Raw genomic sequence first — 72089 nt, forward strand, 5'->3', positions numbered from 1 at the left:
AGCACAGAGAGTCCCATACAGGAAAAATAAAAGGAGAAATGTGCCAAGACACCTATTAATCAAACTATCAAAAATTAAATACAAAGAAAAAATATTAAAAGCAGCAAGGGAAACAACAAACAGCACATAAGGGAAGCCCCATAAGGTTAATAGCTGACCTTTCATCAGAAACTCTGTAAGCCAGAAGGGAGGAGCGGGACATATTTAAAGTGAAGAAGGAGAAAACCCTACAAACAAGGTTACTCTACCCAGCAAGGATCTCATTCAGATTTGATGGATAAATTAAAACATTTACAGACAAGCAAAAGCTAAGAGAATTCAGCACCACCAAACCAGCTTTACAACAAATGCTAAAGGGACTTCTCTAGGCAGGAAACACAAGTGAAGGAAAAGGCCTACAATAATAAATCAAAAGCAATTAAGAAAATGGTAATAGGAACATACATATCATTAATCACCTTAAATGTAAGTGGATTAAAGGCTCCAACCAAAAGACATAGACTGGCTGAATGGATACAAAAACAAGATCCGTATATATGCTGTCTACAAGAGACCCATTTCAGACCTAGGGACACATACAGACTGAAAGTGAGAGGTTGGAAAAAGATATTCCATGCAAATGGAAATCAAAAGAAACCTGGAGTAGCAATTCTCATATCAGACAAAATAGACTTCAAAACAAAGACTTTTACAAGAGACAAAGAAAGACACTACATAATGTTCAAGGGATCAATCCAAGAAGAAGATAAAACAATTCTAAATATTTATGCACCCAACATAGAAGCACCTCAATACATAAGGCAAATACTAACAGTCATAAAAGGGGAAATTGACAGTAACACAATCATAGTAGGGGATTTTAACAGCCCACTTTCACCAATAGAGAGATCCTCCAAAATGAAAATAAATAAGGAAACCCAAGATGATACATTAAACAAGATGGACTTTAAATGATACATTAAACAAGATGGACTTAATTGATATTTGTAGGACATTCCACCCAAAAAAAAACAGAATACACGTTCTTCTCAAGTGCTCATGGAACATTCTCAGGATAGATCATATCTTGGGTCACAAATCAAGACTTGGTAAACTTAAGAAAATTAAAATCGTATCAAGTATCTTTTCTGACCATGACGCTATGAGACTAGATATCAATTACAGGAAAAAGTCTGTAAGAAATACAAACACACGGAGGCCGAACAACACACTACTTAAAACCCAAGAGATCACTGAAGAAATCAAAGAGGATATCAAAAAATACCTAGAAACAAATGACAATGAAAACACAATGTCCCAAAACCTGTGGGATGCAGCAAAAGTAGTTCTAAGAGGAAGTTTATATCTATACAAACCCACCTTAAGAAACAAGAAACATCTCAAATAAACAACCTAACCTTACACCTAAAGCAATTAAAGATAGAAAAACAAAAAAACCCAAAATTTAGCAGAAGGAAAGAAATCATAAAGATCAGATGAGAAACAAATGAAAAAGAAATGAAGGAAATGATAGCAAAGATCAATAAAACTAAAAGCTGGTTCTTTAAGAAGATAAGAAAATTGATTAACCATTAGAGCCAGACTTATCAAGAAAACAGGGAGAAGACTCAAATAAATAGAATTAGAAATGAAAAAGGAGAAGTAACAAGTGACTGTGCAGAAATACAAAGGACCATGAGAGATTACTAAAAGCAACTCTATGCCAATAAAATGGACAACCTGGGGGAAATGGACAAATTCTTAGAAATGCACAACCTTCCTAGACTGAACCAGGAAGAAGGAGAAAATATGAACAGACCAATCACAAACACTGAAATTGAAACTGTGATTAAAAATCTTCCAAGAAACAAAAGCCCAGGACCAGATGTCTTCACAGGCAAATTTGATCAAACATTTAGAGAAGAGCTACCACCTATCCTTCTCAAACTCTTCCAAAATATAGCAGAGGGAGGAACACTCCCACACTCATTCTACAAGGCCACCATCACTCTGATGCCAAACACAGACAAAGGTGTCACAAAGAAATAAAACTATAGGCCAATATCACTGATGAATACAGGTGCAAAAATCCTCAACAAAATACTAGCAAACAGAATCCAACAGCACATTAAAAGGATCATACACTATGATCAAGTGGGGTTTATCCCAGGAATACAAGGATCCTTCAGTATATGCAAATAAGTCAACATGATACACCATATTAACAAATTGAAGGAGAAAAGCCATATGATCATCTTAAGAGATGCAGAGAAAGCTTTTGACAAAATTCATCACCCATATATGACAAAAACCCTTGAGAACGTAGGCATAGAGGGAATTTTCCTCAACATAATAAAGGCCATATATGACAAACCCACAGCCAACATCATCCTCAATAGTGAAAAACTGAAACCATTTCTACTAAGATCAGGAAGAAGACAAGGTTGCCCACTCTCACCACTCTTATTCAACATAGTTTTGGAAGTCTTAGCCACAGCAAACGGAGAAGAAAAAGAAATAAAAGGAATACAAATTGGAAAAGAAGAAGTAAAGCTGTCACTGTGTGCAGATGATATGATACTATATATAGAGAATCCTAAAGGTGCTACCAGAAAACTACTAGAGCTAATCAATGAATTTGGTAAAGTAGCGGTATACAAAATTAATGTACATAAATCTCTTGCATTCCTATACACTAATGATGAAAAACCTGAAAGTGAAATTAAGAAAACAGTCCCATTTACCATTGCAAGAAAAAGAATAAAATATCTAGGAATAATCCTACCTAAGGAGAAAAAAGACCTGTATGCATTAAATTATAAGACACTGATGAAAGAAATTAAATATAATACAAATAGATGGTGAGATATACCATGTTCTTGAATTGGAAGAATCAACATTGTGAAAATGACTCTACTACCCAAAGCAATCTACAGATTCAATGCAATCCCTATCAAACTACCCCTGGCATTTTTCACAGAACTAGAACAAGAAAATTCACAATTTGTATGGAAATACAAAAGACACCAAATAGCCAAAGAAATCTTGACAAAGAAAAATGGAGCTGGAGGAATGAGGCTTCCTGACTTCTGACTATACTACAAAGCTATAGTAATGAAGACAGTATGGTACCGGCACAAAATCAGAAATATAGATCAATGGAACAGGATAGAAAGCCCAGAGATAAACCCACACACATATGGTCACCTTTTCTTTGATAATGGAGGCAAGAATAGACAGTGGAGAAAACACAGCCTCTTCAATAAGTGATGCTGGGAAAACTGGAGAGATACCTGTAAAAGAATGAAATGAGAACACTTCCTAACACCATACACAAAAATAAACTCAAAGTGGATAAAAGACCTAAATGTAAAGCCAGACACCATCAAACTCTTAGACAAAAACATAAGCAGAACACTCTATGACATAAATCACAGCAAGAACCTTTATGACCCACCTCTTAGAGAGATGAAAATAAAAATAAACAAATGAGACCTAATGGAACTTAAAAGCTTTTGCACAGCAAAGGAAACCATAAACAAGACTAAAGACAACCCTTAGAATGGGAGAAAATTTTTGCAAATGAAGCAACTGACAAAGGATTAATCTCCAAATCATACAAGCACCTCATGCAGCTCAATATCACACAAACAAACAACCCAATCCACAAATGGGAAGAAGACCTAAATACACATTTCTCCAAAGAAGACATACCGATTTCCAACCAACACATGAAGAATGCTCAACATCATTAATCATTAAAGAACTGCAAATCAAAACTACAGTGAGATATCATCTCACATCGGTCAGAATGGCCATCATCAAAAAATCTACAAACAATAAATGCTGGAGAAAAGGGAACTCTTCTGCACTGTTGGTGCAAATGTAAATTGACACAGCCACTATGGAAAACATTATAGAGGTTCCTTAAAAAACTACAAATAGAACTACCATACGACCCAGCAATTCCACTACTGGGCATATACCCTGACAAAACCATAATTCAAAAAGAGTCATGTACCACAATGTTCATTACAGCTCTATTTACAATAGCCAGGACACCTAAGTGTCCACTGAGAAATGAATGGATAAAGAAGATGTGGCACATATATACAATGGAATATTACTCAGCCATAAAAAGGAACGAAACTGAGTTATTTTTAGTGAGGTGGATGGACCTAAAGACTGTCATACAGAGTGAAGTAAATCAGAAAGAGAAAAAAATACCGTATTCTAACACATATAAATGGAATCTAAAAAAATTTAAAAATAATGGTCAGAAGAACCTAGGGGCAAGATGGGAATAAAGATGTAGACTTACTAGAGAATGGACTTGAGGATACAGGTAGGGAGAAGTGTAAGCTGGGACAAAGTGAGAGAGTGGCATGGAGATATATACACTACCACATGTAAAATAGATAGCTGGTGGGAAGCAAGCACATAACACAGGGAGATCAGCTCAGTGTTTTTTGACCACCTAGAGGGGTGACATAGGGAAGGTAGGAGGGAGGGAGATGCTAGAGGAAGAGATATGGGGACATATGTATATGTATAACTAATTCACTTTTTTATAAAGCAGAATCTAACACACCATTGTAAAGCAATTGTGCTCTAATGGAGATGGCAAAAAAAAAAATCTTCCAACAAATAGAATGCCAAGGACAGATGGCTTCTCAGGCAAATCCTATCAAGCATTTGGAGGAGAACTAACACCTATCCTTCTCAAACTCTTCCATAAAGTTGTGGAGGAAACTCCCAAACTCATTCTATGAGGCCACCATCACCCCAATACCAAAACCAGGCAAAGATACTAAAAGAAAAAAAAAAGAAAATCACAGACCAATATCACTGGTGAATATAGATGCAAATATCCTCAACAAAATACTTGCAAACAGAATCCAGCAACACAATAAAAGGATCATACACCATGGTCCAGTGGGATTTATCCCAGGGATACAATGTTTCTTCAATATACACAAATCAATCAATGTGATACACCATATTAACAAATTAAAAAATAAAAACCCTATGTTCATTTTAATAGATGTAGAAAAAGCTTCTGACAAAATTCAACAAATTTATGATTATTAAAAAGAAAAAATCTCCCCAGAAAGTGGCCTGGAATGAACCTACCTGAATGCATAAAATCCATATACAACAAACCCACAGCAAACATCATTCTCAATGGTGAAACACTGAAAGCATTTCCTTTAAGGTCAGTAACAAGACAAGGATGACCACTCTCACCACACTTATTCAACATAGTTTTGGAAGTTGTATCCATGGCTCTCAGAGAAGATAAAGAAATAAAAATAATACAAATTGGAAAAGAAGAAGTAAACTGTCACTGTTTGCAGATGACATGATAATATAAATGGAAAAATCCTAAAGATGCCACCAGAAAACCCTTAGAGCTAATCAACGAATTTGATAAAGTTGCAGGATACAAAATTAATGCAGAGAAATGTCTTGAAATCCTATACACTAACAAGAAAAGATCAGAAAGGGAAATTAAGGAAACAATCCCATTTACCATTGCAACAAAAAGAATAAAATACTTAAGAATAAACCTACCTAAGGAGGCAAAAACCTGTAATCCAAAAACTATAACATGCTGATGAATGAAATAAAAGGTCACACAAACAGATGGAGAGATATACTATGTTCTTGGATTGGAAGAATCAATATTGTGAAAATGACTACCTTACCCAAAGCAATCTACAGATTCAGTGCAATCCCTATCAAATTACTAATGGTGTTCTTCAAGAATTAAAACAAAAATTTTTACAACTTGTATGGAAGCACAAAGACCCTGACTAACCAAAGCAATCTTGAGAAAAAAAATAAACAACAGAGCTGGAGGAATCAGGCTCCCTGACTTCAGACTATATTACAAAGCTACAGTAATGAAGACAGTATGGTAATAGTACAAAAACAGAAATATAGATCAATGGAACAGTATAGAAAGCCCAGAAATAAACTCATGCACCTATGGTCAATTAATCTATGACAAGGGACGCAAGAATATACAATGGAGAAAAGACAGCCTCTTCAATAAGTGGTGCTGGGAAAACTAGACAGCTACATTTAAAAGAATGAGATTAGAACACTCCTTAACACCATACACAAAAATAAACTCAAAATGGATTAAAGACCTAAATGTAAGACCAGACACTATAAACTCTCAGAGTAAACATAAATAAAAACACTCTTTGACATAAACCACAGCAAGATCTTTTTTGACCCACCTCCTAGAGTAATGAAAATAAAACAAACATAAAGAAACAGGACCTAATTAAATTTAAAAGCTTTTGCACAGCAAAGGAAACCAAAAACAAGATGAAAAGACAACCCTCAGAATGCGAGAAAATATTTGCAAATGAGGGAATTGACAAAGGATTAATTTCCAAAATATAAAAACAACTCCTGGAGCTCAATATTAAAAAACAAACAACTCAATCTCAAAATGGGCAGAAGACCTAAATAGAGCTTTCTCCAAAGATGACATACTGATGGCCAAGAGGCTCATGAAAGGATGCTCAACATCATTAATTATTATAGAAATGCAAATCAAAACTACAATGAGGTATCATCTCACACCAATCAGAATGGCCATCATCAAAATAGCTACCAACAACAGATACTGGATTGGGTGTGGAGGAAGGGGAACCCTCTTACACTATTGGTGGGAATGTAAATTGATACAGCCACTATGGAGAACAGTATGGAGGCTCCTTAAAAAACTAAAAATAGAACTACCATATGACCCAGCAATCCCACTACTGGGTGTATGCCCTGAGAAAACCATAATTCAAAATTATACATGTACCCCAATGTTCATTGCAGCACTACTTACAATAGCAAGGACATGGAAACAACATAAATGTCCATCAACAGATGAATGGATAAAGAAGATGTGGTACATATATGCAATGGAATATTACTTAGCCATAAAAATGAATGAAATGAGCTCATTTGTAGAGATATGGATGGACCTAGAGACTGTCATACAGAGTGAAGTAAGTCAGAGAGAGAAAAACAAATATTGTATATTAACACATGTATATGGAATCTATAAAAATGGTACAGATGAACATATTTGCAGGGCAGAAATAGAGATGCAGATTTAGAGAACTGATACATGGACATGGAAGGGGGAATGGGAGGATGGAATGAATTGGTAGATTAGGATTGACATATATACACTACCATGTGTAAAATAGATAGCTAGTTGGAACCTGCTTTATAGCACAGGGAGCTCAGCTCGGTGCTCTGTGATGACCTAGATGGGTGGGATGGGGGCCTTAGAGTGAGGTCCAAGAGAGAGGAGATGTATGTGTACATATAGCTGATTCACTTCATTTTGCAGCAGAACCTAGCACAACATTGTAAAGTAATTGCACTCCAGTAAAATATATTCAGTGATTAGGTCTCTATATTTTAGGAATAAAAATGAGGAGAAACAAAGATTTGATAAGGATTGATAAGTTGAAAGCTTGTTAGTGACAGGAAATGGGTTTTGTTAGGCTAGCTAACAGTAAGATTTTCACAGGTGTCACTCAGAAGTATTTGAACACTTGATTTTAGAGGGAGTGAGAGAAAGAATTGAAACAGACTCAAAATCTAGAATTTGGGGCATTTATACCTGAGATGAGGCTCTGTGAGTAGAATTTAGCACTCTTAAAATGTCTTCCTACAGTCTGTAAGCATTCACATGTACATTTTTCCCACTTTTTTTTTTTTTTTTTTTTTGTCGTTGTTGTTGTTTTTAAAAGCAGAACTAAGAGAAAATATTTCATGCTCCTCAAGTCTCACTCCAACATAAGTGGTCAGAAAAGAGGAAGAACATAATATTTATTAGAAAGCCTTATACTACACAGTGTGCCAGGAAATTTTAGAGATATTTTGACACTTAAGCCTCACAGTAGCCTTGTGAATTAGGTATTATTATTCCTATTTTTTAGAAGATGGAATGGAGACACAGGAAGGAAAATGCCTTGCCAAGTAGCTTATATATGACAGAACAGAAATCAGAACCAATAAGTTATTGACTTTCAAGTTTATCTCCTCATTCTCCTCCCTTACTGTCGATATAGTGAGACTAGAAAATTTCAAATGGTTAAGACTGGAGAGATTTACAAAATCTTCAGTTCATTCTACTTAAGTATTTTTTTTTCATCATAAACCTATATTTGTACTCTGGTTTCATTTTATAATTTAAATAACTTAAAATGGAGAGAGATAAAAGATGGTAAAAAAAAAATCAATATAATTCAAAATGTGTTTATTTAGCACTTGCGGTGTGCAAATTATCTTGCTAACGTTCTTCTTGGAAAAACAAAAAGGAAGAATAAGGGAAAGAATTTTACCTACTTCATCCTCTAGCTGACTGCAGAAAGCTTTATGTCTTTAAACTGTTTTTATACAATTTTATTAATCATAATGTCCTTTTGATAGCCCTAATGTTATATCAACATGAGCATAGGAGGTTGAAGATCAAACAACTATCAACTTACTTCTAATGACTGATTATCAGCCAGAATCACTGAGACCCAAAATCTTTTCATTTTTCCTTCTTGTTTAAACATCAATAAACTTTGTTCTGTTTGACTGATTGCCTTAATTCTTTACATGTCTGATATAGTTTAAGCTTAAGGATGAACCATAATGAAAAAATCTATGGAGAATCAAAGGTCCTTAGGGTTGAAATTCTTATACAAGACCATGTAATCAGAGGAAACCTCAATAGGAGGAAACTGATGTTGATGTTTTTTCTCAACCAAATTAAACCTGCAATTCTTCTCTGCCCTTGGCAAAAGTTTCTTTTTTGACCAAAGGATCTTGAAACTTTTGAACTTCAAAGAGGTCTCAGAAGTGCCTTAATGGACCAATCAGACATGTCAGAGACATGTAGATTCTATTTTCTTGATGTGTAGACTGTTGTCCATGGAAAAGAGAGGATCAATATGAATGTTGTCTATACCTTTCACCTGCAAGAAACATTTGGAAAGTTTCAGAAAAGCTTAACAAGCTAAGATAGGCTAGAGGATGTGAACTAAAAATGCCACCTGACCTATCAGTAAACAAAAGATGTTGCAACCACCAGGCACTTCAGCCACTCCCAATGGTGAGCCCTGAGGGAACTCAGGATGGAGACATAATGCCTGCCATCAAATCATCTGACACTGCAGTCTCCCTCCCCTCCCTCCCCACACACAGTGCACCCTGAGGAAACTCAGGATGAGAAAACACAGGATACTGGCCTCAGATAGCTGTAGTGCATGTCAAAGGAATGATTTCAGTGAGCTCAGACTCTTGCATCTTCCCATACATAGAAAAGTGCTAAATTCTTAACTTGAGATACCTGATGTTCTCTAATTAACGAAATCATTTGATGATCCAACTACCTGGTTTTTCTTGCAAAAACTCCTATATATCCATGCTTCCCACCCCTTGCCTCTTCAGAGCAGTCTCTCAGAGTTATCCAAGATGCTGTGTCCGGTGCTCAAGTCCTCAGTTTTGTCCACAGTAAAACATAACTCTCAATTTATAGGTTGTGCCTTTTGTTTTCAGTTAACAAGGGAGACTAGAGTATATATCAAATCTTTAAAAAGATAGTTCATATGGGGCTGTGTGTTTAAAGGTGTTTTTTTTTTAAATTTCTCATAGCTATCTAAGATTCATAAAGGCAAAGTATTGTCCATTTTCGGGGGGAGGTGAATAAGTTCATGGACAATTCTGAACATTATATTTTTACTTTCATGTCAATGAAAAATCACCTACATTGATAAAAAATGATAATTCTTAAACACTTCTGTGACAAATGGCATTATAATTTACAAGAAAATGAAAAAATTGAACAAATACTTGCACATGAATGTTCATAGCAGCAATAATCAGAATAGCCAAAATTTGGAAGCAGCCCTCCAAAATGGAATATATCCATACAGTAAAATGTTACTCAACTATAGACATGAATGAAGTAGTGACACATGCTATAATGTGGATGAACCTCAAAAACATTATGCTAAGTGAAAAAAGCCAGACTCAAAAGACCACATATTGTATAATTTCATTTAAATGAAATATCAAGAAAAGCTACATTTTTAGAGACAGAAAGCATAGTAATGGTAGTCAGGGGTTAGGGAGGGAGGAATAGGGACTGACTATTTAATGGGTATAGGATTTCCTTTGAGGGTAATAGGAGGGTAAAAATGTTTGGAACATTTTTACATGTACAGATGATTGCTGCACAACATTATGAATGTACTACATGACACTGAATTGTACATTTTAAATGGTTAATTTTATGTTTTGTGAATTTCAATTCAAGTTTTTTTAATGAGGATGAAATTAATAATTACTCTGGAACAACAGGTATAAACCAGGACTATTCCTGGCAGCAAAGCACGTATTGTCCCCCTATTTAGAAGGTAGTCATCCCAAACTCCAAAATTTAGTTCTGTGTGTATGAAATTTCTTGGTAATTTTATTTTAAAAATATTAAATTTTATTCATTGCTCTTCCTGTATGTATGGAATAATTTATGGTCAGTCAGTATTAATGCTTTCTATATATCTCTCCAAGTTGGGAAGTTACATATAGTATGTTTAATAATGACTAAAATACTACATTGAATTGCCTTTTATTTTATTGCTTTAAAGTATATTTATTTTCACTTTATCCCCAAATTTTCAAGTACTATAATGAGAAAGAAGTCAAGAATATATCTCATCATGACTTCTCTTTACATAAGCTTCCCTCTTGTTTTGTGATTTTGTGTAAGAGGGAAAAGTTTTCCGCGATTTAAAAAGGAATGACACTTTGAGGTTCTGCAAATAGTGGAAAATGTGTCACTTTGATATGGCAGAACTTAGAAGGTAATGGCAACACGGAGCATTATGGAAGAAGTCTTGACGCTAGTACTCCATACAGATATTCCTAGACCCAAGTTCAGGATGGATGAACATGACATGAAAGAAGTAACATGCCCATGCCCTAGATTAATTATGAGTACTGGTCAGAACGACTTGAAAATAAAGATGAGCTGGACTTCCTTAAATTTAAACTATTCTTTTGCTCTTTAAATAAACAGGGCCTTTCCCCTCCATTAACCAGTCATTGTATGTGAGCTTCCCCCATGATCTGGGATAAAGTCAATCTCCTCAACTGAGGGCAGCTATGAAGAGAGACCAAGCTGAGAATTACCAGCTCTCATTGTCTCTAGCATCTAGAGCATAGCAGTATGGAAGGTTGGGATCTGGGCTGTGTATATGTACCTACAGTATCTTTACCCTTCAAAATGAAAACTCCATGAGGCCAGGCATAAATTATATATCTCACATGCCTAAAATAGCTTAGCTAGAGGAGTCACTCAGTTAATATTTGTCTTTTGAATAAATGTGGGAACAGGAATTTGAATGAAGCAGATTTGAACTTCTAGTGGGGAGAACATGTGTGAAGCCTCATTAGGGATGGGCTGGTAGAGAGGGGACACAGCTAACTCTAGGAAAACGAAGATTTGGGGAAATAGTTGGTGATAAGACAGGAGAGTTGGTGCCACATTGTATTTGCTTTTGAGAGCCAAAGAAAAATAATGTCATAAGTGTGAGAAAACGTGTCTTATCTCTCAAGTGAAAGTATGGAGGAAGGGCATTTGAGGATATTTATTTATGAAAAGGAATATATGTGGAAAGATTGTGGCCTGAAAGGCCAGTTAACAAGGCTTCTAGAAGTAATCTCAACATAAGTTGAATAGGTGCTAGTCATGAAAATGGCAAGGTGATACAGAGAAATTGGCAGGTTTGAGTCATGTGCTGACCAGTAAATATCAGCAACGAAGAGAAATGCAGGTCCAAGAGCACGTAGCCTTCACAGCTTGAAGTCTGGAGAATGACATACTTGATTGAAACTAGACATAAGAAAATTTGAGTTTGGGAAAGATAAGTTCTATTTTATATATACTAAGATTAAAGTAACACAGAATCCTCTTATTAGAACTTTAGATATGTCACCACTAAGTGAAGAGCCTCAAGGAGTTCTCACACTAGGACCTGACACTTACACTGTAAACCTAAGGGAAAAATGTCCCCTTTTTGTTTCCTACCCACCATCTGTACCTGCAATAAATGCCAAATATAATGTCCTCAACAGGAATTCAGTTCCATTATTTTACTGAGTCAGACTACATATCTGGCAGATGAAGCTACAGTCCGCACAGACAAGATAGCTGCACTTAACTGAAGGGCAAACTGATTAATGGATAGTCTTTAATTTGCCAACCATTGGGGTATCAGACAAGAGTTAAAACCGTTTATGTATTAAATAAGTGATAAATGTATTATTTTGCCAGACATTAGATTCCTAAATAGAAATGCATTAAACTTGACTGTGACATCCAAATAATTCTCTCCAGGGTTGGGGGTATTCTGGGAAATAGTTATCAGGATTCAGATATGCATGGAAATAAACATGTTAGGAACACATCCACTGAATGGACAAAATTTCTGTTATTGGTCAGCCTGAGTTCTTAGCACACAATCTTAATGAAGTCAAGATCAGAGGTTGGGTCTCTCTTTGGGTCAGTTAATTCTGCTTCTTCTCTGACAATGAAATCATAAACCAACTGTCCCACAAACAGGGAAATCTTACAGTGAGGGAGTGTATGGATGCTTCAGCAAAGTATATTTTTGCCAGTGAGAAAGCAAGAAAAATGACACTTCTTTTTAATGGTAGTCAGAAGTACTACCATGGTGTATAAATGTATATGATGTATACAATATGTGGTTTCTCAGAGATTATATTAATATTTCTATTTTGCTTTCCCCATCTAACAATCACTAAGCAACATCTGTGTGTCTAAAATATGCAAGGTTTATAACACCCACACTCTTTTTTAATCAAGTGACCATCTATCCCTGTTACCAGGAATAAATCTTAGTACACACTCAAACGATATTTATGGAATATATAAATGAACACATTGAGGTAGTTATCAGTATCTATGTTGTAGATGAGTTACTGACACATGAGTTAAAAGACAGAAAGGAGGAGAGTTTTGCCCAAAGTCACACAAAGTCTGGAATGTCCCAGAACCAAGATTCAGCCCATATTTTCTGAATCCAAAGCCAGTATACTACATTGTATCATGGTCTAGTGAAAGCACAAAATAATAATAATAAAAAGAATAGAATATGTGTTCAAATTTACTCTAAGAAGATTTTCAATTTGAAGAAAAAACATTCCAAGAACTTTTATGTGAACAAAGACTCAGCAATGGGAATAAGTATGAGAAAGAGGAGATTCAACTAAATGCATGAAGGAGAACAATAAAAGTTTAGAGTTAATTGGAATGGGTTAAAAAGAAAATGGTCATTAAAGGACTAAAATATAGAATTTTGCTGGTAATAAAAGCATGCCAATTACGGTAACAATGAGCTTGCTTGCTTATTTTATTTAACCAATATTCATAACAGCCTACTGAGTACTGAGTGTCAACTATAGAAAATATATATATGTATGTATATATATATATATATATTTAAGAATATATAAAATAAGAAAGTATATATTCTCAAGTTTGATAGGAGCATGGTGTAATGATCATCGTAATATTCTATTACTAGGGGTATAAAATGTTAAGCACTTCAAAGGAATCAAGTTGATGATGTATTTCAATAGCCATTTAAATTATTCATACTCTTTCATAGAGGCATCCTCCCTATCCCATTTATAGGACTCTACCCTTAATAAAAGAATCAACTGAGCCAATATTTATACACGATGGTGTTTATAGAAACATTATTCCGGCAAAACATAATATAACCTAGGGGTATAGAGCAGTCAATTAATAAATCAAAATAGGTGAAGGACCAAGATGTCAGAGTATGAGGATGTGGAGCTCACCTTCCCCAACAAACACATCTAAAATACATCAACAGGTAGAACAAATATCACAGAAAACCATCTGGAAAATGGCAGAAGATCTCTTATACAACCAAAGCTGCAAAAAGATCATGTATCATGTAACTGGGTAAGTTGTGGAGGTAAAAAAGTCATCAGGATGGGACTGACGCCCTAGGAGGAATCTCTGAAGGGGAGAAAGTCCATTTGGGCAGACCCTTACCCTGGAGAGCCCCTTGCCTGCTGGGAGGTCCACTGGGGCAGATAAAGGAGCTGGAGAGGTCTGGACTCTGCTTACAAGGAGTGTTCATGTGCTGGCTTGCTAGCAATCATGGTGGAGAGAGACCAGCACTTACTCCTGCCACCTCACCACAATTTCCAGTCCAAAGTGATTTCAGGGGAAGGAGGATGCTAATAGGTGCAGTAGTTAGGTGCCGAATTTCAAGTGGACAGACCCTGGAAGAGGACTCAGTCTAGCCATGTGGAGACAGCCAGGAGGGCCTGGGGTGTGGTCCAGGCTGAAACTTGGAGCCCACTGCCACTACACACACAGCAGGTGCAGATCCAGCAGTGGCAGATTTTGTGGGCACCTGCTCAGCACAGGCAGCACTGGGCTCTGACTCCATTGTTAAAGTGTGCACAGTGAGTGTGGGTGGCAGACTTTGTCAGTGTGCACACTAGGTGGTGCCACAGAAACACCTATCTCAGGAAGACAGCTCCTGGGAAGAAGTGCACAGTGGTTTGTTTCCCTACAGGAGTGCTCCAGGACTGCCTATTTACATCAAATCTTGGAGCCAGATCTGTGGTGGACAGGTCCTGGGAGAGGCCTGCCACAGAGGCAGCCCAAGTTCCAAGTGGCAAAAAAACTACCTTGATTCCTTCAGCCACAGCACCCCAACCCCCAGAACTAACCCACTTCACACCACAGCCTAGCACTAGGTATGGAACAAACACAACAGAGAAAGGGATGCAACCTTGGGCTGCTTATGGACAGAACTGTGGAGGGCTGCATGGGCAATGCATAGTTCACTGTGAGCAAAAGGTCTTCACTTGTTTCAGTTCTCATCTCCTTTGTGACGGAGCACTCACTCAGTGGCAATGGAAACTTATTGAGCCCAATCCTCAGATCTTCTATTCCAACAACTGGGGAGGACACCTCACCCCATACAGAACTGTGACAGACAAGGGAAAAAGGAGAGGCCTTGCTCAATATCCAGTGCAGACTTTGGTCACCACACGACCAATAACACCCCCTATCAAGAGAATAACAGTCAGCACAATCTGAGGAGAGACATGGGAGGCATCCATAACAAAATCAGCCCTCACAACAAAAATAATGGACCCCTACAGTCTACAAAGGGATGCTCCCAACTAAAAACACTCCTTAAAGACCAGAGTAGATAACAGTTTATCCTAAATCCATAGACAGAGAAAGTCAAATAAAATGTAAAAGCAGAGTAAATATATCCTATTATTTAAAAAAAAAAGAGCAATCCCCTAAAATACAAATGAAACAGACCTCACCAGTCTACTAAATCTCAGGTTCAAAAAGGAGGTAATAATAGTGCTAAAGGAATTAAAAAAGATTATCAATAGAAATGTAGAGCACTGAAAATTAGGAAATAGAAACTCTAAAGAGGAACCAATGAAAATTAAGCAACTCAAATGACAAGATAAAAGCAACAAATAGCAGATTAAATAACACAAAAGGGCAAATAAGTGATCTGGAAGACAGAATAATGGAAATCACCCAATCAGGACAGCAGACAAAAAGACAAATGAAAAGAAAAGAAAAAAAAAAAGCAACATACAAGATCTATAGGTTAATATAAAGCATGCCCACCTATCTTAATAGGAGTACCAGAAGGAGAACAGAGAGAGAAGGGGATCAAAAATGTACTTGAAGACATTATGCCTGAAAACATCCTAAACTTAAAGAAGGAAATAGATATGCAGGTACAAAAACAGAGAGGGTCCCAAAAAAGATGAACACAAAGAGACCCACACCAAATAGAACCACCATATACTGATTTTCTGCAGGAATTTTGCAGGCTAGAAGAGAATGGTGAGATACATTCAAAGTTCTGAAAGGGAAAAACCTGCAACCTAGGGAACAATAGCCATCAACATTATTATTTAGAATAGAATGAGAGATAATTTCTCAGAGAAGCAAAAACAATGACAGCAATACTAAACCAACTTATAAAAATATATATTGAAATATCTTCTCTAAATAGAAAAGAGGCAATAATCCGTAGGAAAGAGAAAATTACAAGAGGAAAGGTAAATATATAAACAGATTGAAGACCACTTAAATACACCAGCACATAGATTAAAAAACATTCAAAACATTTTGTAGGGGCTTCCCTAGTGGCGCAGTGGTTGAGAGTCCGCCTGCCGATGCAGGGGACACGGGTTCGTGCCCCGGTGTGGGAGGATCCCACGTGCCGCGGAGCGGCTGGGCCCGTGAGCCATGGCCGCTGAGCCTGCGCGTCCGGAGCCTGTTGCTCCGCGACGGGAGAGGCCGCAGCGGTGAGAGGCCCGCGTACCGCAAAAAAAAAAAAAAAAAAAAAAAAAACATTTTGTAAAAGTGATTATAAAAGTACAACTAATAGCAAAAGGATAAACATGAAGATGTAAAATAGGACATCAAAATCACCAAATGTGGGGGTAGGTAGAAAGAAATGTAGGTCTTTTAGAATGTGTTTGAACTTGTATGACTATCAGTCTAAAGTGAATAAAGAGTTAACACATTCAAAAACCAGGGAACCACAAATCAAAAACATACAATAGATTCACAAAAACCAAAATGAAAGAAACTCAAGCACAATACAAAAGGAAACCATCAAACCATGAAAAGAAAAACAAAAAGAAGAAAAAGGAACAAAGAAGAACAATAAAATCTGCTGGAAAACAAGGTTTAAAATGTCAATAAGTCCATACCTATCAATTATTACTTTAAATATCAATGAAAAAAAGGCTCCAATTGAAAGACATAGAGTGGCTGACTGGATAAAAAACAAGAACCTACAAATATGCTACCTACAAGAGACTCCTTTCCAGGTGAAAGATACACACAGATTGAAGGTGAGGGGGAGGAATAAGGTATTTCATGCAAAGGAAACAACAGGAAAGCTGGGGTAACAATACACTGAGCAGACAAAATAGACTTTAAAACAAAGGCTACAAATAAAGACAAAGAAGGGGATTATATAAGGATAAAGGGATCAATACAAGAAGAGGATATTAGACTCATTAACACATACACAACAAATATAGGAGGATCTAAATATATAAAACAAATACTAATAGACATAAAGGGAGAAATTGACAGAAAAACAATAATAGTAGACTTTAATACCCCACTGACATGAATGGACAGATCTTCCAGACAGAAAATCATTAAGGCAACAGAGACCCTAAATGACATAACAGACCAGTTGAACTTAATTCATATCTATGGGATATTATATTAAATAAATAATAAACAAATAAATAATTTAAAAAACAGAATACACATTCTTCTCAGGCATACATGGAACATTCTGTAAGATAGACCACATACTAGGTCACAAAACAAGCTGCAACAAATTTAAGAGGATAGAAATTATCTCAAGCATCTTTTCTGACTACAATATTAACCTAGAAATTAACCACAGAAAGAAAAATGGGAACAAAATGAACACATGGAAACCACAAAACATGTTACTAAAAAATCAATGGGTCAGCAATGAAATCTAAGAGGAAATTAGAAAATACCTTGAGAAAAATGTCAATGAAAACACAACCTTACAAAAGTCTGTGGAATGCAGCAAAAGCAATTCTAAGAGGGAAGTTCATAGCAATGCAGGCCTTCCCCAACAGACAAGAAAAGTCTCAAATAGACAACCTAACCTACCACCTAAAAACTTAGAAAAAGAACAAACAAACCTGAAGTCAGCAGAAGGAAGGGAATAATAAAGGTCAGAGAGGAAATAAATAAAATAGAGGTCAAAAACAAAATAGAAAAATATCAATAACACCAAGAGATATTTTTCTGAAAAGAAAAAACAAAATTGACACACCTCTAGCCAGACTCATTAAGAAGAAATGAGAGAGGACACAAATAAACAAAGTAAGAAATTAAAGAAGAGAGATAACAATCATTACTACAGATATAAAAAGAACCAAAAGAAAATGCTATAAGCAGTTATGTATCAACAAATACAGCAACCTAGAAGAAATGGACAAATGCTAGAAACATACAGCCTGCCAAAACTGAGTCAAGAAGAATTAGATGATCTGAACAGACTGATCACTGGAAATGAAATAGAATCTGTAATAAAAAACAACTCCTTAGGGCTTCCCTGGTGATGCAGTGGTTAGGAATCTGTGCCAATGCAGCGGACAGAGGTCCAAACCCTGGCCTGGGAAGATTCCACATACCATGGAGAAACTAAGCCCATGTGCCACAACTATGGTGACTGCACTCTAGAGCTCATGTGCCACAACTACTGAGCCCACATGCCACAACTACTGAAGCCTGCATGCCTAGAGCCTGTGCTCCACAACAAGAGAAGCCACTGCAATGAGAAGCCTGCACACCACAACCAAGAGTAGTCCCCACTCGCTGCAACTAGAGAAAGCCCACACACAGCAATGAAGACCCAATGCAACCAAAAATAAAAATAAATAATAAATAAATTTATATATTTAAAAAAAAACCTTACTGCAAAGAAAAGTCCAGTACTGAATGGCTTCACTGGAGAATTCTATGAAACATGCAAAGAAGAACTTATACCTATCCTTCTCAAAACTATTCCAAAAGATTGAAGAGGAGGGAACCCTCCCAAAATCATTCTATGAAGCCACCATCACCATGATACCAAAACCAGACAAAGACACTACCAAAAAAAAAAAAAAAAAAAAAAAAAAAGAAAGAAAGAAAGAAAGAAGGAAAATTACAGGTCAGTATCTTTGATGAATATAAATGCAGAAATTCTCAACAAAATATTAGTAAACCTAATCCAACAATATATAAAAATTATCATAAACCATAATCAGGGTGGATTCATTCCAGGGCTGCTAGGATGGTTCAGCATACTCAAATCAATCAATGTGATACACCACAGTAACAAAAGAAAAGGCAACACATGATCATCTCAATAGACACAGAAATAGCATTTGATAAAATTCAACATCAATTCATGATAAAAACTCTCACCAAAGTTGGTACAGAGGAAACATATCTCAACATAATAAAAGCAGTTTATGACAAGCCCGCAGCTAACATCATACTCAATAGTGACACAGCCAACTAATACTCAATGGGGAAAAGCTGAAACCTTCCCATTGAATTCTGGATAAAGGTAAGGATGCCCACTCTCACCACTTCTATTCAACATGGTATTGAAAGTCTTAGCCACAGTAATTCGGGAAGAAAAATAGATAAAATGCATCCAAATTGGAAGAGAAAATGTAAAACTGTCACTATTTGCAGCTGACATGATACTTTATATACAGAACCCTAAAGACTCCACACAAAAACTACTAAAACTAATAAATGAATTCAACAAGGTAGCAGAGTAAAATATTAATATACAAAAATCTGTTGCATATTTTTACACTAACAATGAAATATCAGAAAGAGAACATAAAAGAAAAAATCCATTTAAAGCCACATCAAAAAATAAAATAAAATACTTCAGATTAAACCTAAGGAGTAAAAGACATATGCTGAAAACTATAAAACATTGATAAAGAAAATTAAAAATTATTCAAAGAAATGGAAAGGTGTCCCATGCTCTTGTATTAGAAAATTTAATGTTGTTAAAATGGCCATATTATCCAAAGCAATCTACATATTAATGAGATCCCTATCAAAATACCTATGACATTTTTCACAGAAATAGAACAGATAATCATAAAATTTATATGGAACAGAAAATATTCAGAATCTTCAAGGCAATCCTGAGGAAAAAAAACAAAGCTTGAGGCATAAGCCTTCCAGACTTCAGACAATACTAAAAAGCCAAAGTAATCAAAACAGTGTGTTATTGACACAAAAGCAGATATATAGATTAATGAAACAGAATAGAGAGCCTAGAAACAAACCCACACACCTAAGATCAATTAATCTATGACAAAGGAGGTAAGAATATACAACAAGAAAAGACAGTCTCTTCAGCAAGTTGTGTTGGAAAGGCTAGACAGACTTATGTAAATCAAGGAAACTAGAATACTTCTTACACAACATACAAAAATAAATTCAAAATTGTTCAAAGGACTTAATGTAAGACATAACACCATAGAAATCCTAGTAGACAACATTGGCAAAATAATCTCAGACGTAAGTGATAGTACTATCTTCTTAGATCATTCTCCCAAGGCAAAATAAATAAAAGCAAAAATAAACGAACAGGACCTATTCAAACATAAAACGTTTGCATATTAAAGGACACCACCAACAAAACGAAAAGACAGCCTATGTAATGGGAGAAAACATTTGCAAATGATACCACTGACAAGAGTTTAATATCCAATAATATAAACTCAATATCAAAAATAAAAACAACCCAATGTAAAATGTGCAGAAGACCTAAGTAGACATTTTCATTTCTACAAAGAAGACATATAAATGACCAAGAAGCACACAAAAAAATGTTCATTACAAATTATCCGAGAAATGCAAATCAAAACCATAAAGAGGTATCAACTCACAGGGACCAGAATGGCTATCATCAAAATGTCTACAAATAATAAATGCTGGAGAGAGTGTGGGGAAAAGGTAACCCTCCTAAACTGTTGGTAGGAATGTAAATTGGTGCAGCCACTATGGAAAACGATATGGAGTCTCCTTAAAAATCTAAAAATAGAGCTACCATACAATCCAACAATTTCACTCCTGGGCATATATCCAGAAAAGATCAGAACTCTGATTTCAAAAGATAGATGCATCCCAATGTTCATAGTAACACTATTTACAATAGTCAAGACATGGAATCAGTCTAAGATTCCATTAACAGATGAATGGATAAATAAGTGGTGTATTTTATGTATATAAAATCTATAAGCAACAAGAATTTATAGCACAGGGAAATATATTCAATAACTTGTAATAATGTATATTGAAAAATAATCTGAAAAAATATATATACATAGAACTGAATCATTTTGATGTACTCCTGAAACGAACACAATATTGTAAATCAACTATATTTCAATTGAATAATAAAATGATTAAAATAGAGTTCTATGATTGTATATTGCAGTACTTTAAAATGCTATTTTGATATTACAAGATAGGAAATGCTCATGATACATTAATAAGTGAAAAATTAATGTATAACACTGAATAAATAATAGGTCTTCAATTTTCAAAATTACATCTATATGAGTATTTCATAGGCATATAACAGAGTTAATTTATGAACACTACAATTTGGGGTTTTTTAAAAAACATTTTATTGTAGGATAGTTGCTTTAAAATGTCGTGTTAGTTTCTGCTGTAAAGAAAAATGAATCAGTATACATATACATATATCCATTCTTTTTTAGATTTCCTTCCTATTCAGGGCACCACAGATCTTTGAGTACAGTTCACTGTGCTGTAGAGTAGGTTCTCATTAACTATTTACTTTACACACAGTAGTGTATCTATGTCAATCCCAATCTCCCAATTCATCCCACTCCCCCCTTCCCACCTTCATAACCATGTTTCTTTTCTACATCTGTGACTCTGTTTCTGCTTTGCAAATAAGTTCATCTGTACCATTTTCTAGATTCCACATATAACTGATATTATACCATATTTGTTTTTCTCTTTCTGACTTACTTCACTCTGTATGACAACCTCTAGGTCCATCCATGTCTCTGCAAATGGCACTATTCATTTATTTTTATGACTGAGTAATATTCCATTGTATATATGTACAACATCTTCTTTATCCATTTCTCTGTTGATGGACGTTTAGGTTGCTTCCATATCATGGCTATTGAATATAGTGCTGCAATGAATATTGGGGTGCATGCATCCTTTCAAATTATGGTTTTCTCTGGATATATGCCCAGGAATGGGATTCCTGGGTCATATGATAACTCTATTTTTATTTTTTTAAGGAACCTCCATACTGTTCCCCATAGTGGCTGTACCAATTTACATCCCCACTAACAGTGTAGGAGGGTTCCCTTTTCTCCACACCCTTTCATCATTTATTGTTTGTGAAATTTTTGATGATGGCCATTCTGACCAGTGTGAGGTGATATCTCATTGTACTTTTTTTTTTTTTTTTTTTGCAGTATTCGAGCCTCTCACTGCTGTGGCCTCTCCTGTTGTGGAGCACAGGCTCCAGACGCGCAGGCTCAACTGCCATGGCTCAGGGGCCCAGCCGCTCTGCGGCACGTGGGATCTTCCCAGACCGGGGCACAAACCCACGTCCCCTGCATCGGCAGGCAGACTCTTAACCACTGTGCCACCAGGGAAGCCCTCATTGTACTTTTGATACGCATTTCTCTAGTAATTAGAGATGTTGAGCATATTTCCATGTGTTTGTTGGTCACCTGTATGTACTTATTGGTGAAATGTCTACTTAGATCTTATTGGTGAAATGTCTACTTAGGTCTTATGCCCATTTTTGATTGGGTTGTTTGTTTGATTTTAATATTGAGCTGCATGAGCTGCTTTTATATTTTGGAGATTAATCCCTTGTCAGCTTGTTTCATTTGCAAGTATTTTCTCCCATTCTGAGGGTTGTCTTTTCATTTTGTTTATGGTTTTCTTTCTGGTTCAAAAGCTATTAAATTTAATATGATCTCATTTGTTTATTTTTGTTTTTATTTTCATTACTCTAGGTGGTAGATCAAAAAAACATCGTGCTTTGGTTTATGTCAAAGAGTGCTCTGCCTATTTTTTCCTCTGAGTTTTACAGCATCCAGCCTTACATTTAGGTCTTTAGTCCAATTTGAGTTGATTTTTTGTGTATGGTGTTAAGCAGTGTTCTAATTTCATTCTTTTACATGTAGCTGTCCAGTTTTCATAGTATGACTTATTGAAGAGACTGTCTTTTCTCCATTGTATATCCTTGCCTACTTTGTAATAGAATAGGTGACCATAGGTGCATGGGTTTATCTCTCGACTTTCTATCCTGTTCCATTGATCTATATTTCTGTTTTTGTGACAGTACCATTCTGTCTTGACTACTGTAGCTTTGTAGTATAGTCTGAAGTCAGGGAGCCTGATTCCTCCAGCACCATTCTTTTTTCTCAAGATTGCTTTTCTATTCAGGGGCTTTTGTGTTTCAATACAAAATGTAAAATTTTTTGTTCTAATTCCATGTCCATGAAAAATGTCCTTGATAATTTGATAGGGATTGCATTGAATCTGTAATTTGCTTTAGGTAGTATAGTCTTTTTCACAATATTTCTTCTTCTAATCCAAGACCATGGTATGTATCTCCATCTGTTTGTGTCATATCTAATTTCTTTCATCAGTATCTTATAGTTTTCTGTGTACAGGTCTTTTGCCTCCTTAGGCAGGTTTATTCCTAGGTATTTTATAATTTTTGATGTGATGTAAATGAGATTGTTTCCTTAGTCTCTCTTTCTGATCTTTCATTATTAGTGTATAGGAATGCAGGGGATTTCTGTGTATTAATTTTTTATCCTGCAACTTTACTGATTCATTGATGAGCCCTAGTAGTATTCTGGTAACATCTTTACGATTTTCATGTCACATGCAAACAGTGACAGTTTTACTTCTTCTTTTCCAGTTAGGATCCTTTTATTTCATTTTTTCTCTGATTGCCATGGGTAGAACTTCCAAAACTATGTTGAATAAAATTGACTAGAGTGGACATCTTTGTCTTGTTCCTGATCTTAAGGAAATGGCTTCAGCTTTTCATCATTATGTGATGTTACCTGTAGGTTTGTTGTATATGGCCTTTATTATGTTGAGGTGAGTTCACTCCAGGCCCACTTTCTGGAGAGTTTTTAGTCATAACTCGGTGTTGAACATTGTCAAAAGCTTTTGCTGAATCTATTGAGATAATCATATGGTTTTTATTCTTCAATTTGTTAATGTGGTGTATCACATTGATTAATTTGTATATATTGAAGAATCCTTTCATCTCTGGGATAAATCCCACTTGATCAGGATATATGACCTTTAATGTGTTATTGGATTTTCTTTGGTAGTACTTTGTTGAGGATTTTTGTGCCTATGTTCATTAGTGATATTGGTCTGTAATTTTGTTTTTTTGTGATATCTTTGTCTGGTTTTGGTATCAGGGTGATGATGGCCTCATAGAATGAGCTTGGGAGCATTTCTTCCTCTGCAATGTTTTAGATAAGTTTAGAAGGGGTAGGTGTTAACTCTTCTCTAAATGTTTGATAGAATTCATCTACCCTGGACTTTTGTTTGTTGGAAGGTTTTTAATCACAGTTTCAATGTCAGTACTTGTGATTAGTCTGTTCATATTTTCTATTTCTTCCTTGTTCTATCTTGGGAGACTGTACATTTCTAAGAATCTGTTCATTTCTTCCAAGTTATCCATTTTATTGACATACAGTTGCTTGTAGTAGTCTTCTATGATCCTTTGTATTTCTGAGGTGTCCATTGTAACTTCTCCTTTTTCATTTCTAATTTTGTTGATTTGAGTAATCTCCCTTTTTTTCTTGATGATTCTGGCTAAATGTTTATCAATTTTGTTTGCCTTCTCAAAGAACCAGTTTTTAGTTTCATTGATTTTTTTACTATTGTTTTCTTCATCTCTATTTGACTTACTTCTGCTCTGACCTTTGTGATTTCTTTCCTTCTACTAACTTTGGGTTTTGTTAATTCTTCTTTCTCTAGTGGCTTTATATGGAAGATATGTTGTTTAGTTGAGATTTTTCTTGTTTCTTGACATAGAATTGTATTGTTATAAACTTCCTCTTAGAGGCAATGCTTTTTGCTGCATCCCACAGGTTTTGGATTGTAATGTTTTCATTGTCTTTTGTCCTTAAGTTTGCTTTTTTTTTCCTAATCTCCTCTTGATTTCATCAGAGACCCATTGATTATTTAGTATCATATCATTTAGCCTCCATGTGTTTATGTTTTTTACAGTTTTGTTTTTCTATAATTGATTTCTAATCTTATAGTGTTGTGGTCAGAAAACATGCTTGATATGATTTCAATTTTCTTAAATTTACCAAGGCTTGATTTGTGTCTCAAGATATGATCTATCATGGAGAATATTTCGTGTGCCCTTGAGAAGAAAGTGTATTGTGCTGCTTTTGAATGGGATGTCCTGTAAATATCAATTAAGTATATCTGGCATACTGTGTCATTTAAGACTTGTATTTTCTTAATAATATTCTGTCTGGATGATTTATCCATTGGTGTAAGTAGGGTGTTAAACTTCCCCACAATTATTGTGCTACTGTCATTTCCCTATTTATGGCTGTTAGCATTTGCCTATGCATTGGGGTGAACCTATGTTGTGTGCATATGTATTTACAATGGTTATGTCTTCTTCTTGGATTGATCCCTTGATTGTTATGTAGTTTCCTTCCCTGTCTCCCTAACAGTCTTTATTTTAAAGTCTATTTTGCCTGATATGAGTATTGCTACTCCTGCTTTCTTTTTATTTTCATTTACATGGAATATCTTATCACATACCCTCACTTTCGGTCTGTATGTGTCCCTAGATCTGATGTGGGTCTCTTGTAGACAGCATATATATGGGTCTTGTTTTTGTATCCATTCAGCCAGTCTATGTCTTTTGCTTGGAGCATTTAATGCACTTAACATTTAGGTAAATATTGATATGTATGTTGCTATTGCCATATTCTTAATTGTTTTGGGTTTGTTTTTTGTATTCTTTTCCTTCTCTTGTGTTTCCCGCTTAGAGAAGTTCCTTTAGCCTTTGTTGTAGAGCTGGTTTGGTGGTATTGAATTCTCTCAGTTTTGTTGGTCTTTAAAACTTCTGATTTCTCTGTCTACTCTGAATGGGATCCTTGCTGTGTAGAGTAATTTTGATTGTAGGTTTTCCCCTTTCATCACTTTAAATATATCCTGCAACTTCCTTCTGATCTGCATAGTTTCTGATGAAAAAATCAGCTGATAACCTTAACAGGAACTTGTGTATTATTTGTTGATTTTCCCTTGTTGCTTTTAATATTTTTTCTTTGTATTGAATTTTTGTTAATTTGATTAATATGTGTCTCAGCATATTTCTCCTTGGGTTTATCCTGTATGGGACTCTCTGTGCTTCCTGGATTTGGGTGACCATTTCCTTTCCCATGTTAAGGAAGTTTTCAACTATAATCTCTTCAAATATTTTCTCAGACTCTTTCTCTTCCTCTTCTTCTTCTGAAACCCCTATATTTCGAATGTTGGTGCATTTACTGTTGTCCCAGATGTCTCTGAGACTGTCTTCAATTCTTTCATTCTTTTTCTATATTCTGTTCTGCAGCAGTTATTTCCACCATTCTATCTTCCAGATCACTTATCTGTTCTTCTGCCTTATTTATTCTGCTACTGATTCCTTCTGGTGTATTTTTCATTTCAGTTATTGTATTGTTCACCACTGTTTGTTCTTTAATTCTTTTATGTCTTTGTTAAACATAACTTGTATTTTCTTGATGCATGCCTCTGTTCTATTTCTGAGATTTTGGATCATATTTACTATCATTACTCTGAATTCTTTTTCAGGTAGATTCACTCTTTCCTCATTTATTTGGCCTTCTACGTTTTTTTCTTGCTCCTTCATCTGCAATATTTCTCTGTCATCTCATTTTGTCTAACTTACTGATTTGTGGTCTCCTTTCCACAGGTTACATGGTCATACTTCCTCTTGCTTCTTGTGTCTGCCCATTGGTGAGGGAAGTTGGTCCAGGGTTTTCTGTAGACTTCCTGGTGTGAGGGACTGTTGCCTGCACTCTGGTGTGTGGAGCTGGGTCTTGTGCCTCTGGTTGTTATGGCCTCATCAAGACGTGTGTTTTGGGGTGTCCATGAGCTTAGTACAACTTTAGGCAGCCTGTTTGCTAATGGGTGGGGCTGTGTTCCTGTCTTGCTGGTTGTTTGTCCTGAGACGTCCAGCACTGGAGCTTGCAGGTTTTTACATGGAGCTTGGTCTTGGTGCTGAGATGGAGACCTCCAGGAGAGCTCACATCAATTTACATTCCCTGAGGCAAGGAATTCTCTGGTATTCCAGCATCCTGGACTCAATGCTCCTAAAATGGTGGCTCGGGTTTGAACTCTGGCCAGGAAACCAAGACCCTGCAAGCCAAGCAGTGCAGCAGGAAAAAAATAAAGAAAAAGAAAATAAACAGACAAAACTGGAGCCAAATAGTAAATACAAAACCAAAATATAAATAAGAAAAGAAATCAATCAGACAAACAAACCAAAGACAAATAATAAAAACAAAATCAAATAAATAAGAACAAACAAAAAAGTGATAAAACAGCAAAAGAAAACAAGAAAACGACACACAAAAAATCCCACAACAAAAATAAACCATTAAATCAAAACTGGCAAAAAAATAACTCAAAAAAAGCAAACTAAAGCAAATTTTAAAAAATCAAAGTAAACATAAAAAAACACAAAACGATAAAAAAGATAAAAACAAAATGAAATAAAAGCTAAAAAATTAAATAAAACCAAACAAAAAGCAAAAAGAAAAATAAAATAAAAATAGAAAAATATATTTAAAATTCTTTAAAATAAAAAAGAAATGGAAAAAAATAAAACAACAAAACAAAAAAAGAGAAAAGAAGAAAATTCCCTGGGGCCTCTGCTATTAGTGTCCTTGCTCCCACAGTGAGCCACAGCCAACCCCCCCTCCCCAGGAGACTCTCCAAGACCCCTAGTTACATCTCTGGACCAACCCTGGGCACTTTGAAGGCAGCTCAACCTCTGACCTTGTCCAACTCCTACATGTACTTGCCCCAAAGTCCATAGCTAGTAAATCTAGACCAGTCTTGATTGTGGGAGCACTTGTCCATTCATACATTCTGCAGAAGCTGGGTTATCCATGCTGATCACATGGGTTTAATCTGTGGCTTGCACAGATGCACAGAGAAATTTCAGTTCCTCTTCCTTAGTTGCACAGGCCCTGGGGCTCAGCTTTGGGTTTGGTTCCACCTCTGCTTGTGGGCCACCCTCAGGTGTTTGTTCCCTGTCCAGGAGAGAGGCAGCAAAGGCATTGGCTGAAGCATACTTGTTTGCTTAGGTGGGAGGGGCAAGAGGCCTCTACAGACTGGGTCACGAGCACTTGTTCAGTTGGGATAGGGATAAGGCGACCACAACTGGGACGTATGTGCTTGCTCTACTCAGAACCCCCTCTAGTGCCCGTGAGGAAGGGGCCGTCAGGAGGTTGTGACAGATTGGAGTGAGCTCTCTCTGGTGGGAGAACCTCTTAGAGTCTGTAAAGGCAGAGGCTGGCATCTGGGGAGAGAGTCCACAATGTCAGCCCTACCCTTCGTGCTCCACTCAACACTGGCTCCTCACTTCCAAGGCAGATCCAGCTTCTTCTAGGAGGGTTCCCAACTTTGGAGCTCCTCACTCCCATCCTCTCAGGCTGTCTCTGCACAGCTGAGTTCCACACTCTCATCCCTTCAGGCTCTATCTTCACAGCCAACAGCAGGCCTCTCTCCATGTCCCAATGCTTCAGCAGTCAGCCCCCACAAGCACTGGTGGACACCCATCTCTGTCTGGGTTGTCAGGACTGTGATACAGACTGTGAAAGTTTCATACTGTCCTGCCAACCTCTGCACTTTCTTCTGCTAGATTCTGAAGCTGCCCCCTCTTTTTCAGCATATCTCGCCACCAGTGAGAAGGTCTCTCTTGGTGTGGTAACCTCTTTTCTCCTTCAGCTCACCCCACAGGGATTTGGACCCCATCCCATTTCTTCCTTTCTTTTTATTCCCTTTCTCTCCTTCATCCTACCCTGTTACACTAAGATCGTTTCTTGTCTTCTTAAGTGTCTGAGGTCTTCTTATAGTGTTCATCAACTGTGCTGAACAAATTGTTCCACTTATAGATCTATTCTTTTTTTAACATTTTTATTGGAGTGTAATCGCTTTACAATGTTGTGTTAGTTTCTGCTGTATAAAAAAGTGAATCAGCTATATGTATACAAATATCCCCATATCGTCTTCCTCCCACCTTCCCTATCCCACCCCTCTGGTGGTCACAAAGCACCAAGCTGATCTCCCTGTGCTATGCAGCTCCTTCCCACTAGCTATCTATTTTACATTTGGCAGTGCATATATGTCAATGCCACTCTCATATATAGGTGTATATATGTGCCACATCTTCTTTATCCATTCTTCTCTCAGTGGACACTTAGGTTGCTTCCATGTCCTGGCTATTGTAAATAGAATTGCAATGAACATTGTGGTACATGACTATTTTTGAATTATGGTTTTCTCAGGATATATGCCCAGTAGTGGGATTGCTGGGTCATATGGTAATTTTATTTTCAGATTTTAATGAACCTCCATACTGTTCTCCATAGTGGTTGTATCAATTTACATTCCAACCAACAGTGCAAGAGTGTTCCCTTCTCTCCACACCTTCTTCAGCATTTGTTTGTAGATTTTCTGATGATGCCCATTCTGAGGGGTGTGAAGTGATACCTCATTGTAGATTTGATTTGAATTTCTCTAATGATTAGTGATGTTGAGCATCCTTTCATGTGTTTGTAAGCAATCTGTATATCTTCTTTGGAGAAGTGTCTATTTAGGTTTCCTACCTATTTTTGGATTGGGTTGTTTGTTTTTTGATATTGAGCTGCTTGTAAAATTTGGAGATTAATCCTTTGTCAGTTGCTTCATTTGCAAATATTTTCTCCCATTCTGAGGGTTGTCTTTCTGTCTTCTCTATGTTTTCTTTGCTGTGCAAAAGCTTTTAAGTTTCATGAAGACCCATTTGTCTACTTTTGTTTTTATTTCCATTTCTCTTGGAGGTGGGTCAAAAAGGATCTTCCTGTGATTTATGTCATAGAGTGTTCTGCCTATGTTTTCCTCTAAGAGTTTTAGAGTGTTTGGCCTTAAATTTAGGTCTAAAGACAAAAGACCATTTAGATATTAAATTTGTACACAGTGTTAGGGAGTTTTCTCATTTTATTCTTTTACATGTAGCTCTCCTGTTTTCCCAGCACCACTTATTGAAGAGGCTATCTATTCTCTATTGTACCTTCTTGCATCCTTTATCAAAGAAAAGGTGACCATATGTGTGTGGGTTTATCTCTGGGCTTTCTGTCCTGTTCCATTTATCTATATTTCTGTTTTTGTGCCATTACCATACTGTCTTAATTATTGTAGCTTTGTAGTATAGTCTTAAGTCCAGGAGCCTGATTCCTCCAGCTCCGTATTTCTTTCTCAAGATTACTTTCATTATTCGGAGTCTTTTCTGTTTCCATACAAATTGTGACACTTTTGGTTCTAGTTCTGTGAAAAATGCCATTGGTAGTTTGATAGCGATTGCACTGAATCTGTAGATTGCTTTGTGTAATATAGACATTTTCACAATGTTGATTTTTCCAATCCAAGAAAATGGTATATCTCTCCATCTATTGTATCATCTTTAATTTCTTTAATCAGTGTCTTATAGTTTTCTTCATACAGGTGTTTTGGCTCCTCAGGTAGGTTTGTTCCTATGTATTTTGTTTCTTTTTTGTTGCAATGGTAAATGAGAGTGTTTCCTTAATTTCTCTTTCAGATTTTTCATCATTAATGTATAGGAATTCATAAGATTTTTGTGCATTAATTTTGTATCTGGCTACTTTACCAAATTCATTGATTAGATCTAGTAGTTTTCAGGTAGCATCCTTAGGATTCTCTATGTATACTATCATGTCATCTGCAAACAGTGACAGCTCCATTTCTTCTTTTCCAATTTGGATTCCTTTTATTTCTTTTTCTTCTCTGATTGCTGTGGCTAAAACTTCCAAAACTATGTTGAATAATGGTGGAAAGAGTGGACAAACCTGTCTTCTTCCTGATCTTAGAGGAAATGTTTTCAGTTTCTCACCATTGAGAATGGTGATGGCTGTGGGTTTGTCATATATGAACTTTATTAAGTTGAGGTAAGTTCTCTCTATACCTACATTCTAGAGGGTTTTTATCATAAATGTGTGTTGAATTTTGTCGAAAGCTTTTCTGCATCTATTGAGATGGTCATATGTTTTATCTCCTTCAATTTGTTAATATGGTTTATCACATTAGATTGACTTGTGTATATTGAAGAATCCTTGCATTCCTGGGATAAATCCCACTTGATCACCGTATATGATCCTTTTAATGTTCTGTTGGATTCTGTTTGCTAGTATTTTGTTGAGAATTTTTGCATCTATGTTCATCAGGGATATTGGCCTGTCATTTTCTTTCTTTGTGACAACATTGTCTGCTTTTGCTATCAGGTATCAGGGTGATGGTGGCCTCACTGAATGTGTTTGGGAGTGTCCCTCCTTCTGGTATATTTTGGAAGAGTTTGAGGATAGGTGTTAGCTCTTCTCTAAATGTTTCATAGAATTCGCCTGTGAAGCTATCTGGTCCTGGGCCTTTGTTTGCTGGAGGATTTTTAATCACAATCTTGATTTCAGTGCTTGTGATTGGTCTGTTTATATTTTCTATTTCTTCCTGGCTCAGACTCAGAAGGTTTTGTTTTTCTAAGAATGTGTCCATTTCTTCCAGGTTGTCTATTTTATTGGCATATAGTTGCTTGTAGTAATCTACCATGATCCTTTGTATTTCTGCAGGGTCAGTTGTTACTTCTTTTTCATTTCTAATTCTATTGATTTGAGTCTTCTCCTTTCTTTTCTTGATGAGTATGGCTAATGGTTTATCAATTTTTTTTAATCTTCTCAAGGAACCAGCTTTTAGTTTTATTGATCTTTGCTACTGTTTCTTCCATTCCTTTTTCATTGATTTCTGATCTGATCTTTATGATTTCTTTCTTTCTGCTAACTTTGCTGATTTTTGTTCTTCTTTCTGTAATTGATTTAAGTGTAAGGTTAGGTTGTTTATATGAGATGTTTCTTGTTTCCTGAGGTAAGACTGTATTGCTATACACTTCCCTCTTAGAACTGCTTTTGCTGCATCCCATAGGTTTAGGGTCATTGTATTTTCACTGTCATTTGTTTCTAGATATTTTTTGATTTCCTCTTTGATTTCTTCAGTGATCTCTTGGTTATTTGGTAGTGTATTGTTTACCTCCATTTGTTTGTATTTTTACAGATTTTTTTCCCTGTAATTGATATCTAGTCTCATAGCGTTTTGGTTAGAAAAGATATTTGTTAAGATTTCAATTTTCTTAAAGTTACCTAGGCTTGACTTGTGACCCAAGACATGATCTACTCTGGAGAATGTTCCATGAGCACTTGAGAAGAAAGTGTATTCCATTGTTTTGGAATGGAATGTCCCATAAATATCAATTAAGTCCATCTTGTTTAATGTATCATTTAAAGTTTGTTTTTCCTTATTTATTTTCATTTTGGATGATCTTGCCATTGGTGAAACTGGGATGTTATAGTCCCCTACTATGATTGTGTTACTGTCGATTTCCCCTTTTATTGCTGTTAGCATTTGCCTTATGTATTTATGTGCTCCTATGTTGGGTGCATAAATATTTACAGTTGTTATACCTTCTTCTTGGATTGATCCCTTGATCATTATGTAGTGTCCTCCTTTGTCCTTTGTAATAGTCTTTTTTTTTAAGTCTATTTCATCTGATATGAGAATTGCGACTCCCGCTTTCTTTTGATTTCCATTTGCATGGAATATTGTTTTCCATCTCCTCACTTTCAGTCTGTATGTGTCCCTAGGTCTGAAGTTCATCTTTTGTAGACAGCATATGTACAGGTTTTTTTTTTTTTTCTGTCCTTTCAGCCAATCTATACCTCTGGGTTGGAGCATTTAATCCATTTACATTTAAGGTCGTTATCAATATGTATTCTCCTATTACCATATTCTTAATTGTTTTGGATTTGTTTTTGTAGGTCTTTCCCTTTTCTTGTGTTTCCTGCCTTGAGAAGTTACTTTAGCCTTTCTTGTAAAGCTGGTTTAGTGGTGCTTAATTCTTTTTGCTTTTGCTCATCTGTTTTAATTTTTCCATCAAATCTGAATGAGATCCTTGCTGTGTAGAGTAATCTTGGTTGTAGGCTTTCCCTTTCATCACTTTAAATATCTCCTGCTACTCCTTTCTGGTTTGCAGAGTTTCTGCTGAATGATCAGCTGTTAACATTATTTGGATTGCCTTGTATGTTATTTGCTGTTTTTCCTTTTCTGCTTTTAATATAGTTTTTTCTACTTAATTTTTGATAGTTTGATTAATATGTGTCTTAGTGTGTTTCTCCTTGGATTTATCCTCTACGGGACTCTCTGTTCTTCCTGGACTTGATCGACTATTTCCTTTCCCAGGTTGGGGAAATTTTCTATGATAATCTCTTCTAATATTTTTTCAGTCCCTTTTTTTTTTCTCTTCTTCTTCTGCGACCCCTATATTTCGAATATTTTTGCATTTAATGTTGTCCCAGAGGTCTCTGAGAGTGTCCTCAATTATTTTAATTCTTTTTCTCTTCTGTGGTATTGATTTCTAGTATTTTATCTTCCAGGCCACTTTCCGTTCTTCTGCCTGAGTTATTCTGCCTTTGGTTTCTTCTATAGAATTTTAAATTTCATTTATTGTGTTGTTTATGTTTGTTTGTTTGCTCTTTAGTTTTTCTAGTCCCTTGTTTAAGGTTTCTTGTATTTTCTCCATTCTATCCAAGATTTTGAATCATCTTTACTATCATTACTCTGAATTCTCTTTCAGGTAAATTGCCTATTTCCTCTTCATTTGTTTGTTCTGGTGGGTTTTTACATTGCTCCTTCATCTGCTGTGTGTTTTTCTGTCTTCTCATTTTGCTTAACTTACTGTGTTTGGGGTCTCCTCTTTTCAGGCTGCAGGTTTGTAGTTCCCATTGTTTTTGTTGTCTGCCCTCAGTTGCTACGGTTGGTTCAGTGGGTTGTGTAGGCTTTCTGGTGGAGGGCACTGGTGCCTGTTTTTTGGTGGATGAGGTTGGATCTTGTCTTTCTGGTGGGCTGGACCACATCCATTGGTGTGTTTTGGGGGTGTCTGTGACCCTATTATGATATTAGGTAACCTCTCTGCTAATGGGTGTGGTTGTGTTCCTGTCTTGCTAGTTGTTTGGCATAAGGTGTCCAGTAGTGTAGCTTGCTGATCATTGAGTGTATCTGGGTCTTAGCCTTGAGATGGAGATCTCTGAGAGATCTTTTGCCATTTCATATAGTATGAAATGTAGCTCCATGTAACATGGAGCTGGGAGGTCTCTGGTGGACTAATGTCCTGAACTCAGGTCTCCCACCTTAGAGGCACAGGACTGACTCCCAACCAGAGCACCAAGACCCTGTCAATCCCTCAGCTCCTATTTTTGAGGGTCTCCTGCAGAGGTGGTATGGCTGTGGTTTACCACGGGGACATGGACATGGCAGCAGAAGTTCTGGGAAGTACTCTTAGGCATGAGCCCTTCCAGAATTCCTGTAGATGTATTCTTGTTGTACTTGTGGGGAGAGGTGAACACTAGGTCCTCTTATTCTGCCATCTTGATCTAGACTCCACTACAATTTGTAAACAGAAAGCAGTTTCTTTATTTACTATAAATGATATAACATACTTCACAAGTCCCACCACACTGCAAAGAAAAGAGTTTCCTTTCATCGTTACAGACACGGGGGGGGGGGGCATGCAGAGGGATCGAGATGGTGGAGGAGTAAGATGTGGACCTCATCTTCTCCCCACAGAAACAACAAAAATACATCTACATGTGGAACGACTCTCACAGAGCATCTACTGAATGCTGGCAGAAGACCTCAGATTTCCAAAAGGGCAAGAACATCTCCACATAACTAGGTAGGGTGAAAGAAAAAGAGAGAAAGGAGTTGGAATGAGACCTGTGCCTCTGGGAAGGAACTGTGAAGGAGGAAATGTTTCCTCACATTGGGAAGTCCCCTCACTGGTGGGGAAGGGAGAGTGTGTGAACTTTGGAGCCTTGGAGGAAAACACAGTGACAGCTGTGTTGAGAACAAAGCTGAGAGAGACTTGCACAGAGATTCAGTGCCAACTGGCACTCCCCAGCCTGAGATATTTCTCCACTCTCCAAGTTGGTCAGGTGGGGGATGAGTGCTGAGGCTTGGGTTTTGGAGGTCAGACCCCAGGGAGAGGACTGGGGTTGGCTACATGAAGACAACCTGAGGGGGCTAGGGTGTAGTGTGCCACAGCTGAGGGAGTATACAAAGAAGCCTGGGTCTTCCAGAGAGGCAGAGGGGCCATTGTTGGGGAGTGCAAGAGTAAGGGGCAGGTCCACCATAGGAACTTCTTTCTCCATTCACTCCCACGTGGCAGGCACTGTCTACCCTATATGAGCTCCAGGGACTGGTGCAAGCCATAGCTGCTATGTCAAAACCTAGAGGCAAGTTTGAACTGCTACTACTGTCAGCAAGGGTCTTGTTAGCAAAGTCTGGTTGCTGCCCACACCTTCCTGGTTCCTGGGAACCTGTACAGCCCACAACCGCCAAGGGTCTTGTGATCTGGGTCTAACTTCCACAGGAGACCCCACAGCACATCCCAGTCTGTTTCAAATTTCTGCCAGTCTCTGCCACCACAGGCACTTCACCCACATTCCACTTGTGGCTGCCTTACCCCTCCCTGGCCTGAGTAAGTGTGTCCCATTCAGCCACTGCTTTTACCCCCTGTCCCCTGGGCAGGGAACAGATGCCTGAGGATAGCCCATATGCAGAAATGGGGCCAAAATCAAAGCTGAGCCCGAGGGCTTGTGCGACTAAGGAAGAGAAACAAAAATCTCTCCATGCAGCTGCACAAGCACAGGTTAAATCCCCACAATCAGCTTGATAAACACTGTCTATAGAATATCTGAATGGACAAGTGTTTCTACAACTGAGGCTAGTCTAGTTTTAGCAGCTATGGACTTCGGGGGCAAGTACGTATGGGAGTTGGGCCAGGTCAGAGTCTGAACTATCCCCACAGTACCCACAGTGGGTCCACAGACCTACCTAGAGATACTGGAGGGCTTCCTGGGGAGGCAGAGGTAGGCTGTGGCTCACTGTGGGGCAAGGACACTGATAGCTGAGGCCTCAGGAAAATATTATTAGTAGAATTACTTAAATAAGTGGTGATGGGTAAACTGGACAGCTATATGTAAAAGAATGAAATTAGAACACTTCCTAACACCATACACAAAACTAAACTCAAAATGGGTTAAGACCTAAATGTAAAGCTGGATACTATAAAAATATTAGAGGAAAAACATTCTTTGACATGAATCACAGAAATATTTTTTGACCCACCTCCTAGAGTAACAAAAGTAAAAGTAAACAAATGGGACCTAATTAAACTTAAAATCTTTTGCACAGCAAAGAAAGTATAAATGAGACAAAAAGACAAACCTCAGAATGGGAGAAAATATTTGCAAACAAAGCAACAACAAGGGATTTATCTTCAAAATATACAAACAGCTTATGCAGCTCAATATCAAAAAAACTGAACAACCCAATCAAAAAATGCACAGAAGACCTAAATAGATGTTTCTCCAGAGAAGTTATACAGATGGCCAAGAGGCACAGGAGAAGATGTTCAACATCACGATTTATTAGAGATATGCAAATCAAAACTACAATGGGGTATTACCTCATACCAGTCAGAATGGCCATCATCAAAAAAAAAAAAAATCTACAAACAATAAATGCTGGGAAAGGTGTGGAGAACAGGGAACCCTCCTACACTGTTGGTGGGGTGTAAATTTGTGGAGCCACTGTAGAGAGCAGTATGGAAGTTACTTAAAAAACTAAAAATAGAACTACCATATGACCCAGCAATCCCACTATTGGCCATATACCCTGAGAAAACCATAATTCAAAAATATTCATGTACCCCAATGTTCATTGCAGCACTATTTACAATATCCAGGACATGGAAGCAACCTAAATGTCCATCAACAGAGAAATGGATAAAGAAGATGTTGTACATACATATATACAGTGGAATGTTACTCAGCCATAAAAATGAATGAATAGTGCCATTTGCAGAGACATGGATGGACCTAGAGACTGTCATACAGAGTGAAGTATGTCAGAAAAAGAAAAATAAATATCATATATTAACAAATATATGTGGAATCTAGAAAACTGGTATAGATGAACTATTTGCAAAGCAGAAATAGAGACACAGACGTAGAGAACAAACTTATGGATACCAAGGGGGGAAGGAGGGGTGGGATTTTTTGGGAGATTGTGATTGACATATATACTCTACTGTGTATGAAACAGATAACTAATTAGATCCTACTATATAGCACAGGGAATTCTAATCAATGTTCTGTAATGACCTAAATGGGGAGGAAATCCAAAAAAGAGGGGACTATATGTATACATATAGCTGATTCACTTTGCTGTACAACAGAAACTAACAGAGCATTGTAAAGAAACTATACTCTTAAAAAAAAAATAAAGCAGGACAGGCTACTGGCCAAGTCAACAGTGTCAGAAAAGATGATCATCTCAGCAAAAATGACTACTTTGTCTGCAAAATAAACTGTGTGGTAAGTTGTTATGAACAATCTGCTTCCAGAGTAACTCTTGAAAATATTTTGGCTGTTTCAGGAGATGAAATTGTCACCCAAGTTAAGTCATACACTAAATCTGTTGTGAACTATGATTAACACTGAAGCTTACCCAACTTTGTCTGAATTCAATATGATTATTACATGTATGTTTTGTCTGCAATATATGAATATTCAGTAAATAAACATGAGCAAATGTAGAAAGAAAAAAAATACAGATACTAGTATCTCATTTGTCTGCTGGGCATGAATGCTTTGTGTTCCATTCTCACACATATTCTCGTCCAAGATGGTACAGTGTGTATAAAGAGAAATAAGAGGATAAGGGGTTTCATATCCTTGTAGAATGTTCTGGCCTTCTCTGGTTCATTGTCTGTAATAATTGGTCTCCTAGGAGGGCTCCCCATGTGGCGTAGTGTGCTCTTTATTTTGCTATTTGGGGGAAATTGCTGGTCATATCACTGATGTCTGTGGAACCATCCATTTTTTCATTTATAAATACATGAGCCATATCAACCTCTTTAATTCTTGCCCAGATGGATAAGAAAATTCCTGTATCACTTCCCCTTTTTTCTTCTCTATATATCCTGAAAGAGAATGATAACATTTATTGATCCCTTGAGTAGAAGGCAAAGACAAAATTATGAGAACTGCTGTAGCCTCCTTACCTAAATGCCTCCTTCCACCACTTCATGCTCTATGCTATGTTAGATGTAGCTACAAGTGAAAATTTCAGGTCTTCCTTAGCTTTTCCATATAATCCCTAGTAAGTGTACTACTTGCATTAATATTCTTGGTTTCTCATACCTCTTTAGATATTTTTTAAATCCTCAACCCCTTGAGGTTGGTCCTAAGGTGGGGCTATAAAATGACTAGAATACTCATTTTTAACCTGTTAGTTCTATCTCCTTCTCCCTTGTTTTCCCAGCAAGTGGATCCAGAAAAGGTAAAATTTCCATGACTCTAATTCTTATCTTGAGTTCTTATGGGACATTAGAACTCTTTGATCTAGCCCACAAGACCTAGGCTGTGATAAGTTAATTAGTAGTTACAGAAGTTTTGGAAATCTGTTCATTTCTTTATGGACTGCTACTTTATAGAGTCCATGGCAAGTCAAAACCAAAAGCCAGGTTTCTATGATGATTTTTTAAATGGACTCCAGAAATCTAGATTAGAAATATATACACGGGTTTTTCTTTTCCATAGCAGAATCCAATCTCTCTTTACCTATGACAGTAAGATTACGACTCAGTTTTTGAGGTGGAAGGCTACTAGAAAATATAATTTCCTTAACTTTAACTTAAAAAGCCCATGATTCTAATACCTTAAAAAACTACTTGATTAGAAATATAAGCACATAAACTGAGTTTGATTATTAAAATTAGTAGAAAATTTTATTTTTACCTTTATAGCTTTGCAGTTTTCAAAAAATCTGAAAACGAATATGTGTAATTTTTATAATAAAAATACAGTTACCCTTTGATATCCATGGGGGATTCATTCCAGGAACACTTGTGTACACCCAAATCCACAAATGCTCAATTTCCTTATATAAAATCACACACTACGGTCAGCCCTCTGTATCCATGATGAGAATCCTGTTAATATGGAGGGCTGACTCTATATTTGTTAAAAAAATGCACATTTAAATGGATTCACAAAGTTCAAACCTGTATTGTTTAAGGGTCAACTGCAATGCTAAAATAATCATTATTACTTTACAACTCCTCTTTAAAATTTCTCTCTCCAATGGAAAAAAAATACAATATTTGGGCTGAAATAGTCTAAACCTTTCAAGCCATTGGGGAAGAAAATTTACTACTTTCATGAAATTCAGAGTCTTTAAGATATTTTTTTCCATTTGATCTTTCAGTATAAAAAAGTCTCAAGGAGACAAGTTTCTCTCAAAGTAGAGTTCTTTATCACTTTATGTTGGGATTTGCATTTACATCATCTAGTTTATACCTTATTTCATCCTAGACATTTTGTTCCTATTAATTATCATACATGGCTGGTCTTTGTGTTAATTTTATGTCTCACATGAGGCAGGCAGTGAAGTTTTGTGGGGTGGGGTATGGGGATTTAAGACAGAGATATCCCAATGGAAAGGCATGTGAGCAGCCTAGAAAATACTACATCACTGAAAGCAGAAATTGGAGATAAAACATAAGTTATCGGGCTTCCCTGGTGGCGCAGTGGTTGAGAGTCCGCCTGCCGATGCAGGGGACACGGGTTCGTACCCCGGTCTGGGAGGATCCCACGTGCCGCGGATTGGCTGGGCCCGTGAGCCATGGCCGCTGAGCCTGCGCGTCCGGAGCCTGTCCTCCGCAACGGGAGAGGCCACAACAGTGAGAGGCCCGCGTAACGCATAAAAAAAAAAAAAAAAAAAAAAAAAAACATAAGTTATCAAACCATTGTCTATGATCCACAATATGTGGTCTGTGGATATTTTCTTGATGGGGACTAACAAGTGGAAGTTGAACTTCTGCACTTCAAAAAATGATTCAATCATTAACTCATTCAATAGTTCCATTAGAAATTATGAACTATGTACAAGCCAGTAGGCCAAGTGTAATGGAAAATGCAATGTCAAAACAAAAACAGGTGACAAAACAAATGATCTCTGCTCCTGAGGGTTTCATAATGAATTGAGGAAATGTGTGAATTGCTAACTGTATTAGACAGAGAAGAAATTTAAAAAACATAAGCTTAATATTTTGTTTAGTTAAATGATGAACTCTGTTGAGGACTTTGAAAGCCTGTTCAAAGGTGTAGAATTAGAGCTTGTTCTTAAAAATGAACAAGATTTCTACAGGTTAAGAAGTGCAGGTTGAAGAAACAGATGATATAAGGTTATCAATAACTCATGCTTTACTCACCAGAAACTTCCAACATCACTTCTCAAGTTTCTTTATTACACCTGTTCTCCTCTATTCTTATTTTCATTGCCATCATTATCTGAGGCAAGGGTTAGTTTATTATGCCGTCAGACCAAGTCCAGCTGCAGCTGCTGCCTATTTTTGTTGGTAAACTTTGTTGTAAAACATTTTTACCCATATGTTGATATTCTGTCTGTGGGTGCTTGTGTCTTACAATGGCAGAATCAGTGCAGAGTTAAATAGTTGCACAGAGATCATTTGGCTTGCAATGCGTAAAATATTTACTATCTAGACTTTGACAGAAAAAGTTTGCACCCCCTTGAAGCCTCCTGGTATTCTGAAGTTTAAGAATTTTCTAGTATATCTTCTTGCTATTGCAAACAATTTATTCACTTTTAAAATGTTGGTTAATTATTTATTAGGTGTCAGGTATTATTCTAGCTGCTGCGGCAAAATCAGTGAACAAAACAGATAAGCTCCTGCTTTGTAGATCTTATATCTTAGAATGTAGAGGAAAGGAGAGAAGAGACAATGAGCATTATAAGCAAATGTATAATATTATTAAATTATTATTAATTATTATTAAATGTCATAAAGCCAGTAAGATCAGGTGATGGTTTGGAGTGAAGCTGGTGTGTGTGAGTAATCCTTTGGGTTGTCATGAATGGCCTTACTGAGGAGTTGTTTCATGGGACTTAAGACACATGAAGAATTAGCAGAGTATATATTAAAGTGTTCCACATAGAACAGAACGTGCAAAGCCTCAGGGTAACAATGATCTTGGAATGTTCAAGGAATTAAAAGAAAGCTAGTGAAGCTTATAAAGCAAGCTATAAGGAAGTAACATGAGCCTGAAACAGACATGCAAGTTGAGTCAACATATATAGGACAGGCTGTCCTTGAAAGTTACATGGACCTGCATCAAACTTTGTGTTGAGGGAGAGAAAAACCTATTGTTTTTCTAATTCATGGTAAAATACCAGATATTAAGGTTGCCTGTTGTTGCAGCATATCTTAGCCTCTCCTGACTATTATGCATACCTATTATACTTGGATTTCACTACTTGAATTTCAATACCCAACTCAAATATCATTTGTTATTGAAAATATTCAATAAGCATTTATTATCTGACATTTACCAATAACTATGACAGCTCTGATATGGCTACATGGATAAATAGTTCATTTTTTCTGCCTCTCATAAGACTAAAGAAATAGAATGCATGTATTATTCATAATGCAATGTACTAGGTATTAATATTAAGCATATGGTCAGTGTGTCATGGACCATCAAAACATAATCCAAAATGAGGTGAGTAGAATCGTGCCCAATATGGTGAAGAAGGAAAACCCTGAGCTCAACTCATTCCATGGCCACATCAAAATTTAACTATATTACAGAGCAACTACCAATGAGAATAACCTGAAAAATAACAGAAAAGATTTTCCACAACTAAATAAACAGGGAACCATAATGGGTCAGGTAGCAGGGACAGAGACATTGTACAGTCAAGACCCATACTCCCAGATAGGCAACACACAAATAAGAGGATAATCAATGATGGTCCAAGTCCCACACTGGGTTCCCCAGCCTGGAGGTCCTGCACCAGGAAGAGAAGTTCCAAGAACATCTAGCTTTACAGGCCAGCAGGGCTTGCATACAATAGATCTGGAGAGCTATAGTATACAGAGAATTTCCTTTTAAAGGGTGCATGCAAAATCTCTCACAATCTAAGTCCTAGTGCAGAAGTAGTAATTGGAATGGAGTGGTGGGTCAGACCCACTTGCTGAACTGGAGAGCCTCCCAGAGAGGCAGGAAGCAATTGGGACATATCACTTGGCACATAGATGCCGGAACCAGCTAACTTGGGGAGCTTTTTCTACCAGAGGACATTGGTACCGGCAAGTAATATTTTGGAGTTCTCCCTCTAGCCTATTAGTGCTAAGGGAATAGCCACACCTCAGCAAGATGATACCAGCTCCCTCACCCCAGATCTGACAGCCATCTGTCCCAGGACCCTGCCCAGCACACCAGCAGGAAAGCAGCCACCACATAAGGCAGCATCTGGCAGTCAACCAGATCAAAGCCCAGAACCACCTACCAATATACCAATAGTATTTGGCCCTGTCACAACAGAAGGAACCATGAAGCCTACCCAGGGGGCACCCCTAGAGCATATAGTTCTGATGACCAGAAGGGAGTGTGCCATTGGGCCCCACAGGATGTCACCTATGTAAGGCTAGTTCTCCAAGATTGAGAAATATAACCAAATTACCTAACACATAAATATAGACATAGAGAATTAGGCAAAATGAGATAGAAGAATATATTTAAAACAAATAAACATGATAAAATATTAGTAAAGGAAATAAATGAAGTGGAAATAAGCAATCTACATGATACAGAGTCCAAGGTATTAATCATAAAAATGCTCAAAGAACTCAGGAGAAGAATAGATGAATGTGGTGAGACTTTCAGGAAAGCCTTATAAAATATAAAAAGAGACCCCCTCAAAAGCAGAAGAATACAATAATGGAAACACTAGAAGGAATCAACAGTAGATTAGATGATACAGAGGAACAGAACTGGAAGACAAAGTAGTGGAAATCACCCAAACTGAATAAAAGGAAAGAAAAAACAATTAAAATAGAGAATACTTTAATAGACCTTTGGAACAATATCAAGTATACTAACATTCATATTATAGAGGTCCCAGAAGGAGAAGAAGGAGGAAAAGGGGCAGAGAACTTATTTGAAGACACAATGGATGAAAACTTCCTGAACCTGCGAATGGAAAGAGATATCTAGATCCAGGAATTATAAAGAGTTCCAAATAAGATAAAAACAAAGAGGTCTACACTAATACACAATTAAAAGGGAAAATTAAATAAAGATAGACTCTTAAGCACCAAGATAAAAGCAAATAGTTACATACAAGGAAAATTCCATGACTATCACCTGGCTTTTCAGTAGAAACTTTGTAAGCCAGGAGTGGCACAATATAATCAATGTGATGAGAGGAAAAATCCTACAATCAGGAAGACTCTACCTGGTAAGGCTATCATTAAGATTTGAAGAGATTAAGAGTTTTACAGACAAACAAAAATTAAGAGTTTAACACCACTAAACTGGCTTTATATTTTAAAGGAATTTCATTAATTGGAAAAGACCCCAACTAGAAATATAAAAATTATTAAAGAAAAAGAAAACTCATTGGTAAAGACAAATATACTTTAAAGCTAATAGGAAGGTTGAACGAGAAAAATAGTAAAAACATCTATACTCACAATAATTATTGAAAAATAAGTAAAATGCAATGTGAAAATCATTAAATGGGAAGGGTTGAGGGGGACAAAAATTCAAGGTGGTTAAATGTGTTTGAAATTAAGAGATCATCAAGTTAAATTAATCACATAGAGATATAAGTTGTTATATATTAACCTCAGTATAATCACAAACCAAAAACCTGTATTAGAAACACACACACACACACACACACACACACAGAGAGAAAAGAATCCAAACATAATGATGAAGGTATTCATCAATAAAAAAGAATTACAAGGCTTCCCTGGTGGAGCAGTGGTTGAGAGTCTGCCTGCTGATGCAGGGGACATGTGTTTGTGTCCCAGTCTGGGAAGATCCCACATGCTGCGGAGTGGCTAGGCCCGTGAGCCATGGCCCCTGGGCCTGTGCATCCAGGGCCTGTGCTCCACAATGGGAGAGGCCACAACAGTGAGAGGCCCACATACCACCAAAAAAAAAAAAAAAAAAAAAAAAAATTACAAAAATAAGTAGAAAATATTTAACAGAAAGGTAATAAATATATAACTATAAATAATTACTTTAAATGTAAATGGACCAAATGCTACAAGCAAAAGACACAGACTGGCTGAATAGATAAAAACACAAGATCCTTATAACACTGCCTACAAGAGACTCACTTCAAATCTAATGACTCACACAGATTGAAAGTGAGGGTATGGAAAAAGGTATACCATGTAAATGGAACAAAATAAAAAGAAAGCTGGGTGTAGCAATACTCAGAAAAATAAGAGACATTCAAGACCATAACAAGACAAAAAGGACATTATAAATGATAAAGTGATTAATCAAAGAAGATATAAAAACTGCAAATGTATATGCACCCAACATAGGAGCACCAAAGTACATAGCAAATATTAACAAATATAAAGAGAGAAATTTAAAGAAACAAAATAATAGTATGGGACTTTAAACCCTCACTTATATCAATGAACTGAACATACTGACAGAAAATCAATAAGGAAACACTGCCCTTAAATGACACATTACACCAGGTGAACTTTAGAGATATATGTAGAACATTCCATCCGAAACAGCAGAATACACATTCTCTTCAAGTACACATGGAACTTTCTCAAGAATACATTATGAGACAGGGAGAGGAGGGCTCATGAAGGCCCAGTGGGAAATTTACTGAGTAAGGGGGGAACACAATGGTCAACAGAGGCAAGAATCGAGAAAAAAGGTGATTTTCAACTTTAGAGTGTGGAGGAAGCTAGAAGGAGGAGGACCTTCAAGATGGCAGAGGAGTAAGATGTGAAGATCACCTTCCTCCTCACAAATACAAAAATGCATCTACATGTGGAATGAGTCCTACAGAACACCTATTGAAAAGTGGCAGAGATCTCAGACTTTCCAAAAGCTGTGTGGCTGAAAAGGTCTTGGTGCTTCAGCCAGGTGTCAGCCCTGAGCCTCCAGGTAGGAGAGTGAAGACAGGACATTTGATGATGAAAGACTTCTTGACCCCACATAATATCAAGTGGTGAGAGATCTACCAGAGATCTCTGTCCCAATGCTAAAACCCAGCTCCACTCAATGACCAGCAAGCTTAAGTGCTGGACACACCATACCAAACAACTATAAGATGGGAACACAACCCCACCCATTAGCAGAGAGGCTGCCTAAAATCGTAATAAGTTCACAGACACCCCAAAACACACCACCAGGTGTGGTTCTGCCCACCAGAAAGAAAAGATCCATCCTCATCCAGCAGAACACAGGCATCAGTCTCCTCCACCAGGGTGCCAACACAAACCACTGAACCAACATTACCCACTGGGGGCAGACATGAAAAACAACAAGAACTACAAACTTGAAGCCAACCAAGAGGAGACCACAAACACAGTATGTTAAACAAAATGAGAAGACAGAGAAATAAACAGCAGATGAAGGAGAAATGTAAAATCCCAACAGAACAAACAAATGAAGAGAAAAAAGGCAGTCTACATGAAAAAGAATTCAGAGCAATGATAGTAAAGATGTTCCAAAATCTTCAAAAGATAATTGAGAAAATACAAGAAATGTTTAACAAAGACCTAGAAGAACTAAAGAGCAAACAGACAATGATGAACAACAAAATAAATGAAATTAAAAATTCTCTAGAAGTAATCAATAGTGGAATAACTGAAGGAAAGAATGGAAAAGTGACCTGGAATATAAAATACTGGAAATAACTACTGCAGAGCAAAATAAAGAAAAAAAGAATGGAAAGGATTGAGGACAGTCTCAGAAACCTCTGGGAAAAATTAAATGCACCAACATTCAAAATATAGAGGTCCCAGAAGAAGAAGCAATAAAGAAAGGGACTGCCAAAATATTTGAAGAGATTATAGTGGAAATTTTTCCTAATATTGGAAAGGAAATAGTCAATCAAGACCAGGAAGCACAGAGAGACTCATACAGGATAAATCCAAGGAGAAACACACCAAGACACATAATAATCAAACTATCAAAAATGAAATACAAAGAAAAAATATTAAAAGCAGCAAGGGGAAAGCAACCAATAGCATGCAAGTAAATACCTATAAGGTTAACAGCTGATCTTTCAGCAGAAATCCTGCAAGTCAGAAGGGAGTGGCAGGACATATTTAAAGCGATGAAGGATAAAAACTACAACCAAGGTACTACTACACTGCAAGAATCTCACTCAGATTCAACAGGAAATTAATACGTTTAGAGGCAAGCAGAAGGTAAGAGAAGTCAGCACCACCAAACCAGCTTTACAACAAATGCTAAAGGAACTGCTCTAGAAGGAAACACAAGAAAAGGAAAAAACATACAATAACAAACCCAAAACAATTAAGAAAATGTTAATAAGAACATACATATCAATAACTACCTTTAATGTAAATGGATTAAATGCTCCAATCAAAAGATATAGACTGACTAAATGGATACAAAAACAAGACCCACATATATGCTGTCTACAAAAGACCCACTTCAGGCCTAGGGACACATACATACTGAAAGTGAGGAGATGGAAAAAAGATATTCCATGCAAATAGAAATCAAAGGAAAGCAGGAGTTGCAATTCTCATATCAGACAAAATAGACTTTAAAATAAAGATTATAAAAAGAGACAAATAAGAACACTACATAATGATCAAGGGATCAATCCAAGGAGAAGATATAAGAATTGTAAATATTTATGCACCTGACATAGGAGCACCTCTTTACATAAGAAAACTGCTAATAGCCATAAAATGGGAAGCTGAAAGTAACAAAAAAATAGTAGAGGACATTAACATTCCACTTTCACCAAAGGACAGATCATCCAAAATGAAAATAAATAAGGAAACACAAGTTTTAAATAATATATTAGACCAGATGGACTTAACTGATATTTATAGGACATTCCATCCAAAAACAATAGAATACACTTTCTTCTCAAGTGCTCATGGAACATTCTCCAGGATAGATCATGTCTTGGGTCACAAATCAAGCCTTGGTAAATTAAAGAAAATTTAAATCATATCAAGTATCTTTTCTGACCACAGCACTATGAGGTTAGATAACAATTAAAGGAAAAAAATCTGTAAAAAATACAAACACATGAATGCTAAACAATACACTACTAAATATCCAAGAGACCACTGAAGAAATCAAAGAGGAAATCAAAAAATACCTAAAACAAATGACAATGAAAACACAACGACCCAAAACCTATGGGAGGCACAAAAAGCACTTCTAAGAGGGTAGTATACAGCAATACAATCCTACCTTAAGAAAAAAGAAACAGGGGACCTTGAAGATGGCGGAAGAGTAAGATGCGGAGATCGCCTTCCTCCCCACGGATAGACCAGAAATACATCTACACGTGGAACAACTCCTCCAGAACACCTACTGAAGGCTGGCAGAAGACCTCAGACCTCCCAAAAGGCAAGAAACTCCCCACGTACCTGGGTAGGGCAAAAGAAAAAAAGAAAAAACAGAGACAAAAGAATAAGGACGGCACCTGCACCAGTGGGAGGGAGCTGTGAAGGAGGAAAAGTTTCCACACACTAGGAAGCCCCTCCGCGGGCGGTGACTGCGGGAGGCGGAGGGGGGAGCTTCGGGACCACGGAGTGGTGCACAGCGACGGGTGCGGAGGGCAAAGCGGGGAGATTACTGCACAGACGATCGGTGCCGACCGGCACTCACCAGCCCGAGAGGCTTGTCTGCTCACCCGCCGGGGCGGGCGGGGCTGCGAGCTGAGGCTCCGGTTTCAGTTTTGGACGGAGCGCAGGGAGAGGACTGGGGTTGGCGGCTTGAACATAGCCTGAAGGGGTTAGTGCACCACGACTAGCCGCGAGGGAGTTCGGGGAAAAGCCTGCACCTGCCGAAGGGGCAAGAGACTTTTTCTTCCCTCTTTGTTTCCTGGTGTGCGAGGAGAGGGGTTTAAGAGTGCTGCTTAAAGGAACGCCAGAGACGGGCGTGAGCCGCGGCTAAAAGCATGAACCCCAGAGACGGGCGCGAGCCGCGGCTAAAGCCGCGGACCCCAGAGACGGGTGGGAGACGCTAAGGCTGCTGCTGCCGCCACCAAGGGGCCTGTGTGTGAGCACAGGTCACTCTCCACACCCCTCTTCTGCGGAGCCTGTGCAGCCCGCCACTGCCAGGTTCCCGGGATCCAGGGGAAACTTCCCCGGGAGTACGCACGGCGGGTCCCAGGCTGGTGCAACGTCCCGCCGGCCTCTGCAGCAACGTTACACCGCCTCTGCCGCCGCAGGTCTGCCCCGCACGCAGTGCCCCTCCTTCCCCCATCCCCCAACCCCCGGCCTGAGTGAGCTGGAGGCCCCGAATCAGCAGCTCCTTTAACCCCGTCCTGTCTGAGCAAAAAACAGATGCCCTCCAGCGACCTACACGTAGAGGCAGGGCCAAATCCAAAGCTGAGCTCCTGTGAGCTGTGAGAAAAAAGAAGAGAAAGGGAAATCTCTCCCAGCAGCCACAGAAGCAGCGGATTAAAGCTCCACAATCAACTTGATATGCCCTGCATCTGTGGAATACCTGAATAGACAAGGAATGATCCCAAATTGAAGAGGTGGAATTTAGGAGCGAGATCTATGATTTTTTTCCCTTTTCCTCTTTTTGTGAATGTGTATGTGTATGCTTCTGTGTGAGATCTTGTCTGTATACTCTTGCTTCCACCATTTGCCCTAGGGCTCTATCCGTCCATGGTTTATTTAAAAAAATTTTTTCTTAATAATTAATTTTAATTGTAATAACTTTATTATACTTTACCTTCCTTCTTTCTTTCTTTCCTTCCTTCCTTCCTTCCCCCCTTTAGACAACGAATCACCCCAAATTGAGGAGGTGGTCTCTGAGAGCAAGATTTATGATTTTTCCCCCTTTACCTCATTTTGTGAACGTGTATGTGTATGCTTCTATGTAAGATTTTCTCTGTATAGCTTTGCTTCCAACATTTGTCCTAAGGTTCTATCTGTCCCTTTTTAAAATTTTTTTTCTAAATATTTTTTAATTCAATAACTATATTATACTTTATTTTATTTTTACTATATCTTCCTTCTTTCTTTCTTCCTTCTTTCCCTCCTTCTTTCCTTCCTTCCTCCCGCCCTCCCTCCTTTCTTTCCTTCTTTGCTTCTTTCTTCCTTCCTTCCATTCCTCCTTTCCTTCTTTCTTTCCTCATACTTCTACTAATTCTCTCTACATTTTCTCCTTCTTTCCCTCCTTCCTTCCTTCATTCTTCGCCCCCTCCCTCCCTCCTTTCTTTCCTTCTTTGCTTCATTCTTCCTTCCTTCCTTTCCTCCTTTCCTTCTTTCTTTCCTCATACTTCTACTAATTCTCTCTACTTTTTCTCCTTTTTATTCTGAGCCGTGTGGATGAAAGGCTCTTGGTGCTCCAGCCCAGGAGTCAGGGCTCTGCCTCTGAGGTAGGAGAGCCAACTTCAGGACACTGGTCAACAAGAGACCTCCCAGCTCCACATAATATTAAATGGTGGAAATCTCCCAGAGACCTCCATCTTAACACCAGCACCCAGCGTCACTCAACGACCAGCAAGCCACAGTGCTGGACAACCTATGCCAAACAACTAGCAAAACAGGAACACAACCCCACGCATTAGCAGAGAGGCTGCCTAAAATCATAATAAGGCCACAGACACCCCAAAACACACCACCAGACGTGAACCTGCCCACTAGAGAGACAAGATCCAGCCTCATCCAGCAAAACACAGGCACTAGTCCTCTCCACCAGGAAGCCTACACAACCCACTGAAACAACCTTAGCCACTGGAGACAGACATCAAAAACAACGGGAACTACGAACGTGCAGCCTGCAAAAAGGAGACCCCAAACACAGTAAGATAAGCAAAATGAGAAGACAGAAAAACACACAGCAGATGAAGGAGCAAGATAAAAACCCACCAGACCTAACAAATGAAGAGGAAATAGGCAATCTACCTGAAAAAGAATTCAGAATAATGTTAGTAAGGGTGATCCGAAATCTTGGAAGTAGAATGGGCAAAATGCAAGAAACAGTTAACAAGGACCAAGAAGAAATAAAGATGAAACAAGCAACGATAAACAACGCAATAAATGAAATTAAAAGTACTCTAGATAGGATCAATAGCAGAATAACTGAGGCAGAAGAACGGATAAGTGACCTGGAAGATAAAGTAGTGGAAATAACTACTGCAGAGCAGAATAAAGAAAATAGAATGAAAAGAACTGAGGACAGTCTCAGAGACCTCTGGGACAACATGAAATGCACCAACATTCGAATTATAGGGGTTCCAGAAGAAGAAGAAAGAAAGAAAGGGACTGAGAAAATATTTGAAGAGATTATGGTTGAAAACTTCCCTAATACGGGAAAGGAAATAGTTAATCAAGTCCAGGAAGCACAGAGAGTCCCATACAGGATAAATACAAGGAGAAATATGCCAAGACACATATTAATCAAACTGTCAAAAATTAAATACAAAGAAAGCATATTAAAAGCAGCAAGGGAAAAACAACAAATAACACACAAGGGAATCCCCATAAGGTTAACAGCTGATCTCTCAGCAGAAACCCTACAAGCCAGAAGGGAGTGGCAGGACATACTTAAAGTGATGAAGGAGAAAAACCTGCAACCAAGACTACTCTACCCAGCAAGGACCTCATGCAGATTTGATGGAGAAATTAAAACCTTTACAGACAAGCAAAAGCTGAGAGAGTTCAGCACCACCAAACCAGCTTTACAACAAATGCTAAAGGAACTTCTCTAGACAAGAAACACAAGAGAAGGAAACGACCTATAATAACGAACCCAAAACAATATAGAAAGTGGGAATAGGAACATACATATCGATAATTACCTTAAATGTACATGGACTAAATGCTCCCACCAAAAGACACAGATTGGCTGAATGGATACAAAAACAAGACCCTTATATATGCTGTCTACAAGAGACCCACTTCAGACCTAGAGACACATACAGACTGAAAGTAAGGGGATGGAAAAAGATATTCCATGCAAATGGAAACCAAAAGAAAGCTGGAGTAGCAATTCTCATATCAGACAAAATAGACTTTAAAATAAGGACTATTATAAGGGACAAAGAAGGACACTACATAATGATCAAGGGATCGATCCAAGAAGATATAACAATTGTAAATATATATGCACCCAACATAGGAACACCTCAATACATAAGGCAAATACTAACAGCCATAAAAGGGGAGATCGACAGTAACGCATTCATAGGAGGGGACTTTAACACCCCACTTTCACCCATGGACAGATCATCCAAAATGAAAATAAATAAGGAAACACAAGCTTAAAATGATACATTAAACAAGATGGACTTAATTGATATTTATAGGACACTCCATCCAAAAACAACAGAATACACATTTTTCTCAAGTGCTCATGGAACACTCTCCAGGACAGATCATATCTTGGGTCACAAATCAAGCCTTGGTAAATTTAAGAAAACTGAAATTGTATCAAGTATCTTTTCTGACCACAACGCCATGAGACTAGATATCAATTACAGGAAAAGATCTGTAAAAAATACAAACACATGGAGGCTAAACAATACACTACTTAATAATGAAGTGATCACTGAAGAAATCAAAGAGGAAATAAAAAAATACCTAGAAAAAAATGACAATGGAGACAAAACGACCCAAAACCTATGGGATGCAGCAAAAGCAGTTCTAAGGGGAATGTTTATAGCAATACAAGCCCACCTTAAGAAGCAGGAAACATCTCGAATAAACAACCTAACCTTGCACCTCAAACAATTATAGAAAGAAGAACAAAAAAACCCCAAAGCTAGCAGAAGGAAAGAAATCATAAAACTCAGATCAGAAATAAATGAAAAAGAAATGAAGGAGACGATAGCAAAGATCAATAAAACTAAAAGCTGGTTCTTTGAGAAGATAAACATAATAGATAAATCACTAGCCAGACTCATCAAGAAAAAAAGGGAGAAGACTCAAATCAATAGAATTAGAAATGAAAAAGGAGAAGTAACAACTGACACTGCAGAAATAAAGAAAATCATGAGAGATTACTACAAGCAACTCTATGCCAATAAAATGGACAATCTGGAAGAAATGGACAAATTCTTAGAAATGCACAACCTGCCAAGACTGAATCAGGAAGAAATAGAAAATATGAACACACCAACCACAAGCACTGAAATTGAAACTGTGATTAAAAATCTTCCAACAAACAAAAGCCCAGGACCAGATGGCTTCACAGGTGAATTCTTTTTTTTTTTTTTTTTAACATCTTTATTGGGGTATAATTGCTTTACAATGGTGTGTTAGTTTCTGCTTTATAACAAAGTGAATCAGCTATACATATACATATGTTCCCATATGTCTTCCCTCTTGCGTATCCCTCCCTCCCACTCTCCCCATCCCACCCTTCCAGGCTGTCACAAAGCACCGAGCTAATATCCCTGTGCCTTGCGGCTGCTTCCCCCCAGCTATCTACCTTACTACGTTTGTTAGTGTGTATATGTCCATGACTCTCTCTCGCCCTGTCAAAACTCACCCCTCCCACTCCCCATATCCTCAAGTCCGTTCTCCAGTAGGTCTGCGTCTTTATTCCTATCTTACCCCTAGGTTCTTCATGACATTTTTTTCCCTTAAATTCCATATATATGTGTTAGCATACGGTATTTGTCTTTTTCTTTCTGACTTACTTCACTCTGTATGACAGACTCTAGGTCTATCCATCTCATTACAAATAGCTCAATTTCATTTCTTTTTAAGGCTGAGTAATATTCCATTGTGTATATGTGCCACATCTTCTTTATCCATTCATCCGATGATGGGCGCTTAGGTTGTTTCCATGTCCTGGCTATTGTAAATAGAGCTGCAATGAACATTTTGGTACATGACTCTTTTTGAATTTTGGTTTTCTCAGGGTATATGCCAAGTAGTGGGATTGCTGGGTCATATGGTAATTCTATTTGTAGTTTTTTAAGGAACCTCCATACTGTTCTCCACAGTGGCTGAACCAATTCACATTCCCACCAGCAGTGCAAGAGTGTCCCCTTTTCTCCACACCCTCTCCAGCATTTATTGTTTCTAGATTCTTTGATGATGGCCATTCTGACTGGTGTGAGATGATATCTCATTGTAGTTTTGATTTGCATTTCTCTAATGATTAATGATGTTGAGCATTCTTTCATGTGTTTGTTGGCATTCTGTATATCTTCTTTGGAGAAATGTCTATTTAGGTCTTCTGCCCATTTTTGGATGGGGTTGTTTGTTTTTTTGTTATTGAGCTGCATGAGCTGCTTGTAAATTTTGGAGATTAATCCTTTGTCAGTTGCTTCATTTGCAAATGTTTTCTCCCATTCTGAGGGTTGTCTTTTGGTCTTGGTTATGGTTTCCTTTGCTGTGCAAAAGCTTTGAAGTTTCATTAGGTCCCATTTGTTTATTTTTGTTTTTATTTCCATTACTCTAGGAGGTGGGTCAGAAAGGATCTTGCTGTGATTTATGTCATAGAGTGTTCTTCCTATGTTTTCTTCTAAGACTTTGATAGTTTCTGGCCTTACATTTAGGTCTTTAATCCATTTTGAGCTTATTTTTGTGTCTGGTGTTAGGGAGTGATCTAATCTCATACTTTTACATGTACCTGTCCAGTTTTCCCAGCACCATTTATTGAAGAGGCTGTCCTTTCTCCACTGTACATTCCTGCCTCCTTTATCAAAGATAAGGTGTCCATATGTGCGTGGGTTTATCTCTGGGCTTTCTATCCTGTTCCACTGATCTATCTTTCTGTTTTTGTGCCAGTACCATACTGTCTTGATTACTGTTGCTTTGTAATATAGTCTGAAGTCAGGGAGCCTGATTCCTCCAGCTCCTTTTTTCGTTCTCAAGATTGCTTTGGCTATTCGGGGTCTTTTGTGTTTCCATACAAATTGAGAAATTTTTTGTTCTAGTTCTGTGAAAAATGCCAGTGGTAGTTTGATAGGGATTGCATTGAATCTGTAGATTGCTTTGGGTAGTAGAGTCATTTTCACAATGTTGATTCTTCCCATCCAAGAACATGGTATATCTCTCCATCTATTTGTATCATCTTTAATTTCTTTCATCAGAGTCTTATAATTTTCTGCATACAGGTCTTTCGTATCCTTAGGTAGGTTTATTCCTAGATACTTTATTCTTTTTGTTGCAATGGTAAATGGAAGTGTTTTCTTGATTCCACTTTCAGATTTTTCATCATTAGTATATAGGAATGCCAGAGATTTCTGTGCATTAATTTTGTATCCTGCTACTTTACCAAATTCATTGATTAGCTCTAGTAGTTTTCTGGTAGCATCTTTAGGATTCTCTATGTATAGTATCATGTCATCTGCAAACAGTGACAGCTTTACTTCTTCTTTTCCGATTTGGATTCCTTTTATTTCCTTTTCTTCTCTGATTGCTGTGGCTAAAACTTCCAAAACTATGTTGAATAAGAGTGGTGAGAGTGGGCAACCTTGTCTTGTTCCTGATCTTAGTGGAAATGCTTTCAGTTTTTCACCATTGAGGATGATGTTTGCTGTGGGCTTGTCATATATGGCTTTTATTATGTTTAGGAAAGTTCCCTCTATGCCTACTTTCTGGAGGGTTTTTATCATAAATGGGTGTTGAATTTTGTCGAAAGCTTTCTCTGCATCTATTGAGATGATCATATGGTTTTTCTCCTTCAATTTGTTAATATGGTTTATCACATTGATAGATTTGCATATATTGAAGAATCCTTGCATTCCTGGAATAAACCCCACTTGATCATGGTGTATGATCCTTTTAATGTGCTGCTGGATTCTGTTTGCTAGTATTTTGTTGAGGATTTTTGCATCTATGTTCATCAGTGATATTGGCCTGTAGTTTTCTTTCTTTGTGACATCCTTGTCTGGTTTTGGTATCAAGGTGATGGTGGCTTCGTAGAAGGAATTTGGGAGTGTTCCTCCCTCTGCTATATTTTGGAAGAGTTTGAAAAGGATAGGTGTTAGCTCTTCTCTAAACGTTTGATAGAATTCACCTGTGAAGCCATCTGGTCCTGGGCTTTTGTTTGTTGGAAGGTTTTTAATCACAGTTTCAATTTCAGTGCTTGTGATTGGTCCGTTCATATTTTCTATTTCTTCCTGATTCAGTCTTGGCAGGTTGTGCATTTCTAAGAATTTGTCCATTTCTTCCAGATTGTCCATTTTATTGGCATAGAGTTGCTTGTAGTAATCTCTCATGATTTTTTTTATTTCTGCAGTGTCAGTTGTTACTTCTCCTTTTTCATTTCTAATTCTATTGATTTGAGTCTTCTCCCTTTTTTTCTTGATGAGTCTGGCTAGTGGTTTATCTATTTTGTTTATCTTCTCAAAGAACCAGCTTTTAGTTTTATTGATCTTTGCTATTGTTTCCTTCATTTCTTTTTCATTTATTTCTGATCTGATTTTTATGATTTCTTTCCTTCTGCTAGCTTTGGGGTTTTTTTGTTCTTCTTTCTCTAATTGCTTGAGGTGCAAGGTTAGGTTGTTTATTCGAGATGTTTCCTGCTTCTTAAGGTGGGCTTGTATTGCTATAAACTTCCCTCTTAGAACTGCTTTTGCTGCATCCCATAGGTTTTGGGTCTTTGTGTCTCCATTGTCATTTGTTTCTAGGTATTTTTTTATTTCCTCTTTGATTTCTTCAGTGATCACTTCATTATTAAGTAGTGTATTGTTTAGCCTCCATGTGTTTGTATTTTTTAAAGATCTTTTCCTGTAATTGATATCTACTCTCATGGCGTTGTGGTCGGAAAAGATACTTGATACAATTTCAGATTTCTTAAATTTACCAAGGCTTGATTTGTGACCCAAGATATGATCTATCCTGGAGAATGTTCCATGAGCACTTGAGAAAAATGTGTATTCTGTTGTTTTTGGATGGAGTGTCCTATAAATATCAATTAAGTCCATCTTGTTTAATGTATCATTTAAAGCTTGTGTTTCCTTATTTATTTTCATTTTGGATGATCTGTCCATGGGTGAAAGTGGGGTGTTAAAGTCCCCTACTATGAATGTGTTACTGTTGATCTCCCCTTTTATGGTTGTTAGTATTTGCCTTATGTATTGAGGTGCTCCTATGTTGGGTGCATAAATATTTACAATTGTTATATCTTCTTCTTGGATCGATCCCTTGATCATTATGTAGTGTCCTTCTTTGTCCCTTATAATAGTCCTTATTTTAAAGTCTATTTTGTCTGATATGAGAATTGCTACTCCAGCTTTCTTTTGGTTTCCATTTGCATGGAATATCTTTTTCCATCCCCTTACTTTCAGTCTGTATGTGTCTCTAGTTCTGAAGTGGGTCTCTTGTAGACAGCATATATAAGGGTCTTGTTTTTGTATCCATTCAGCCAATCTGTGTCTTTTGGTGGGAGCATTTAATCCATTTACATTTAAGGTAATTATCGATATGTATGTTCCTATTTCCATTTTATATATTGTTTTGGGTTCGCTACTATAGGTCATTTCCTTCTCTTGTGTTTCGTGTCTAGAGAAGTTCCTTTAGCATTTGTTGTAAAGCTGGTTTTGTGGTGCTGAACTCTCTCAGCTTTTGCTTGTCTGTAAAGGTTTTAATTTCTCCATCAAATGTGAATGAGATCCTTGCTGGGTAGAGTAGTCTTGGTTGCAGGCTATTCTCCTTCATCACTTTCAGTATGTCCTGCCACTCCCTTCTGGCTTGTAGGGTTTCTGCTGAGAGATCAGCTGTTAACCTTATGGGGATTCCCTTGTGTGTTATTTGTTGTTTTTCCCTTGCTGCTTTTAATATGCTTTCTTTGTATTTAATTTTTGACAGTTTGATTAATATATGTCTTGGCGTGTTTCTCCTTGTATTTATCCTGTATGGGACCCTCTGTGCTTCCTGGACTTGATTAACTATTTCCTTTCCCATATTAGGGAAGTTTTCAACTATAATCTCTTCAAATATTTTCTCAGTCCCTTTCTTTCTTTCTTCTTCTTCTGGAACCCCTATAATTCGAATGTTGGTGTGTTTCATGTTGTCCCAGAGTTCACTGAGACTGTCCTCAGTTCTTTTCATTCTTTTTTCTTTATTCTGCTCTGCAGTAGTTATTTCCACTACTTTATCTTCCAGGTCACTTATCCGTTCTTCTGCCTCAGTTATTCTGCTATTGATCCTATCTAGAGTGATTTTAATTTCATTTGTTGCATTGTTCATCGTTGCTTGTTTCATCTTTAGTTCTTGTAGGTCCTTGTTAACTGTTTCTTGCATTTTGTCCATTCTACTTCCAAGATTTCGGATCACCCTTACTATCATTATTCTGAATTCTTTTTCAGGTAGATTGCCTATTTCCTCTTCATTTGTTAGGTCTGGTGGGTTTTTATCTTGCTCATTCATCTGCTGTGTGTTTTTCTGTCTTCTCATTTTGCTTATCTTACTGTGTTTGGGGTCTCCTTTTTGCAGGCTGCACGTTCGTAGTTCCCGTTGTTTTTGATGTCTGTCTCCAGTGGCTAAGGTTGTTTCAGTGGGTTGTGTAGGCTTCCTGGTGGAGGGGACTAGTGCCTGTGTTGTGCTGGATGAGGCTGGATCTTGTCTCTCTAGTGGGCAGGTTCACGTCTGGTGGTGTGTTTTGGCGTGTCTGTGGCCTTATTATGATTTTAGGCAGCCTCTCTGCTAATGGGTGAGGTTGTGTTCCTGTTTTGCTAGTTGTTTGGCATAGGTTGTCCAGCACTGTGGCTTGCTGGTAGTTGAGTGAAGCTGGGTGCTGGTGTTAAGATGGAGGTCTCTGGGATATTTCCACCGTTTAATATTATGTGGAGCTGGGAGGTCTCTTGTTGACCAGTGTCCTGAAGTTGGCTCTCCTACCTCAGAGGCAGAGCCCTGACTCCTGGCTGGAGCACCAAGAGCCTTTCATCCACACAGCTCAGAATAAAAGGGAGAAAAAGTAGGGAGAATTAGTAGAAGTATGAGTAAAGAAAGACGGAAAGGAGGAAAGGAAGGAAGGAGGAAAGAAGCAAAGAAGGAAAGAAAGGAGGGAGGGAGGGAGGGAGGGAGGAAGGAAGGAAGGAGGGAAAGAAGGAAAAAAGACAGAAAGAAAGATGATACAGTAAAAATAAAATAAAGTATAATATAGTTATTGAATTAAAAAATATTTAGAAAAAAAATTAAAAAAGGGACGGATAGAACCTTAGGACAAATATTGGAAGCAAAGCTATACAGAGAAAATCTTCCACAGAAGCATACACATACACCTTCACAAAAAGAGGTAAAGGGGGAAAAATCATAAATCTTGCTCCCTGAGACCACCTCCTCAATTTGGGGTGATTCGTTGTCTAAAGGAGGGAAGGAAGGAAGGAAAGAAAGAAAGAACGAAGGTAAAGTATAATAAAGTTATCACAATTAAACTTAATTATTAAGAAAAAGAATTTTTTAAAAAAAAGTTATGGACGGATAGAGCCCTAGGACAAATGGTGGAAGCAAGAGTATACAGACAGGATCTCACACAGAAGCATACACGTACACATTCACAAAAAGAGGAAAAGGGAAAAAAATCATAGATCTCGCTCCTAAATTCCACCTCTTCAATTTGGGATCATTCCTTGTCTATTCAGGTATTCCACAGATGCAGGGTATATCAAGTTGATTGTTGAGCTTTAATCCGCTGCTTCTGTGGCTGCTGGGAGAGATTTCCCTTTCTCTTCTTTGTTCTCACACCTCACAGGAGCTCAGCTTTGGATTTGGCCCTGCCTCTGCGTGTAGGTCGCCGGAGGGCGTCTGTTTTTTGCTAAGACAGGATGCGGTTAAAGGAGCCGCTGATTCGGGGCCTCCGGCTCACTCAGGCCGGGGGTTGGGGGATGGGGGAAGGAGGGGCACTACGTGCGGGGCGGGCCTGCAGCTGCAGAGGCAGCGTGACGTTGCGGCAGAGGCCGGCGTGATGTTGCACCAGCCTGAGACCCGCCATGCGTACTCCCGGGGAAGTTGTCCCTGGATCCCGGGAACCTGGCAGTGGCGGGCTGCACAGGCTCTGCGGAAGAGGGGTGTGGAGAGTGACCTGTGGTCGCACACAGGCCCCTTGGTGGCGGCAGCAGCAGCCTTAGCGTCTCCCGCCCGTCTCTGGGGTCCGCGGTTTTAGCCGCGGCTCGCGCCCGTCTCTGGGGTTTGCGCTTTCAGCCGCGGCTCGCGCCCTTCTCTGGAGATCCTTTAAGCAGCGCTCTTAAACCCCTCTCCTCGCGCACCAGGAAACAAAGAGGGAAGAAAAAGTCTCTTGCCTCTTCGGCAGGTGCAGGCTTTTCCCCGAACTCCCTCCCGGCTAGTCGTGGTGCACTAACCCCTTCAGGCTATGTTCAAGCCGCCAACCCCAGTCCTCTCCCTGAGCTCTGTCCAAAACCAAAACCCGAGCCTCAGCTCGCAGCCCCGCCCGCCCCGGCGGGTGAGCAGACAAGCCTCTCGGGTTGGTGAGTGCTGGTCGGCACTGATCGTCTGTGCAGGAATCTCCCCGCTTTGCCCTCCGCACCCGTCGCTGTGCACTACTCCGCGGTCCCGAAACTCCCCCCTCCGCCTCCCACAGTCTCCGCCCGCGGAGGGGCTTCCTAGTGTGTGGAAACTTTTCCTCCTTCACAGCTCCCTCCCACTGGTGCAGGTGCCGTCCTTATTCTTTTGTCTCTGTTTTTTCTTTTTTTCTTTTGCCCTACCCAGGTACGTGGCGAGTTTCTTGCCTTTTGGGAGGTCTGAGGTCTTCTGCCAGCCTTCAGTAGGAGTTCTGTAGGAGTTGTTCCACGTGTGGATGTATTTCTGGTGTATCCGTGGGGAGGAAGGCGATCACCGCGTCTTACTCTTCCGCCATCTTCCCCAGCTAGCCTCTTCACAGGTGAATTCTATCAAACGTTTAGAGAAGAGCTAAAACCTATCCTTCTCAAACTCTTCCAAAATATAGCAGAGGGAGGAACACTCCCAAATTCCTTCTACGAGGCCACCATCACCTTGATACCGAAACCAGACAAGGATGTCACAAAGAAAAAAACTACAGGCCAATATCACTGATGAACATAGATGCAAAAATCCGCAATAAAATACTAGCAAACAGAATCCAACAGCACATTAAAAGGATCATACACCATGATCAAGTGGGGTTTATTCCAGGAATGCAAGGATTCTTCAATATACGCAAATCTATCAATGTGATAAACCATATTAACAAATTGAAGGAGAAAACCCATATGATCATCTCAATAGATGCAGAGAAATCTTTCGACAAAATTCAACACCCATTTATGATAAAAACCCTCCAGAAAGTAGGCATAGAGGGAACTTTCTTCAACATAATAAAGGCCATATATGACAAGCCCACAGCAAACATCATCCTCAATGATGAAAAACTGAAAGCATTTCCACTAAGATCAGGAATAAGACAAGGTTGCCCACTCTCACCACTCTTATTCAACATAGTTTTGGAAGTTTTAGCCACAGCAATCAGAGAAGAAAAGGAAATAAAAGGAATCCAAATCGGAAAAGAAGAAGTAAAGCTGTCACTGTTTGCAGATGACATGATACGATACATAGAGAATCCTAAAGATGCTACCAGAAAACTACTAGAGCTAATCAATGAATTTGGTAAAGTAGCAGGATACAAAATTAATGCACAGAAATCTCTGGCATTCCTATATACTAATGATGAAAAATCTGAAAGTGAAATCAAGAAAACACTCCCATTTACCATTGCAACAAAAAGAATAAAGTATCTAGGAATAAACCTACCTAAGGATACGAAAGACCTGTATGCAGAAAATTATAAGACACTGATGAAAAAAATTAAAGATGATACAAATAGATGGAGAGATATACCATGATCTTGGATGGGAAGAATCAACATTGTGAAAATGACTCTACCACCCAAAGCAATCTACAGATTCAATGCAATCCCTATCAAACTACCACTGGCATTTTTCACAGAACTAGAACAAAATATTTCTCAATTTGTATGGAAACACAAAAGACCCCGAATAGCCAAAGCAATCTTGAGAACGGAAAAAGGACCTGGAGGAATCAGGCTCCCTGACTTCAGACTATACTAGAAAGCAACAGTAATCAAGACAGTATGGTACTGGCACAAAAACAGAAAGATAGATCAGTGGAACAGGATAGAAAGCCCAGAGATAAACCCACGCACATATGGACACCTTATCTTTGATAAAGGTGGCATGAATGTACAGTGGAGAAAGGACAGCCTCTTCAATAAATGGTGCTGGGAAAACGGGACAGGTGCATGTAAAAGTATGAGATTAGATCACTCCCTAACACCATACACAAAAATAAGCTCAAAATGGATTAAAGACCTAAATGTAAGGCCAGAAACTGTCAAACTCTTAGAGGAAAACATAGGAAGAACACTCTATGACATAAATCACAGCAAGATCCTTTCTAACCCACCTCCTAGAGAAATGGAAATAAAAACAAAATAAACAAATGGGACCTAATGAAACTTCAAAGCTTTTGCACAGCAAAGGAAACCATAATCAAGACCAAAAGACAACCCTGAGAATGGGAGAAAACATTTGCAAATGAAGCAACTGACAAAGGATTAATCTCCAAAATTTACAAGCAGCTCATGCAGCTCAATAACAAAAATCAAACAACCCCATCCAAAAATGGGCAGAAGACCTAAATAGACATTTCTCCAAAGAAGATATACAGAATGCCAACAAACACATGAAAGAATGCTCAACATCATTAATCATTAGAGAAATGCAAATCAAAACTACAATGAGATATCATCTCACACCAGTCAGAATGGCCATCATCAAAAAATCTAGAAACAATAAATGCTGGAGAGGGTGTGGAGAAAAGGGGACACTCTTGCACTGCTGGTGGGAATGTGAATTGGTTCAGCCACTATGGAGAACAGTATGGAGGTTCCTTAAAAAACTACAAATAGAATTACCATATGACCCAGCAATCCCACTACTGGGCATATACCCTGAGAAAACCAAAATTCAAAAAGAGTCATGTACCAAAATGTTCATTGCAGCTCTATTTACAATAGCCAGGACATGGAAACAACCTAAGCGCCCATCATCGGATGAATGGATAAAGAAGATGTGGCACATATACACAATGGAATATTACTCAGCCTTAAAAAGAAATGAAATTGAGCTATTTGTAATGAGATGGATAGACCTAGAGTCTGTCATACAGAGTGAAGTAAGTCAGAAAGAAAAAGACAAATACCGTATGCTAACACATATATGGAATTTAAGGGGGAAAAATGTCAGGAAGAGCCTAGGGGTAAGACAGGAATAAAGACACAGACCTACTGGAGAACAGACTTGAGGATATGGGGAAGGGGAAGGGTGAGTTTTGACAGGGTGAGATAGAGTCATGGACATATACACACTAACAAACGTAGTAAGGTAGATAGCTGGGGGGAAGCAGCCACAAGGCACAGGGATATTAGCTCGGTGCTTTGTGACAGCCTGGAAGGGTGGGATGGGGAGAGTGGGAGGGAGGGAGACACAAGAGGGAAGACATATGGGAACATATGTATATGTATAGCTGATTCACTTTGTTATAAAGCAGAAACTAACACACCATTGTAAAGCAATTATACCCCAATAAAGATGTTTAAAAAAAAAAAGAAAAAAGAAACATCTCAAATAAACAACCTAACTTTACAACTAAAGCAATTGGGGAAAAACAAAAAAAAATAGACAGAAGGAAAGAAATCATAAAGGTCTGATCAGAAATAAATGAAAAAAAATGAAGGAAATGATAGCAAAGATCAATAAAACTAAAAGCTAGTTCTTTGAGAAGATAAATAAAAATTGAATAAGCCTTTAGCCAGAATCATCAAGATAAAAAGAGAAAAGACTCAAATCAAGAAAAATAGAAATGAAAAAGGAGAAGTAACAACTGACTGCAGAAATGCAAAGGATTATGAGAGATTACTACAAGCAACTATAAACCAATAAAATGGACAACCTGGAGGAAATGAACAAATTCTTAGTAAAGTACAATGCTTTGAGACTGACCAGGAGGAAACAGAAAATATGAACAGACCAATCACAAGCACTGAAATTGAAACTGATTAAAAATCTTCCAAGAGAAGGAAATGGTGGTATGTCAGAGGGATCCATTTAAGAGTTCCTAAAATAGTCCTGATATGAGGTAATAAGAACTGGAACTAGGATGGTGGTAGATGGATACAAAGGGCTTTTTAAGAGACTCTGAGAGGAGAAGCTTCAAGATGTCGGAAGAGTCAGACGTGCAGATCACTTTCCTCCCAAAAAAATACATCAGAAATACATCTACATATGGAACAACTCCCACAGAACACTTACAAAACGCTGGCAGAAGAACTCAGACCTCCCAAAAGGCAAGAAACTCCAAACATACCTGGGTAGGGCAAAAGAAAAAAACAAAATAAGAGACAAAAGAATAGGGATGGGACCTGAACCAGTGGGAGGTAGCTGTGAAGCAGGAAAGGTTTCCACACAGTAGGAAGCCCTTTCGCAGGTGGACACTGCAGGTGGTGAAGGGGGGAAGTTTTGGAGCCACAGAGGAGAGTGCAGCAACAGCGGTGCAGAGGGCAAAGCGGAGAGATTCCTGCACATAGAATCAGTGATGACCAACACTCACCAGCCCAAGAGGCTTGTCTGCTCACCTGCTGGGGCAGGCGGGGGCTGGGAGATGAGGCTCAGGCTTTAGACTTTGGATCCCCGGGAGAGGACTGGGGTTGGCTGCGTGAACACAGCCTGAAGGGGCTAGTGCACCGCAGCTAGCCAGGAGGGAGTCCGGGAAAAATTCTGGAGCTGCCAAAGAGGCAAGAGACTTTTTCTTGCCTCTTTGTTCCCTGGTGTGCAAGGAGAGGGGATTAAGAACACCGATTAAAGGAGCTCCAGAGACGGGCATGATCCATAGCTATCAGGGAAGACCCCAAAGATGGGCATGAGATGCTAATGCTGCTGCTTCAGCCACCAAGAAACCTGTGTGGAAGCACAGATCACTATCCATACCTCCCCTCCCATGAACCTGTGCAGCCCACCACTGCCAGGGTCCCGTGATCCATGGACAAATTCCATGGGAGAACACACGGCATGCCTCAGGCTGGTGCAACATCATGCTGGCCTCTGCTGCTGCCGGCTCACCCTGCACTCCATACCCCTCCCTCCCCCTGGCCTGAGTGACCCAGAGACCTTGAATCAGCTGCTCCTTTAACCCCGTCATCTCGGAGTGAAGAACAGACACCCTCAGGTGACCTACACACAGAGGTGGGTCCAAATCAAAAGCTGAACCCCAGGAGCTGAGCAAACAAAGAATAGAAAGGAAAATTTCTCCCAGAAGCCTCAGGAGCAGTAGATTAAATCTCAATAATCAACTTGATGTACCCTGCATCTGCGGAATACTTGGACAGACAAAATATCATCCCAAATTGATGAGGTGGACTTTGGGAGCAATGATATATATGTTTTTTTCTCTTTTGTGGGTCTGTATGTGTATACTTCTGTGTGTGATTTTGTCTCTATAGCTTTGCTTTTACAATTTGTCCTAGGATTCCATTTTTCCATTTTTTTCTTTTTCTTTTTTTATTTTTAGTATAGGTTTTAGCGTTTGTTATCATTGGTGGATTTGTTTTTGGTTTGGTTGCTCTCTTCTTTCTTTCTTTCTTTTTTTCATTACTTAAAAACAGTTTAAATAACTACTTTTTAATTTTTTATTTTAATAACTTTATTTTATTTTATATTCTTTCTTTCTTTTTTTTTTTTTTTCTGTCTTATATTCTGAGTTGTGTGGATGACAGACTCTTTGTGCTCCAGCCAGGCGTCAGGACTGTGCCTCTGAGCTAGGAGATCCAAGTTCAGGACACTGGTCCACAAAAGACATCTCAGCACCACATAATATAAAATGGCAAAAAAGTCCCAGAGATCTCCATCTCAATGCCAAGACACAGCTCCACTCAACGACCAACAAGCTACACTGCTACACACTCTATGCCAAACAGCTAGCAAGACAGGAACACCACCACATCCATTAGCAGAGAGACTGCCTAAAATCATAAGGCCACAAGCGCCCCAAAACACACCACAAGACATGGACCTGCCCAACAGAAAGACAAGATAGAGCCTCATTAAGCAGAACACAGGCACTAGTACCCTCCACCATGAAGCCTACACAACCCACTGAACAAACCTTGGCCACTGGGGACAGACACCAAAAACAATGGGAACTACAAACCTGCAGCCTGAGAAAAGGAGACCCCAAATACAGTAAGTTAAGCAAAATGAGAAGGCAGAGAACCTCACAGAAGATGAATGAACAAGGCAAAACCCCACCAGACACAACAAATGAAGAGGAAATAGGCAGTCTACCTGAAAAAGCGTTCAGAATAATGATAGTAAAGATGATCCAAAATCTTGGAAATAGAATGGAGAAAATAAAAGAAATGTTTAACAAGGAGCTAGAAGAACTAAAGAACAAACAAACTGTGATGAACAACAAAATAAGTGAAATTAAAAATTCTCTAGAAGGGGTCAGTAGCAGAATAACTGAGGCAGAAGAACAGATAAGTGACCTGGAAGATAAAATAGTGGAAATAATTACTGGAGAGTGGAATAAAGAAAAAAGAATGAAAAAATTTCAGGACTGTCTCAGAGACCTCTGCAACAACAGTAAATGCACCAACATTCGAATTATAGGGGTCACAGAAGAAGAAGCGAAAAAGCAAGGGACTGGCAAAATATTTGAAGAGATTATAGTTGAAAACTTCCCTAATATGGGACAGGAAATAGTTAATCAAGTCCAGGAACCAAGAGAATCCCATACAGGAAAAATCCAAGGAGAAACATACCAAGACACATATTAATCAAACTATCAAAAATGAAATACAAAGGAAAAATATTAAAAGCAACAAGGGAAAAACAACAAATAACACACAAGGGAATACCAATAAGGTTAACAGCTGATTTTTCAGCAGAAACTCTGCAAGCCAGAAGGGAGTGGCAGGACATATTTAAAGTGATGAAGGAGAAAAATTTAAAAACAAGATTACGGTACCCAGCAAGGATCTCATTCAGATTTGATGGAGAAAATAAAGCCATTACAGATGAACAAAAGCTAAGAGAATTCAACACCACCAAACCAGCTTTACAACAAATGCTAAAGAAACTTCTCTAGGCAGTAAACACAATGGAAGAAAAGACTTACAATGACAAAACTGAAACAATTAAGAAAATAGTAATAGGAACATACATATCAATAATTACCTTAAATGTAAATGGATTAAATATTCCAACCAAAAGACATACACTGGCTGAATGGATACAAAAACAACACCCGTATATATGCTGTCTACAAAAGACCCACTTCAGGCCTAGAGACACATACAGACTGAAAGTAAGGGGATGGAAAAATATATTCCATGAAAATGGAAATCAAAAGAAGCTGGAGTAGCAATTCTCATATCAGAAAAAACAGACTTTAAAACAAAGACTATTACAAGAGACAAAGAAGGACACTACATAATGATCAAAGGATCAATCCAAGAAGAAGATATAATAATTTTAAATATTTATGCACCCAACATAGGAGAACCTCAATACATAAGGCAAATAATAACAGCCATAAAAAGGGAAATCAACAGTAACACAATCATAGAAGGGGACTTTTACATCCCAATTTCACCAATAGACAGATCATCCAAAATGAAAACAAAAAAGGAAACACAAGCTTTAAATGATACATTAAACAAAAGGGACTTAACTGATATTTACAGGACATTCCATCCAAAACCAACAGAATACACATTCTTCTCAAGGGCTCATGGAACATGCTCCAGGATAAATCATATCTTGGGTCACAAGACAAGCCTTGATAAATTTAAGAAAATTGAAATCATATCAAGCATCTTTCCGACAACAATGCTATGAGACTAGATATCAACTACAGGAAAATATCTGTAAGAATTACAAATACATGGTGGCTAAACAATACACTACTTAATACCCAAGAGATCACTGAAGAAATCAAAGGGGAAATCAAAAAATACTTAGAAACAAATAACAATGGAAACACGATGACCCAAAACCTATGGGATACACCAAAGGCACTTCTAAGAGGGAAGTTTATAGCAATACAATCCTACCTTAATAAACAAGAAATAAACAAGATTTATTTATCTCAAATAAACCACCTAACCTTACATCTAAAGCAATTAGAGAAAGAAGAACAAAAAATCTCCAAAGTTAGCAGAAGGAAAGAAATCATAAAGATCAGACCAGAAATAAATGAAAAAGAAATGAAAGAAACGATAGCAAAGATCAATAAAGGTGAAAGCTTTTCTTTGAGAAGATAAACAAAAATTTTAAACTATTAGCCAGGTTCATCAAGAAAAATTGGGAGAAGACTCAAATCAATAGAAGTAGAAATGAAGAAGGAGAAGTAACAACAGACGCTGCAGAAATAAAAGGATCATGAGATATTACTACAAGCAACCATATGCAAATAAAATGGACAACCTGGGAGAAATGGACAAATTCGTAGAAATTCACAAACTTCTGAGACTGAACCAGGAAGCAATAGAAATTATGAACAAGCACTGAAATTGAAACTATGATGTAAATATTCCAACAAACGAAAGCCCAGGACCAGATGGCTTCAGAGGTGAATTCTATCAAACATTTAGAGAAGAGCTAACACCTATCCTTCTCAAATTCTTCCAAAATAGAGCAGAGGGAGGAGCACCCCCAAACACAGTCTACAAGGCCACCATCACCCTGCTACCAAAACCAGACAAAGATGTCACAAAGAAAACTACAGGCCAAAATCACTGATGAACATAGATGCGAAAATCCTCAACAAAACACTACCAAACAGAATCCTACAGCACATTAACAGGATCATACACCATGATCAAGTGGGGTTAATTCCCGAATGCAAGGATTCTTCAACATATGCAAATCAATCAATGTGATAAACCATATTAACACATTGAAAGAGAAAAACCATATGATCATCTCAATAGATGCAGAGAAAGCTTTCGACAAAATTCGGCACACAGTTATGATGAAAACACTCCAGAAGTAGGCATAGGAACTTTCCACAACATAATAAAGGCCATATATGACAAACTCACAGCCAACATCATCCTCAATGGTGAAAAACTGAAAGCATTTTCACTATAATCAGGAACAAGACAAGGTCTCCCACTCTCACAACTATTATTCAACATAGTTTTGGAAGTTTAAGCCACAACAATCAGAGATGAAAAAGAAATAAAAGGAATCCAAATCCGAAAAGAAAAAGCAAAGCTGTCATTTGCAGATGACATGATAGTATACACAGACAATCCTAAGGATGCTACCAGAAAACTTCTACTCTAATCGAGGAATTTGGTAAAGTAGGAGGATACAAAATTAATGCACAGAAATGTCATGCATTCCTATGTACTAATGATGAAAAATCTGAAAGAGAAATTAAGGAAGCCCTCCCATTTACCATTGCAACAAACAGAAAAACAAAATACCTATGAATAAACCTGCCTAAGGAGAAAAAATACCTGTATGAAGAAAACTATATGATATTGATGAAAGAAATTAAAGATGATACAACAGATGGAGAGATATAATATTTTCTTGGATTGGAAGAATCAACATTGTGAAAATGTCTATACTATGCAAAGCAATTTACAGATTCAATGCAATCCCTATCAAGCTACCAATTGCATTTTTCCAGAACTAGAACAAAAATTTCACAATTAGTATGGAAACACAAAAGACCCCGAATAGCCAAAGCAATCTTAAGAAAGAAAAATGCAGCTGGAAGAATCAGGCTCCCTGACTTCAGACTATTCTACAAAGCTACAGTAATTAAGTCAGTATGGTACTGGTATGAAAACAGAACTATCAATCAGTGGAACAGGATAGAAAGCCCAGAGTTAAACCCATGCACATATGGTCACCTTATTTTTGAAAAAGGAGGCAAGAATATACAGTGGAGAAAAGACAGCCTTGTCAGTAAGTGGTGCTGGGAAAACTGGACAGCTACCTGTAAAAGAATGAAATTAGAAAACTCCCTAACATCATAAAGAAAAAACAACTCAACATGGATTAAATACATAAATATAAGACAAGACACTATCAAACTCTTAGAGGAAAACATAGGCAGAACACTCCATGACATAAATCACAGGAAGATCCTTTTTGACCCACCTCCTAGAGAAATGGAAATAAAAACAAAAATTTAAAAATGGGACGTAATGCAACTTAAAAGCTTTTGCACAGAAAAGCAAGCCATAAACAAGACGAAAAGACAACCATCAGAATGGGAGAAAATATTTGCAAATGAAGCAACTGACAAAGGATTAATCTCCAAAATTTACAAGCAGCCCATGCAGCACAATATTCAAAAAACAAACAACCCAATCCAAAAACAGGCAGAAGACTTAAACAGACATTTCTCCAAAGAAGATATGCAGAAATCCAACAAACAAATTAAAAAATGCTCAATATCATTAATCACTAGAGAAATGCAAATCAAAACTACAATGTGATATCATCTCACACGGGCCAGAATGGCCATCACCAAAGTATCTAGAAACAATAAATGCTGGAGAGGGTGTGGAGAAAAGGGAACCTCTTGCAGTGTGGGTGGGAATGTAAATTGATACAGCCACTATGGAGAACAGTATGGAGGTTCCTTAAAAAACTACAAATAGAACTACCATATGACCCAGCTGGGCATATACCCTGAAAAAACCATAATTCAAAAAGAGTCATGTACCACAATGTTCATTGCAGCTCTATTTACGATAACCAGGACATGAAAGCAACCTAAATGTCCATTGAAAGATGAATGGGTAAAGAAGATGTGGCACATATATATAATGGAATATTACTCAGCCATAAAAAGTAATGAATTTGATTTTTTTGTAATGAGGTGGATGGATTTTGAGTCTGTCATATAGAGTGGAGAAAGTCAGAAAGAGAAAAAGAATACCGTATGCTAACACATATATATGGAGTCTAAAAAAAAGGGGAAAAAAAGGTCATGTAGAACCAGGGTCAAGATGGGAATAAAGACCTACTAGAGAATGGGCTTGAGGACATTGGGAGGGGGAAGGGTAAGCTGGGGCAAAGTGAGAGAGTGGCATGGACATATATACACTACCAAATGTAAAATAGATAGCTAGTTGAAAGCGGCCCCATAGCACAGGGAGATCAGCTCGTGCTTTGTGACCACCTAGAGGGGTGGGATAGGGAGGGTGGGAGGGAGAGAGACACAAGAAGGAAGAGATATGGGGATATATGTTTATGTATAATTGATTCACTTTGCTATAAAACAGAAACTCACACACCATTGTAAAGGAATTATACTCCAATAAAGATGTTAAAAAAGAAACTTCCAAGAAACACAAGCCCAAGACCATATGGCTTCACAGGTGAATTTTCTCAAACATTTAGTGAAGAGCTAACACCCACCCTTCTCAAACGCTTCTAAAATATTGCAGAGAGAGGAACACTCCCAAACTCATTCTATGAGGCCACCATCACCCTCATACCAAAACCAGACAAAGATGTCACAAGAAAAAAGAACTACAGGCCAATATCACTGATGAACATAAATGCAAAAATCCTCAAAAAGATACTAGCAAACAGAATCCAACAGCACATCAAAAAGATCATACACCATGATCAAGTGGGGTTATCCCAGGAATGCAATGATTCTTCAGTGTATGGAAATCAATCAACGAGATAAAGCATATTAACCAATTGAAGGAAAAAAAACATATGATCATCTAAATACATGCAGAAAAAACTTTCAAAGAAATTTAACACCAATTTATGATAAAAACCCTCCTGAAAGTCTTATATAGGGAATGTAACATAATAAAGGCCAAATATTACAAACCCATAGCCAACATCATTCTCAATGGTGAAAAAATGAAACCATTTCCACTATGATCAGGAACAAGACAAGGTTGCCCACTCTCACCACTATTATTCAACATAGCTTTCTTTGAAAGTTTTCGCCACAGAAATCAGTGAAGAAAAAGAAATAAAAGGAATCCAAATTGGAAAAGAAGTAAAACTGTCACTGTTTGCAGATGACATGTTAATATACATAGAGAATCCTAAGGATGCTACTAGAAAACTACTAGAGGTAATCAATGAATTTGGTGAGCTAGCAGGATACAAAATTAATGCATGGAAATCCTTTGCATTCCTATACACTAACAATGAAAAATCTGAAAGAGAAATTAAGGAAACACTTCCCTTTACCGTTGCAAAAGAATACATACTTAGGAATAAACTTACCTAAGGAGACAAAAGACATGTATGCAGAAAAATATAAGATGTTGATGAAAGAAATTAAAGATGATACAAACAGATGGAGAGATATGCCAGGTTCTTGGATTGGAAGAGTCAACATTGTGAAAATGACTATACTACCCAAAGCAATCTACAGATTCAATGGAATCCCTATCAAACTACCAGTGGCATTTTTTACAGAACTAGAACAATAAATTTCACTACTTGTATGGAAACACAAAAGACCCCGAATAGCCAATGCAAGCTTGAGAAAGAAAAACAGGAGGCATCAGGCTCCCTGACTTCAGTAACTCTAGTAATCAAGACAGTATGGTTCTGACCCAAAAGAGAAATATAGATCAATGGAACAGGATAGAAAGCACAGAGATAAACCCACGCACATATGGTCACCTTATCTTTGACAAAGGCGTCAAGAATATACAGTGGAGAAAAGGCAGCCTCTTTAATAAGTGGTGCTGGGAAAACTAGACAGCTACATGTAAAAAAATTAAATTAGAATACTCCCTAACACTGTGTACGAAAATAAACTCAAAATGGATTAAAGACCCAAATGTAAAACCAGACACTATCAAACATAAACAGAACACTCTATGACATAAATCACAGGAAGATCCTGTTTGACCCACCTCCCAGCAAAGTGGAAGTAAAAACAAAAATAAACAAA

Source organism: Phocoena sinus, chromosome 14 (assembly GCF_008692025.1).
Source record: "Phocoena sinus isolate mPhoSin1 chromosome 14, mPhoSin1.pri, whole genome shotgun sequence".
Classification (NCBI taxonomy): Eukaryota; Metazoa; Chordata; class Mammalia; order Artiodactyla; family Phocoenidae; genus Phocoena; species Phocoena sinus.